The sequence below is a fragment of the Hyperolius riggenbachi genome, chromosome 10 (assembly GCF_040937935.1).
Source record: "Hyperolius riggenbachi isolate aHypRig1 chromosome 10, aHypRig1.pri, whole genome shotgun sequence".
Taxonomy (NCBI): Eukaryota; Metazoa; Chordata; class Amphibia; order Anura; family Hyperoliidae; genus Hyperolius; species Hyperolius riggenbachi.
Window position 1 is genome coordinate 228,475,507 of NC_090655.1, and position 66,959 is coordinate 228,542,465.

Genomic DNA, 66,959 nt, shown 5'->3' on the forward strand with positions numbered 1-66,959 from the left:
GGTCAGGGCTCCCAAAGAGGGACTGTCCCTCCAAAAGAGGGACAGTTGGGAGCTTGAAACTGAGCAAATCACAATAAGCAGCATTAGCATTTTTTTGGGCTCATTTTAAGCTGTATGCGTATTGCAACAGAGTCAGTAAATGTGCATGTCACTGCTAATAATGTTAACAATAATAAGGAATGGCTTTCCCTGTCATTTGTTTCACCCCATACCAAACACATGGTATCCGGAAGTGATGTAATATACAAACAGGAAGTTAGGGGTTAGAAGTGAAGTGTGAGGAAGTAGAGAGGAGACATTGCTGAAACTGGCAGAAGAGGAGGTAATAAGATAGTATAGATATGAATGTTTATAAATAAGCCATCCGCTGCGGCTATACACATTACAATTACATTATATTCCAGACCTGTTATCCCATATAGAGTTGGGATGTTGTTGGGAATTAGTTTGTATTCTTGGTATCCTATACTATGTTGTTATACTGAGAATATTCTTGTTTGTTTTTATTATTATTGTTTTACACCATGATATACTTTTGATGCCAAATTTGTGCCCAAATGTCACATGATAGTGGATATTCTTAAAGGGAACCTGAAGTAAGAGGGATATGGAGGCTGACATATTTATTTCCTTTTATAACAGTTGCCAGGCTGTCCTGTTAATCATCTGCCACTACTTTTAGCCATAGACCCTGAACAAGCATGCAGATCTGATGTTTGTGACTGAAGACTGACTAGATTAGCCGCATGCTTGTCTCAAGTTTGTTATTCAGACACTACTGATGCCAGGAAAATCACCAAACCTGCCAGGCAACTGGTATTGTTTAAAAGTGAATACATATAGCAGCCTTCTTCATGTGCAACTCAATGAAAGGTTTTTATGCCAATGTGTGCTGCCCTGTGTATAATCTGGCCTCCTCCATTCCTCCTCCTCTGTGCTCCCACCTACTCCATTCCTCCTCCTGCTCTGTTCCCCCACCTTCTCCATTCCTGCTCGCACCCTGTCCCTCCATCTTCTCCATTCCTGCTCCTGCCCTGTCCCTCCACCTTCTTTATTCCTGCTCCTGCCCCTGTCCCTTACCCTTCTTCATTCCTCTTGCCCTGTGGCCCCACGTTCTCCATTCCTTCTCCTGCTCTGTACCCCTATTTTTTCTACATTCCTCCTCCTGCCCTGTGCCCCCACCTTCTCCATTCCACCTCCTGCCCTGTTCCCCCACCTTTTCCATTCCTCCTCCTGCCCTGTGCTCCCACCTTCTCGATTCCTTCCCCTGCCCTTTTCCCCTACCTTCTCCATTCTTCCTCAGGCCTTGTGCCCCCACCTTCTATATTCCTGCTCCTGCTCTGTACCCCTATTTTCTCCATTCCTCCTCCTGCCCTGTGCCCCCACCTTCTCCATTCCTCTTGCCCTGTGGCCCCACCTTCTCCATTCCTTCTCCTGCTCTGTACCCCTATGTTCTCCATTCCTCCTCCTGCCCTGTGCCCCCACCTTCTCCATTCCACCTCCTGCCCTGTTCCCCCACTTTTTCCATTCCTCCTCCTGCCCTGTGCCCCCGCCTTCTCCATTCCTCTTGCCCTGTGGCCCCACCTTCTCCATTCCTTCTCCTGCTCTGTACCCCTATGTTCTCCATTCCTCCTCCTGCCCTGTGCCCCCACCTTCTCCATTCCACCTCCTGCCCTGTTCCCCCACCTTTTCCAATCCTCCTCCTGCCCTGTGTTCCTACCTTCTCCATTCCTTCCCCTGCCCTATTCCCCCACCTTCTCCATTTTTCCCCAGGCCTTGTGCCCCCACCTTCTCCATTCCTGCTCCCGCCCTGTCCCTCCACCTTCTCCATTCTTCCTCCTGCACTGTGCCCCCATTTTCTCCATTCCTGCTCCCGCCCTGTCCCTTCACCTTCTCCATTCCTCCTCTTGCCCTGTTTCCCCACCTTTTCCATTCTTCCTCCTGCCCTGTGCCTCCACCTTCTCCATTCCTGATCCCGCCCTGTGAGTACATTTGAAATCGGCGCCGGTAGACTTGGGCGCAGGATACAGCCGGTATATGGCTGATCCTGCTTCTGCACAAGTCCGGGCCGTTTTAATTACTATTCCCCCTCCAGGCCATCGTGGATAGTGGGGGAATGAAATAATTCGTCTTCCAGCGATTGCTGGAGGCCGAATTATTGTGTTTTTAAGCAACCTCAGCTCCGTCTTCTGACGGAGCCGACGTTACTCACTGAGCGCTGCAATAGGAATGATTCCTGTTGTAGTCTATGGAGGCGCGGGCTCCGCCCAAATCTAGCAGCGCTGAAAAGAACTGCTCCGCGCCCTGTCCCTCCACCTTCTCCATTCCTCCTCTTGCCCTGTTCCCCCACTGTCTCCATTCCTGCTCCCGCCCTGTCCCTCCACCTTCTCCATTCCTCCTCTTGCCCTGTTCCCCCACCTTCTCCATTCTTCATCCTGCCCTATGCCCCCACCTTCTCCATTCCTCCTCTTGCCCTGTGCCCACCACCATCTCCATTCCTGCTCCCGGCCTGTCCCTCCACCTTCGCCATTCCTCCTGTTGCCCTGTGCCCCCACTTTCTCCATTCGATTCCTTCTCCTGCCCTGTGCTTCCACCTTCTCCATTCCTCCTCCTGCTCTGTGCCCTCGACCTTTCCCATTTCTCCTCCTGCTCTGTGCCCCCACCTTTCCTATTCCTCCTCCTGCTCTGTGCCCCCACCTTTCCTATTCCCCCTCCTGCTCTGTGCCCCCACCTTTCCTATTCCTCCTCCTGCTCTGTGCCCCCACCTTTCCTATTCCTCCTCCTGCTCTGTGCCCTTAACTTTCCCATTCCTCCTCCTGCTCTGTGCCTCCCACCTTTCCCATTCCTCCTCCTGCTCGTTGCCCCTACTTTTCCCATTCCTCCTCCTGTTCTGTGCCCCCTACCTTTCCCATTCCTTCTCCTGCTCTGTGCTCCCCAGCTTTCCTATTCCTCCTCGTGCTCTTTGCCTCCACCTTCTCCATTCCTCTTCCTGCCCTCTGCCCTCCACCTTTTCCATTCCTCCTCCTGCTCTGTGCCCCCACCTTCTCCATTCTTCCTCCTGTCCTGTACCCCCACCTTCTACATTACTGCTCCTGCCCTCTGCCCTCCACCTTTTCCATTCCTCCTCCTGCTCTGTGCCCCCACCTTCTCCATTCCTCCTCCTGCTCTGTACCCCCACCTTCTACATTACTGCTCCTGCCCTGTGCCTCCACCTACTCCATTCCTCCTCCTGCTCTATGCTCCCACCTTCTCCTTTCCTCATTCTGCTTTGTGCCTCCCACTTTTTCCATTCCTCTTCCTGCTATGTTCTCCCAGCAACCCCATTCCCATTTCTAATTTGTTCCTGCTGTGGGCTTCCTAACTTGTACTTTCTTTTGATCTGTTCCTCTCCATCTTCTCCACCCCTCCTTCAGCACATGGAATGATTCCATGCACTAAAGGACTGGGCTACAGTTTTAGAACCCCGACTATCAGGAGTCAGGATGTGACTGTCTCCTTCCATGCAGGAGTGGCAATATTTAGAAGAACACAAAGATCTCTGCAAGGACGTCATGATGGAGAATCAGCTGTCCTCCACATCACTGGGTAAGAGGATAATTTTTTTTTTTGCAAAGGAGAGAGCAGTATGGAGGGACCATCTAGATCCCCCATCTTTTTATAAACACATATAAATTATGTACTCAGTCGTGTATGTTTCCTACAGATGGATCCAGTAACGTAAATCCACCAGAGACATGTACAGGTCCTCTTTATTCTCAGGATTTTACACAGGAGAATCACTGTGACTCCCACCATTATCAGGTAAGTGGAACTGAGGGCCTAAACCATATATAAACTTTTACATGCATATTATGATGTAGTTTGTGATCTAATTTCAGTAGAAGATAAAAATACTATGTTCACAATTAATTTTGATTTCAGTGTGAAGAACGAATCATTATTAAAGTTGAGGTTAAAGAGGAAGAAGAAGAAACAAATGTAAAAGGTGGCCAGCACTGTATGGAAGAGGGTGACATAAATAGGAAAGTCAAAGAGGAAGAAGAAGAGACATATATCATGGATGATCAACGATCTATGGAGGAGGGTGACTTGATGAGGAGAACTGTAGAGGGGCAACTGCTTCTACATATTGGCAATGGTAAGTTATAAACCTTTAAGGCAGGGGGGCTTCAGATTTGTATTTTTGATATATGAGAGTAACATGCATAATAACTGGAAGTGGAAAATGTGTAACATGATATCATCATATCAATAAATAAGGAGGATATACTGTGCACCATCTGAAACACCCATCTCCATTCCTCAGTATAACATCATAGTACCAACAAATGGGGAGGAGATACTGTACACCATATGAAAGGCCCATCTCCATCCCTCAGTATAATATCATGTTCCCAACAAATGAGGAGGAGATACTGTACACCATATGAAAGGCTCATCTCCATTCCTCAGTATAACAACATAGTACCAACAAATGAGGAGGAGATACTGTACACCATATGAAAGGCCCATCTCCATTCCTCAGTATAACATCATAGTACCAACAAATGGGGAGGAGATACTGTGCACCATATGAAAGGCCCATCTCCATCCCTCAGTATAATATCATGTTCCCAACAAATGAGGAGGAGATACTGTACACTATATGAAAGATCCATCTCCATTCCTCAGTATAACATCATAGTACCAACAAATGAGGAGGAGATGCTGTACACCATATGAAAGGCCCATCTCCATTCCTCAGTATAATATCATAGTACCAACAAATGAGGAGGAGATACTGTACACCATATGAAAGGCCCATCTCCATTCCTCAGTATAACAACATAGTACCAACAAATGAGGAGGAGATACTGTACACCATATGAAAGATCCATCTCCATTCCTCAGTATAACATCATGTTCCCAACAAATGAGGAGGAGATACTATACACCATATGAAAGGCCCATCTATATTCCTCAGTATAACATCATAGTACCAACAAATGAGGAGGAGATACCGTACACCATATGAAAGGCCCATCTCCATTCCTCAGTATAACATCATAGTACCAACACATGAGGAGGAGATACTATACACCATATGAAAGGCCCATCTATATTCCTCAGTATAACATCATAGTACCAACACATGAGGAGGAGATACCGTACACCATATGAAAGGCCCATCTCCATTCCTCAGTATAACATCATAGCACCAACAAATGAGGAGGAGATACTGTACACCATATGAAAGGCACATCTCCATTCCTCAGTATAACATCATAGTACCAACAAATGAGGAGGAGATACTGTACACCATATGAAAGGCCCATCTCCATTCCTCAGTATAACATCATGTTCCCAACACATGAGGAGGAGATACTGTACACCATATGAAAGGCCCATCTCCATTCCTCAGTATAACATAGCACCAACACATGAGGAGGAGATACTGTACAGCATATGAAAGGCCCATCTCCATTCCTCAGTATAACATCATAGTACCAACACATGAGGAGGAGATACTGTACACCATATGAAAGGCCCATCTCCATTCCTCAGTATAACATCATAGTACCAACAAATGAGGAGGAGATACTGTACACCATATGAAAGGCCCATCTCCATTCCTCAGTATAACATCATGTTCCCAACACATGAGGAGGAGATACTGTACACCATATGAAAGGCCCATCTCCATTCCTCAGTATAACATAGCACCAACACATGAGGAGGAGATACTGTACAGCATATGAAAGGCCCATCTCCATTCCTCAGTATAACATCATAGTACCAACACATGAGGAGGAGATACTGTACACCATATGAAAGGCCCATCTCCATTCCTCAGTATAACATCATAGTACCAACAAATGAGGAGGAGATACTGTACACCATATGAAAGGACCATCTCCATTCCTCAGTATAACATTATAGTACCAACAAATGAGGAGGAGATACTGTACACCATATGAAAGGCCCATCTCCATTCCTCAGTATAACATCATAGTACCAACAAATGAGGAGGAGATACTGTACACCATATGAAAGGTCCATCTCCATTCCTCAGTATAACATCATAGTACCAACAAATGAGGAGGAGATACTGTACACCATATGAAAGGCCCATCTCCATTCCTCAGTATAACATCATAGTACCAACACATGAGGAGGAGATACTGTACACCATATGAAAGGCTCATCTCCATTCCTCAGTATAACATCATAGTACTAACAAATGAGGAGGAGATACTGTACACCATATGAAAGGCCCATCTCCATTCCTCAGTATAACATCATAGTACCAACAAATGAGGAGGAGATACTGTACACCATATGAAAGGCTCATCTCCATTCCTCAGTATAACATCATAGCACCAACAAATGAGGAGGAGATACTGTACACCATATGAAAGGCTCATCTCCATTCCTCAGTATAACATCATAGTACCAACAAATGAGGAGGAGATACTGTACACCATATGAAAGGCTCATCTCCATTCCTCAGTATAACATCATAGTACCAACAAATGAGGAGGGGATACTGTACACCATATGAAAGGCCCATCTCCATTCCTCAGTATAACATCATAGTACCAACACATGAGGGGGAGATACTGTACACCATATGAAAGGCCCATCTACATTCCTCAGTGTAACTTCATAATAGCAACAAACGAGGAGCCAGTTATGTATTTTGGTGAATTTAGGGTAAACAGTCATGATTTCTGACTACAGATCATGAAAAATATATGTGCTTTAAAATGTAATATTTCTGTCCTAACAGATGGACACTATGTTTGGAATTCCTCAGAGGGACATCTTATTTCTCCTGCAGATAATAATACAGGAGACAATGGGGACACACGATATTCTCTTGTTTCTCAGCGTACTTACCGCAGTGTTAACCATGTAGATGAATCAGTGGAGCTCTCCAACTGCCCAGAACATTCTTATAAATCCCATATTGTTAGCCCAAGTATCACTTCCATTGTCCATAGTGAAGATCAGCCAAATGACCCGTCTGATTCAGAGGCATTGTTCATTAAAACATGTCCTGTTAAAAATAGAGAGGATGAGGAAATGCAAAATTATGATAGTGATAATTGTGCAAAAGAAGGCTCATTTCTTGATTTAGATCAAAAAGTTGATAAAGGCAGGGGTCCTTTCACATGTTCTGTGTGTGGGAAATGTTACTCTTGGACAGCTGATTTTCTTTTGCATCAGAGAAGTCACACTGGCGAGCTTCCTTTTGCATGTTCAGAGTGTGGGAAAGGTTTCACTCAAAAAGGAGACCTCCATAGGCATCAGAGGAGTCACAGTGGCGAACGGCCTTTTCCCTGCTTAGAGTGTGGGAGATGCTTCTCTCAGAAACAAGGCCTTCTTAGACATTGCAGAATTCATACAGGTGAGCGTCCTTTTTCATGTTCAGACGGTGGGAAGAGTTTCAGTCAGGAAGGAGGCCTTCTTAGACACCAAAGAAGTCACACAGGTCAGTATCCATTTTCATGTTCAGTCTGTGGGAAATGCTTCATTCAAAAACAGGATTTCCTTATACACTACAGAGTTCACACAGGGGAGCGACCCTTTTCTTGTTCAGAGTGTGGGAAATGTTTCACTGGCAAAAGGGCCCTTCTTTTACACCAGAGAACTCACACGGGTGAACGTCCATTTTTATGTTTGGAATGTGGGAAGAGTTTTATTCAGAAAGCAGATCTCCGTGTACATCAGAAAAGTCACAGTGGCGAGCGGCCTTTTCCATGTTCAGAGTGTGGGAAATGTTTCACTCAGAAACGTGACCTTCTTAGACATTGCAGGATTCACACTGGGGAGCGTCCCTATTCTTGTGCAGAGTGTGGGAAGAGTTTTAGTCAGAAAGGAGGACTTTTAAGGCACCAAAGAAGTCACACAGGTGAGTATCCCTTTTCGTGTTCCGCCTGTGGGAAATGTTTCATTCAGAAACAAGACCTCCTTACACACTACAGGATTCACACTGGCGAGCGGCCTTTTTCTTGTCCAGAGTGTGGGAAATGTTTTACACAGAGAGGAACTCTTATTGCGCATCAGCGAAAACACTCACATCCTGATGCAGATGAGAGTTGAATTTGATGCCCTTTTCAGCAACTGCCTGCAGCATAGATTCCCTGAGCAGTAGGCTACCTCTTTCTTTACTCTGTACTCTGTCCCAGGTACTCTGACCACAGTCATGATGTGAAGACAAGCAGCAGAAGTAGCCACCCAGTGCACAGACACTACAATGCTATATTTTACATGGCCACATTGCTTATAAAAATGAATTGCATGAGTTTTGTTTGACAAAATAGCCACTTGTTAAAGTGCACTTGTGGTGAACCTTGGGTTAAATTAGTCATACTTGTCTAAGAAGAGGGAAGCCTCTGGATCCCATAGTGGCTTTCCATGTCATCCTCCACCCCCCCATCGCCATGCATAGACCCTCTGAAGAAAACCAACAAGGGCTTGTCGGTAAGAAGCTAGGGGCCCAGCTCCTCTTAAGGCATGAGTGACTCTGTGCTGCTATGCAGGCCAGGCGTGCTCGCACAGGTGCAGCATGGGCGCCCTCTTGCCAGAAGAGGACCGCGGCCCCAATATTCCTGAGAGTCCAGACATGGAGAACACAGACAGCCTCTACAGAAGTGCCACTCCAACTGTGACAAAACTACAAATCCCATCATGCCTCTGCTTAAGCTGGCCACTAACTATCCAATTTCTAGCAAAAAAATCGTTAGAGCGATCAGAAATTCTGATCGGACGAAAAATCATTCACTACACCATCAACTAACCAATCTTTGCTTCCTATCTATCACGACCACCAAGAAAATCCAAATTTTCGTTCGACGAAAATTCATTCGGGCGACATTTTTTTCACTCGTTCATAATCGATTGTGTCCACCAATGGAGATTATTTACAACCAATCCGACCAGAATTTCTGATCGCTCAAACGATTTTTCGCTAGAAATTGGACCGTTAGTGGCCAGCTTAAGAGCTGTCAGAGTCTTGCAATGCCTCATGGGACTTTTAGTTCCACCACAGCTGGAGTGCCAAGGTTAGCCATCACTGCTCTACAGAATCCAGAGGCTTATCTCTTCTTAGGTAAGTATGTGGGTTTTTTTTTTTACACGAGGTTCGTCTTGGATCCCCTATAACCTTCCAGATGTTACACCTTTTTTACCACCTCCATGTAGTATGAGGGCTAACAGATATTGAATACTATGAGCAGATTGTGTAGGTAAACTCTTACACTACATGGAGGTGGTAAAGTTGGTCAATGACTGGACAAGCAAGTGTGTTCTGGGCTTGAAGGATACCCAATATGAAATAAAAAAAAAGTTTTTTACATACCTGGGGCTTCCTTGGGCCCCCTCCAGGCTGATTGGTCCCTCAGCATCATCCTCCGCCTGGATCCTACACGGTAACGGCGCCAGTCGGCGCCCCGTGCGCTCTCCCACTGCCAGGAGTGTTCTGTGCAGTAGCACTGCGCAGACACAGAACTCTCCTGGCAATAAGAGCACGATGCGCCGCGCATGTACAGTATGCCCTGACTGGTGAAGTTAGCAGGCTGCCTAGTGGAGGATCCAGGTGGAAGGGGCTAAAGGAAGCCCCAGGTATATATAAAACTTTTTTTTATTTTGTCTCAGGTTTACTTTGATGCTGCCCTATTTTAGCCTACAGTAGTTTTTCTCCAAACAGTAGTGTCTAGGGCGCACACACACATATAATTTTAATTTGCCAGTTTTACCACTTCCATGCAGTATGAGAGGTTACCATGTATCGCAAGAAGGAACGGCACAACACTGCAGTAAAAATAGCTATTAATGTTTATTCAAAACTCGACTGTGACGGGAACAATGGCAACAGCGACAGGCCCTGCTGTTTTGGAATGTATCCTTTATCAAGCTGCTCAAGTATGACATTTATCATACTACATGGAGGTGGGAAAATTGGTCAGTGATTGGCCAATCATAATTGATAGTGTGTACCAGACTTTAGAGGCAGAGGATTAGCAGGATACCAGGAAAATTGCATTGTTTAAAAGGAAATAAATGTCAACTTCCTTATTCCTCAATTCATAATTTAAAAGTGATCTTTTAATGTAGATTATAGCAAAGGAAAACATGTTTGAAAATGAATTGATATAGCTTGGGATGGTTCATAAGATGGTAATATTTTTGAGTTGATGGAAAATTTATGGTAACTTTCTTATTAATTGCATCTCATTTGATCCCAGCAAACTTCAGTTATCCTGTGTGTGAGATTTAGGCCTCTTTTCCACGGACTGTTGATAGGCAGTAAAATGCCTCTCAAACTCTCCCAACTGCTCACTGCTGCCTGGTAACTGCTTGTTGCTGCCAGATAACTGCTCACTGCTGCCTGGTAACTGCCTGCTGAACACACAGCTCAACAGTCAGTGGCAGTTGATAGACAGTGAAATGCCTCTCAAACTCTCACAACTGCTTGGTGCTGCCTTGAAACTGCTCACTGCTGCCTGGTAACTGCTCACTGACACCTGGTAAATGCTTGCCTCCACACAGATTAACCACCCCTGAAAATGAGCCCTTAGTGCCCGTTTCTACTAGGAACGGTGCGGTGTGGCTACATAGCCACATCTCACCGCAGGTTTCCTGAAACACATGGATGGCTATGGAAGAGTTTCCACTGCGTGCATGTTGTGCGGAGCGATCCGAGAATCTGCAGCTAGCTGCAGATTCTCACATGGCCGCCTCCGCCCGCAGCTGCGTCCCATTTCTTCAATACACTTCCGCATCGGGTGATGCGGAAGTGACGCGGGTGGCGGCGGAAGTGATGCGATGCGGCTACGTAGCCGCATTCGCATCACTTTGCAGTGGAAAACGGCCCTCAGGCCTCTTTTCAACGGACAGCTGAACTGTGTGTTCAACAAGCAGTTACCAGGCAGTAGTGAGCAGTTACCAGACAGCAGCAAGCAGTTGTGAGAGTCTGAGAGGCGTTTCACTGCCTATTATCAACAGTCCGTGAAAAAGAGGCCTCTTTTCCACGGACAGTTGATAGGCAGTGAAATGCCTCTCAAACTCTCACAACTGCTTGCTGCTGTCTGGTAACTGCTCACTACTGCCTGGTAACTGCTCACTGCTGCCTAATAACTGCTTGCTGAGCACACAGTTCAACAGTCCGTGGAAAAGAGGCCTTACTCACACAGACATGGCTGCAACTTATTTGTACAATCCCAAGATGTGTAAATTTGCATCAGCTTGTAATCAGTATCTTTTTTGACCATCCCTAATGGCCATAAAGTTTGATTTTTTTTTTTTAATTTTATTCTTACTTTGTTACTTTTGTATGTTTTTATTATGTATTTTTGTGGGTGGTTGTTATATTGCATAAAAATAATTCCTTAATTTTGTTTTTATAATAGATGTAAAATATAAGTAAAATCGAAAGCCATACTGGCTATGGTTCAATACACTTTATTTATTTGATATGTATATTGTATTCTATTTGTACTGCTTTATGTTTTTTAATAAAGTATCTGGAAAATAAAAAAACTTGGAAAAGACCGATTCTGTGTTCTCCTTTTGTGCCTGAATTCTGTTATTATTCTGCTGTGGCGTCGTTCACAGTGGTGCGTTGCAGCATAACAGACGCATTGTAATATGGCTTGCCACACAGCAATCCACCTATACTGCCATTCACAGCGCGGCGGTAGCATTACAATGGCATGCAGTGCATTACCACAAAACTTACCCGGGAACAGGTACAGTGTTGCATACATTTCAGTGAATGTATGCATCACTATATGTAACACAACATGGCCATGATGTGCAGTAGGACTTTTTCATTGCATGGCGTTGACATTATACAGGGAACACAGCGCAATGTCCCACTGTGAACGTGGCCTGGGTCCTGTGAGAAATAAACACACAAATCCCTTCAAGGTGGAGTCCCCAGTGGTCCTAAAAAGGCGGTTACAGTCTCCTCAGCAAATAGATTTCTTCTGTAGCAATTTGACAGATCATTCTTAAGATAGCCATACACCTAACGATGATGGGCAGATTTGATCAATCTCTCTTTCTAATCGAATCTGATTAGAGAAAGATCTGTCGGCAGCCCATACACCGCAGGACGATTTCCGACAAATTTCAGCATGAAATCTCTCGGGAATCGGCTGAACCTGCCGTGTCCACCATCTCGCCAATGTTCCCAGGTGTGAAAAATTTGCGTTTATACATTACCTGTCCTGTTTCGCGGTGCCCGTCTTTCCACTGCTCTTCTATTAGCTGCGTACATGCTGCCTGCATGGCTCGTGTGACGTCACAGACAGGCATGGTGACACAGGACAGGTAATGTATAAATAGATACTTGCAGCACATTTATACATTGCAGGAACAGTGCCCGAGGGTTTTGTCATGTTCATCGTTCATGCCGATATCGCTCGCTGTTACCGCCGCCCACCCGATCAAGCAAGTTGGCCCTACATCTTGCAGCATGTCCAATCGATATGTGCAACCAATTTTGGCCCGAATTGGGCATGCACTTTGCGGCACCGATTTTCATCTGATTCCATATATAATAATCGAATCAGATAGTCGATCCAAGTCGCCTGATGTATACCTATATTCAGTACCCATTGTTTGTGGGAGAAAAACACACACACACGCACACTCACACTCACACTCACACACTCTCACACACACACACTCTCACACACTCTCAGGACCCATTCATACCTGGGTGGTTAGCGGGCAATTCCTGCAAATCGCCAAAGCACTAGCACTTTTTAAAGCACTAGTGCTATCCTAACCTATGGCAGTGATCTCACTGGCACGATCGTAGGCGTTTTGTGATTAGCGTCAATCGCAAAATGCTTTACCTGCAGCATTTTTGCTGTGATTTTGGAGCTATCGTGGTACAGTAATTAATAAAGCACTGGTCACAATCGCTCTGGATCGCGGAAGTGTACAGTGATTTAACCATGCTAATCGTGGTAAAATCAACCGTGCAAAACGCTAACGGGCCCTCAAGATCAGTTCAGGCAAGGATAATTTTATGTCATTATGTAGTCTAGGTAGGTGGCGTAAAGTGAAGCAGGCATCTGCTGTTAGCAGCTGCAGACAGATTTATAGGACACCTGATGTGAGAGGAATATGGAGGCTGCCAAATGTATTTCCTTTTAAACAACATCAGTTGTCTGGCAGCCCTGCTGATCTTTCTGGCGTCAGTAGTGTCTGGATTACCCACCTGAAACAAGCATGTGGCAAATGCAGTCAGACTTCAGTCAGAAACTGTGGCTTAAAGGGAACCTTAACTGAGGCCTGGTGCACACCAGAGGAGTTTTTCTGAGCATTTTGAGTTTTTAAATCTGCTGCTAATGTTATCCTATGTGTCTGTGCACACTGGAGCAATGAGGTTTTGTAAAAAAAAACCATAGCATTACATTGGGAAGAGCTTTTGAAACCTCTAAAAGCTCTTCCCAATGTAATGCTATGTTTTTTTTTTTACAAAACCTCATTGCTCCAGTGTGCACAGACACATAGGATAACATTAGCAGCAGATTTAAAAACTCAAAATGCTCAGAAAAACTCCTCTGGTGTGCACCAGGCCAGAGAGTGATATGGATGTTTCCTGTTAAACAATACCAGTTGCCTGGCAGTGCAGCTGATCTCTGTGACTGCAATAGTGGCTGAATCACACCCTGAAACAAGCATGCAGCTAATCCAGTCTGACTTCAGTCAGAGCACCAGATCTGCAAGCTTGTTCAGGGGCTGTGGCTGAAAGTATTAGAGACACAGGATCAGCAGGCGATTCCGGCAACTGGTATTATTTTAAAAGGAAAAATCCATATCCTTCTCAGTTTAGGTTCCCTTTAAAGTAAACCAGAGATGGTACACTAGGCTTAAATTGTACTTACCCGGGGCTTCCTCCAGCCCCATGAGCAGTGCTGAGTCCTTTACCGTCTTCCTTGGCCCCTTCAGTCTCGGCCTTGTGCGCATGCACGGCTCGGTCATGCGCACACAGTGCTCTCCCGTCCTCTGGAGCATTCCACGTCTGCTCAGTACTACTGCACAGGCACAGAACACTCCATTGGACAGAACCGCGGTGGGGGCGCGTGCACGGCTGAGCTACTCATGCACAAAAGACCCCGACTGGCGGCAACTGACTGGATTACCGGCAGTTGTAGCGCCAGAATGGTGGGGCCGAGGAGGACGGTGAGGGACTCAGTGCTGCTCATGGGGCTGGAGGAAGCCACGGGTAAGTATAAATAAAGCTTAGTGTACCATCGCTGGTACATTTTAAAGTATTATAGACAGAAGATCAGCAGAAAAGGCAGGCAATGTGCATTGTTTAAAAGGAAATAAATATGTCAGCCTCCATATTCCATATCACTTCAGTGGCAATTCAGTTTTTCTCCTAATGTTTTCTCTCAGGTGATATTTTCACACCTTATCATTAAAATGGCTTTTAGGCCACCAGCAAGAAAGAAAATACTCTAATTTTGACAATTTCACCTACTTTTTAGTACTATTACAATTGTACAGTGCTACAAAGTTATTTAAACAGAAGATGGAAAACTATCTCCTAGGAGAAAACGTATGCTAGGAATACACCCAGAGTTTTTTTGGCAGATATATGGCTCGATAGATAATTTCCGACAGATCTCATCTGATTTATATCTTTTTCTGATCTATTTTCTCATAGAAGTGAATGAAAAATGATCGGAAAATCGATCAGCCAGTAAATCTGCCAGAAAACTCATTGTGTATTCCCAATATAGAAAAATACTTCTCCTAAATACGTCAGATTTCTCTAGGGGATGCTACAAACTCCTGATTGGCAACCAGGGGCGCCTCTAGCCCTTTTGTCACTCCAGGTGAGAAAACCTGTGGCGCCCCACCCCCATGAAAATAACCGTAATGCAGCAATGTTTCACCAGAAAATAATTGTTATACGACAGTGTTTCACCAGAAATTACACTTACTGCAGAAGCGTTTCACCAGAAAATACATGTAAGAAAGAAAATACATGTAAGGAAGAAGGCGGACCTAGGGAGGCACAGGGGAACAGAAGGAGGCACGAGGGTCAGAAGAAGTCAATGGAGGACAGAAGGAGGCACGAGGGGACAGAAAGAAGCACACAGGGGGACATAATGAGGCACAATGGGGAACAAAAGGATGCACAATGGGGGCAGAATGAGACACAAAGGAGGACAGAGGGAGGAACACAGAGGGGCAGCGGGAGGTACAGGGGGACAGGAGAAGGCATGAGGGCCAGAAGGAGGCACAAAAGAGGACAGAAGGAGGGACTGAAGGAGGCACACAGGAGACAAAAAGTGGGGCAGAAAGAGACACAGGAGGAGAGTGGAAGAAGGCAGAAGTGGGGCAGGAGGCAGCACAATGGGGACAGATTGAGGCACAAAGGGGGACAAAAGAAGGCATAGGAGGAAAGAAGGAGGCACAGGGGACAGAAAGAAGCACAATGGGGGAAAAAAAAGCACAAAGGGGGGGGGGGCAAAAGGAAGCACAGGGAGACAGTAGGAGGCATAAAGGGGGACAGAAGGAGTCACAGGGGACTGAAGGAGGCACAGGGGACAGAAGGAGGCACAATGGGGGGCAAAAGGAAGCAGGGGGAGACAGTAGGAGGCACAAAGGGGTACAGATGTATGCACAAAGGGGGACAGGAGGCACAAAAGGGGGACAGAAGATGGCAGAGGGGTTGTAAGGAGGCACAGGGGGATAGAAAGAGTCACAGGGAGATAGAAGGCACAAATGGGGCACAGAAGGAGGCGCAGGGGACAGAGGTGGCACATGGGGACTGAAGAGGCACATGGAGACAGAAGGGCCACAAAGGGAGACTGAAGGAGGCACAAGAGGACAGAAGGAGTCAGAGTGTAACTGAAGGAGGAACAGGGGGCAGAGGTAGCACAAGGGGACAAATAAAGGTAAAGGGACATAAGGAGGCACAAGGGGACAGAATGAGGCAGAGGTGGCACAGGGGGGCTGAAGGAGGCACAAGGAGACAAAAGGAGACACAAAAGGGACAGAAGGAGGCACAAACTGGGAAAGAACAATGCACAAGGCACAGAGGTGGCAACTGCGTCCAAATTACGTCAAGTAGATGTAGCAGAAGCAAGTAATAGAACACCCATGGGGGCAGGGCTTAGTCCTGGGGTGGGGCATAATTTGAAGGGGCGGGGCTTAATCCAGCAACACGGCACCCCCCAGGACCAATGGCATTCCAGGCAGTGGCCTGTACTGCCTATGCCTAGAGGCTCCCCTGTTGGCAACAAACCGGATTGTCCAGTGAGCAGAAATTATTAATACACAGGGTGGGTTCAGTAGAGCGCTTGTTCAGTAGAACGAAGTGCTCTTTAAACTACCTGAGCCGAGCGTATTCTATCTGCGCAAGCTATGGCTGCATAGCGTGCACAGGGATGTTAACACTCTCTGCTGTCATTAAGCTGCACTGCTGTAGCAGTGCAGCTTATGCGCTGCTGTAGCAGTGCAGCTTAGTGAATCAACTTTATTGATCTGTTTCGCATCAACACTGGACAAGGTCAGGACTTGATTCTTTGGGCGACACTTCAGGGACAAGTGTTGTACAGTCAGATTATTTTACGAAACAATGCTTTACATATACAATGTTTTATTGCATCTCATTTATCTGTTTTGCAAACTAATTATTTTTGAGAGGAGGCCTATATCCAATGTTTAAGTTTTGTTTTGGGGACTATGGCACTGATTTCTAGCTACACTCCTGCTGTGCTCTTGTACATTATTCGCCACCACCCCCAAACCATCATGACAGCAGCTGCTATTCACTGAACTGCACAGTTATCCCCTCATTGCTGCCCTGGCTTCCCCAGATTTTCTGGAATCTTCTCAACACCTCTGGTCAAAGGGAGTTTTTTTTTTTTTTTTTTAATCACAGAGTGATTAGGTTTTGAACAGTGATAATTAAAGCGGACCTGAACTTAGAACTTCCTATCTATTCTAAAAGATATGCAACGGCATACCAACCTTTAAAGAAAAACATTTCTTTGTTACAGCTGAAATAAATCCTGCAATAAACCTGCAGCGTGTATACTTCCTGCTTTCATGGAAGCAGACATATTGTTAACATCCTGTGCTTTTCAACTAGCCTCTCTGCTGTGGCAGTCAGCTGACACAGCTGAGGGATCAAATTGCAACTTGTGATTAGACACAGATGAGGGGGAATTAGACAGGCTAAACTTTCTAAATACATACAGGGTGCATTTCTCTATGTTTTCCTTCTGTCCTGTGCAACAGTTCAGGTCCACTTTAATGGACAGCGGATAACTATACAAGCCAACAGATATCAATAATTAACCTTCAAAATCGAATTAAAGCGGAACTGTAATTCCACAAAAAAATAAACAGTTTCACTTACCTGGGGCTTCCCCAAGACCCCAGCAGCCGTCCTGTCCCGCGCCGGTCCTGCACGATCTTCCACTCTCCCGCCGCGGTGCAGCTTCGTTACCGTTGACTTACAAGTCGACGGCAACTGCGCCTGCGCGCCTCGGGCTACACAAAGCTTTCTTCGCGCTCCAGCCCACAATAGCATATTGTGCTAGTAGCGCAGGACACTCTAGCGGGTGGGAACGCGAACAAAGTTACGCGTAGCCCTGGATGCGCAGGGGCAGGTGCTGTTGACTTACAAGTCGATGGTAACAAAACTGCACGGCGGAGGGAGAACAGAGGATCGTGCAGGACCGGCACGGGACAGGACGGCTGCTGGGGGCTTGGAAAAGCCCCCCGGTTTGTTTTCAGCAAATTTACAGTTCTGCTTTAATCCTATGAAAGTCCTATGCCTGAAGAGGGGCTCAGTCTACAACAATAAAAATTGAAAGCATTATACACACGCACTAGATGGTCCTCATCAGAGAGGCATTCAGATGAAATGGAGCCCAAGGCAAGGTAGTAGATTTGCCTCCCCTGACATTTTTATTGGTAAGCTGAGGTGAGAGAAGGGTCAAAGAAGATGGCAGCCAAGACCTTTGACACTCACTGGGCCCCAGGCACATGCCTACGTTGCCTTGTGGATAATCCTGCTCTGGTCCTCATTCAATAATGCCAGTTGGTGCTACCTCTGCCAAGAATCTTGCATGTGTGCAATGGCCCCAATAAATCAATGAGTAAATCATTTTGACCGAGCGCTGGCTGAGCCCATTGTTCTCCTCCCTACTCCTCCTGCTCTGTCATGTACTGCGCTATCATCACACCTCCCCCATCCATGACAATAAAACTGAAAATTGTATACTTACCTAATAGTAATTTTCCTTTCCTGATGCATCCATGGCAGCACCTATGAGCTGCCATGGAGGTATGAGGAAAACATGTTGCTAGGATGCATGCTAGCAACACGTCTTTACGGAACTTGGCCCCATGCTGTAGCCTAAGGAATTGTCCCTATGTGCACCAACATGACCACCATTTCAATGGATTTCCAGCTGAAATTGAAACTCTGGACAGAAAGATCTTCATTGTAAGGGTGCAGGCCAGGAGCACAGTGGTAAATTTCTGGCCGATCAGTGGAACATAGTAAGTTTCCCCCCATCTAAAATAGTGCCCCACCGGGCCCATCCCACCAGCTTGCCTGTTCCCTGTGACCCGGCAGCATATACATTACGTGACTACATAACAACATACATGCCATAGGGTGACAAGGGACAGGACAGTGACACAGGAAGAGGGCGTCAGAGGACAGGGAAGTGTGCTCCATTGCCAACACTCTGCAGGAGCCCCAGGGAGAGCACTAGATGGGAGGAGACCTGGGAACTGTCATTTGGCCCTGCACAGTGGCGGTTCCATAGATTTGAAATCTATTCAAAATTAATTCTGCAGTGTGTGTGTATGGCAGTAAAAGATTTCTGATCAGCTTTCAATCACAGAGGACTCTATATTGGTCGAATCCATACCTCCCAACTTTTTGAGATCAGAAAGAGGGACACTTAAGCCACACCTCTAACCTGACACACCCCTAATCATGCACACTATAAAGGTTTCATGAGAAAAATATGTTGTTTTATAAATCAAACCACATTGGTCCTTTCTATCTTGGTCTATTTTCCTTCATATTAACATTTGAAAATGAGGGATATATCAATTTAAAGGATGGGAATGAAGTTTAGAGTTAAATACATTTTTCCATAGAAAAATACATATATAAACTAAATCTGTACATGAGTCCTGAAAGAGGGACAAATGAGGAAGACTGAGGGACAAAGGGACAGGGTTCCCAAAGAGGGACTGTCCCTCCAAAAGAGGGACAGTTTGGAGCTATGGTCGAATCTGGTGGCCATCGCATCCATACCTCCCAACTTTTTGAAATGAGAAAAAGGGACACTTAAGCCATACCCCTGCCACACCCCTGGCCACGCCCTCACCACGCCTCTATTCACGCACACCATAAAGATTTCATAAGAAACATATGATGTTTTATAATTCAAACCACACTTTTTCTTTCTATCCTGGTTCATTTTCCTTCATATTAACATTTTAAAATTAGTAATATATCAATTTAACCACTTGAGGACCACAGTCTTTCTACTTCTTAAGGACCAGGCACTTTTTTTCCATTCAGACCACTGCAGCTTTCACGGTTTATTGCTCGCTCATACAACCTACCACCTAAATGAATTTTGGCTCCTTTTCTTCTCACTAATAAAGCTTTCTTTTGGTGCTATTTGATTGCTCCTGCGATTTTTACTTTTTATTATATTCATCAAAAAAGACATGAATTTTGGCAAAAAAATGATTTTTTTAACTTTCTGTGCTGACATTATTCAAATAAAGTAAAATTTCTGTATACATGCAGTGCGAAAAATGTGGACAAACATGTTTTTGATTAAAAAAAAAACATTCAGTGTATATTTATTGGTTTGGGTAAAAGTTATAGCGTTTACAAACTATGGTGCAAAAAGTGAATTTTCCAATTTTCAAGCATCTATGACTTTTCTGACCCCCTGTCATGTTTCATGAGGGGCTAGAATTCCAGGATAGTATAAATACCCCCCAAATGACCCCATTTTGGAAAGAAGACATCCCAAAGTATTCACTGAAAGGCATAGTGAGTTCATAGAAGATATTATTTTTTGTCACAAGTAAGCGGAAAATGACACTTTGTGACAAAAAAAAAAAAAAGTTTCCATTTCTGCTAACTTGCGACAAAAAAAAAATGAAATCTGCCACGGACTCACCATGCCCCTCTCTGAATACCTTGAAGTGTCTACTTTCCAAAATGGGGTCATTAGCGGGGTGTGTTCACTGTCCTGGCATTTTGGGGGGTGCTAAATTGTAAGCACCCCTGTAAAGCCTAAAGGTGCTCATTGGACTTTGGACCCCTTAGCGCAGTTAGGCTGCAAAAAAGTGCCACACATGTGGTATTGCCATACTCAGTAGAAGTACTATAATGTGTTTTGGGGTGTATTTTTACACATACCCATGCTGGGTGGGAGAAATATCTCTGTGAATGACAATGTCTTCATTTTTTTTACACACAATTGTCCATTTACAGAGTTATTTCTCCCACCCAGCATGGGTATGTGTAAAAATACACCACAAAACACATTATACTACTTCTCCTGAGTACGGCGATACCACATGTGTGGCACTTTTTTGCACCCTAACTGCGCTAAAGGGCCCAAAGTCCAATGAGTACCTTTAGGATTTCACAGGTCATTTTGCGACATTTGGTTTCAAGACTACTCCTCATGGTTTAGGGCCCCTAAAATGCCAGGGCAGTATAGGAACCCCACAAATGACCCCATTTTAGAAAGAAGACACCCCAAGGTATTCCGTTAGGAGTATGGTGAGTTCATAGAAGATTTTATTTTTTGTCACAAGTTAGCGGAACATGACACTTTGTGAAAAAAAACAATTAAAATCAATTTCCGCTAACTTGTGACAAAAAAATAAAAACTTCTATGAACTCACCATACTCCTAACGGAATACCTTTGGGTGTCTTCTTTCTAAAATGGGGTCATTTGTGGGGTTCCTATACTGCCCTGGCATTTTAGGGGCCCTAAACCATGAGGAGTAGTCTGGAAATCAAATTCCGCAAAATGACCTGTGAAATCCTAAAGGTACTCATTGGACTTTGGGCCCCTTAGCGCACTTAGGGTGTAAAAAAGTGCCACACATGTGGTACTGCCGTACTCAGAAGAAGAAGTATAATGTGTTTTGGGGTGTATTTTAACACATACCCATGCTGGGTGGTAGAAATATCTCTGTACATGACAATTGTTTGATTTTTTTTACACACAATTGTCCATTTACAGAGAGATTTCTCCCACCCAGCATGGGTATGTGTAAAAATACACCCCAAAACACATTATACTACCTCTCCTGAGTACGGCGATACCACGTGTGACACTTTTTTTGCAGCCTAGGTGCGCTAAGGGGCCCAACGTCCTATTCACAGGTCATTTTGAGGCATTTGTTTTCTAGACTACTCCTCACGGTTTAGGGCCCCTAAAATGCCAGGGCAGTATAGGAACCCCACAAGTGACCCCATTTTAGAAAGAAGACACCCCAAGGTATTCCATTAGGTGTATGGCGAGGTCATAGAAGATTTTACTTTTAGTCACAAGTTAGTGAAAAATGACACTTTGTGAAAAAAAACAATAAAAATCAATTTCCGCTAACTTTTGACAAAAAATAAAATCTTCTATGAACTCGTCATACACCTAACAGAATACCTTGGGGTGTCTTTTTTCTAAAATGGGGTCACTTGTGGGGTTCCTATACCGCCCTGGCATTTTACGGGCCCAAAACCGTGAGGAGCCTGGAAACCAAATGTCTCAAAATGACTGTTCAGGGGTATAAGCATCTGCAAATTTTGATGACAGGTGGTCTATGAGGGGCCGAATTTTGTGGAACCGGTCATAAGCAGGGTGGCCTTTTAGATGACAGGTTGTATTGGGCCTGATCTGATGGATAGGAGTGCTAGGGGGGTGACAGGAGGTGATTGATGGGTGTCTCAGGGGGTGATTAGAGGGGCAAATAGATGCACTCAATGCACTGGGGAGGTGATCGGAAGGGGGTCTGAGGGGGATCTGAGGGTTTGGCCGAGTGATCAGGAGCCCACACGGGGCAAATTAGGGCCTGATCTGATGGGTAGGTGTGCTAGGGGGTGACAGGTAGTGACAGGAGGTGATTGATGGGTGTCTCAAGGTGTGATTAGTGGGGGGAATAGATGCAAGTAATGCAATGGCGAGGTGATCAGGGCTGGGGTCTGAGGGTGTGGGCGGGTGATTGGGTGCCCTAGGGGCAGATGGGGGTCTAATCTGATGGGTAGCAGTGACAGGGGGTGATTGATGGGTAATTAGTGGGTGTTTAGAGGAGAGAACAGATGCAATGCACTTGGGAGGTGATCTGACTGCAGGTCTGCAGGCGATCGGATGGTGTGGGTGGGTGATCAGATTGCCCGCAAGGGGCAGGTTAGGGACTGATTGATGGGTGGCAGTGACAGGGGGTGATTGATGGGTGGCAATGACAGGGGCTGATTGATGGGTGGCAGTGACAGGGGGTGACAGGGGGTGATTGATGGGTGATAGGTGATTGGCAGGTGATTGACAGGTGATCAGTGGGTTATTACAGGGAAGAACAGATGTAATTAATGCACTGGTGAATTGATAAGGGGGGGGTCAGAGGGCAATCTGAGCGTGTTGGCGGGTGATTGGGTGCCCGCAAGGGGCAGATTAGGGTCTGATCTGATAGGTAAAAGTGACAGGTGGTGATAGGGGGTGATTGATGGGTAATTAGTGGGTGTTTAGAGGAGAGAATAGATGTAAACAATGGATTTGGGAGGTGATCTGATGTCGGATCTGCGGGCGATCTATTGGTGTGGGTGGGTGATCAGATTGCCCGCAAGGGGCAGGTTAGGGGCTGATTGATGGGTGGCAGTGACAGGGGGTGACAGGGGGTGATTGATGGGTGATAGGTGATTGGCAGGTGATTGACAGGTGATCAGTGGGTTATTACAGGGAAGAACAGATGTAATTAATGCACTGGCGAATTGATAAGGGGGGGTCAGAGGGCAATCTGAGCGTGTTGGCGGGTGATTGGGTGCCCGTAAGGGTCAGATTAGGGTCTGATCTGATAGGTAAAAGTGACAGGTGGTGATAGGCGGTGATTGATGGGTGATTGATGGGTAATTAGTGGGTGTTTAGAGGAGAGAATAGATGTAAACAATGGATTTGGGAGGTGATCTGATATCGGATCTGCGGGCGATCTATTGGTGTGGGTGGGTGATCAGATTGCCCGCAAGGGGCAGGTTAGGGGCTGATTGTTGGGTGGCAGTGACAGGGGGTGATTGATGGGTGATTGATGGGTGATTGATGGGTGATTGACAGGTGATTGACAGGTTATCAGGGGGGATAGATGCATACAGTACACAGGGGGGGGGGACTGGGGGGGTCCTGGGGAGAATCTGAGGGGTGGGGGGGTGATCAGGAGGGGGTAGGGGGCAGGGGGGGGGGATAAAAAAAAATAGCGTTGACAGATAGTGACAGGGAGTGATTGATGGGTTATTAGGGGGGTGATTGGGTGCAAACAGGGGTCTGGGGGGTGGGCAGGGGGGGGTCTGAGGGGTGCTGTGGGCGATCAGTGGGCGGGGGGGCAGATCAGTGTGTTTGGGTGCAGACTAGGGTGGCTGCAGCCTGCCCTGGTGGTCCCTCGGACACTGGGACCACCAGGGCAGGAGGCAGCCTGTATAATACACTTTGTATACATTACAAAGTGTATTATACACTTTGTAGCGGCGATCGCGGGGTTAACATCCCGCCGGCGCTTCCGTACGCCGGCGGGATGTTACGGCGGGTGGGCGGAGCCAGTTGCCGGGGGAAGCGCGCGTCATCAATGACGCGATCGCTCCCCCGGCATAGGAAAAGGACGCAACGCCCTAAGGCGTATTGCGGTCCTTAAGGCATCCACTTTGCCGCCGCCCATGGGCTGTGGGCGGTCGGCAAGTGGTTAAAGGTTGGGAATAACACTTAAGGCTCATACACACATCAGACTATAGTCTTTGGAAAATGAAAGATCACAGACCAATCTTACCACCCTTCCTGTAATATAAGAGCCATACTCTACACAGTCTTTTCTATGGAGCTGAACTCCACATCAGGAAAAAATCTTGGCAAGATGCTGCACACACAGTTGCTGTACAGACACAGAAGATCAGTATCTGCAAAAGATCTGTTCCTGCCAATAATCCATTCCTGCAAATTGCAATGATAGTCTATGAGATCTGCAGATCATCATACACATATGATTTAACTGACATTCATCTGCAGATCTGAAAATCCATCCTGGTGGATCTGATCTGCAGATGAATGTCAGTTAAATCATGTGTGTATGATGATCTGCAGATCTCATAGACTATCATTGCAATTTGCAGGAATGGATTTTTGGCAGGAACAGATCTTTTGCAGCTACTGATCTTTTGTGTCTGTACAGCATCTGTGTGTGCAGCATCTTGCAAAGATTTCTGTCTGATGGGGAGTTCAGCTCCATAGAAAAGACTGTGTAGAGTATGGCTCTCATACTACATATAGGGTGGTAAGATTGGTCTGTGATCTTTCATTTTCCAAAGACTATAGTCTGATGTGTGTATGTGGCCTTAGAGTCAATCAAACACATTTTCAGTATAGAAATATATATATATTTACATAGAAAGAGGGACAAAGTCCTGAAAGAGGGACAAATAAGGGGGAAAGAGGGACAGAGGGACAGGGCTCTGTCCCTCCGAAAAAGGGACAGTTGGGAGCTATGCGCATCTGCTAATGTAACTGTGTACATTTCACCCAAACCCTTTAATAAGAACTATTAAAAAGCCCTACTTTATTATCTTATATTTTACAAATTATATTTAAGAATTTAATTTGAACTGATATACAAAGATTGTTTTCCTCTTACATATTTTTTTATTTCCAGCATAGACAGGAAGTAGTAGAGCTACAGCCACGAGGTGGAGCCTGCAGACAGGAAGTTCTTTGTTAGTGGGAGGAAGTAGAGAGGAGACATTGCTGCGACTGGCAGCAGAGGAGGTAATAAGATCTTAATTCATATATACACCCAGTAATCCCCTCCCCCGCACCGTCACCATCAGCTGCTGCTGCACGTATACATATGAAGATGCAGATACTCGCTGACTTATTGGGGAGTATTCATCTCCAGTCTCTCCAGACGTGATTACAAGTGCAGAACATGTCACAGGAGGTGAGGGGGACTCGGCCCTGATCAGCTTCACATTCTAAGTGTTTCTGCATTTATACTCGCTTCTTTTACGTATTGTGGAGCCCAGGTGATTAATGCAAAATATCCATCTTACTCATTTTACCCTGATTTCAAACTGGTGCTGTAGCCATATAACATTCCCCCAGCTCAGTGGCATGGTTAACTTTTCCATTACTTGTTTTGGAGGAGTATTTTTAACATTCACTCATTTACTGAAGTACTGATTAGAAATGTGATCTGAAATATTATCAGGCATTTTTAATTGCTTACAGTGAGCAGAAAAACCGGTGCACAACCAGATATTTGCACAGGACAGAGTCGGAGTTGGAGTCGGTGGTTTCATAAACTGAGTCGGAGTCAGAAGATTTTTGTACCAACTCCACAGCCCTGATAATATGGATGGAGGCTGCCATATTTTTTTCCTTTTAAGCAATACCAGTTGCCTGGATGTCCTACTGATCCTCTGCCACTTTTAGCTGTAGACCCTGAACATGCAGCAGATCAGGTGCTTCTGACATTATTGTCAGATCTGACAACATTAGCTGCATACTTGTTTCTGGTGTTATTCAGATGCTACTGCAGCCAAATAGATCAGCAGGGCTGCCAGGCAACTGGTATTGTTCAGAAGGAAATAAATATAGCAGCCTCCATATTCTTCTCACTTCAGTTGTCCTTTAACTATCCTTAACTTAATCGCTCCTCTGCCATGATCTATATTCCTAAATTAAGCTGGATATACACAGTACATTTCTGAAGTGGAATGAGCGCTAGTCTACTTTAGGGGGCCCGGCTGGAAACCTCATAGCGAACAGTTCTCCAATCACACCACCCTCTTACAACACCAAGCATTGTGATTGGCTGAATAGTGTGGGTGTAGTTTACCACAACCTATCTGAAACCAAGCAGTTCAAGAGGGTGCTGTCCACTCAATAACATCAGTGGAATTTCTCTATGAGGTTTCCTGCTGGGTCCCCTAAACTAGACTAGCTCTGTGGATTTAAACATTTGTGATCAATGTTATGATTAATATTAATGGCTAAAATCACTCTAAACACTGATTTGCAATGTTGGGCTTTAGTCGGTCGAAAACGAAATAGAATAGTGTATGGCTAGCTTCAAAATTGCCATGTACCGTTGCTGAGCAGAGCTGCATAATGTATGATGATGACATTACCTGTATTTGCCACACTTTCCCTAACTTCAGTCAGTTCATTGCTGTATCTGAGATAGCAATGTTTACACAGGATGAAGGGAGATGCCAGCTACTGTTGATTGAGGAAAGAATCAGCAAGCCAGGAAGTGAGGGTATCTAATGCTGGATACACCCCATGAGTTTCTGCGTCGAATGCGTCAGTCGATACGCGTCGATTCGATTATTTCCGAGCATTTCCGACCGAATTTCGATGATTTTTAGGTCGATTGCCATGTAAAGTATGGCAAATCGACCTAACGATCCATCGAAGCTTGAATCGGACATGTCGGAAATAATCGTATCGACGGACGCATCGAACGCGGAAACGCATGGTGTGTATCCAGCATTAGGAATGGGACATCACAGATGCAAAGTAAGGGACATCAGAGATGCAAAGTAAAGCCTCACATATGCTAGATGGTTCTTGGCCAAAGTGGCTGGAGGGACCATCAGTGATGAGAATCTAGCATGTGTCGCTGAGAAATCCAAAGTGTCAGATGATCTTGGCCAACCACACTGTTCTCCTCCTTAAAGGGATACTGTAGGAGGGTCGGGGGAAAATGAGTTGAAGTTACCCGGGGCTTCTAATGGTCCCCCACAGACATCCTGTGCCCATGCAGCCACTCCCCAATGCTCCATGGTTCACTTCTGGAATTTCAGACTTTAAAGTCTGAAAACCACTGCGCCTGCGTTGCTGCGTCCTCACTGCCGCTAATGTCACCAGAAGCGTACTGCGCAGTCCCAGTATGGTCTGTGCCTGCGCAGTACGCTCCTGGTGTCATCAGCGGGAGTGAGGACACGGCAACGCAGGCACAGTGGTTTTCAGACTTTAAAGTCTGAAATTCCAGAAGTGAAAAGGAGGCGGGGCCGGAGCATCTGTGAGTGGCTGCACAGGTACAGGATGTCTGCGGGGGACCAATAGAAGCCCCGGGTAACTTCAACTCATTTTCCCCCGACCCCCCTACAGTATCCCTTTAATGTTTTCTCTGCAAGCTGGTTTGTTGTGCGCCGTGCAGTCGTCTCCCACCCGCTCCATAGAGCAGAACATTTGTATGTGAAAAAAATGCTTACCTAAGAATTAGGGAGCCTCTGGATTCTGCAGAGGCTTCCCATGTCATCCAACCCCCCCCTTCCCCACACACACGCAGTCCCCCGGAACGTATTCAACCAGAGCTGTTTGTGACGTGGCCATGCTCCTATACATGCACAAGCGTGGCTTTGCTTTTAGTACGACTTTGCCTGTGCAGTAAGCCAAAGTGGCTACTGTGCAGACATGGCCGTACCGGCACAGGTGCAGCATGGCCACGCTCGTGCATGAAGAGGGGCGCCGTCGTGGTGTACAAGATGGTCCTTTGTTTGTTCGCTTTGGGTTTGCTTTAGTACAATTAAAGGGTCACTACAGCGAAAAACTGTAAAATTTAAAATGTGCAAACATATACAAATAAGAAGTACATTTTTCCAGAGTAGAATGAGCCATAAATTACTTTTCTCCTATGTTGCTGTCACTTACAGTAGGCAGTAGAAATCTGACAGAAGTGACAGGTTTTGGACTAGTCCATCTCTTCATAGGGGATTCTCAGCAAGGCTTTTAATCTTTATAAAGACATTCCCTAAAAAGGATTTAAACAATGATGCTGGCCAGCTTCCCTGCTCGCTACACAATTTTTTGGCAGTTGGACAGAGCAACTGCCATTTACTAAGTGCTTTTGAAAACAGATATATCCCTGAGAATCCCCTATACAGAGATGGACTAGTCCAAAACCTGTCACTTCTGTCAGATTTCCACTACCTACTGTAAGTGACAGCAACATAGGAGAAAAGTAATTTATGGCTCATTTTACTCTGGAGAAAACGTACTTCTTATTTGTATATGTTTGCACATATTTTAAATGTTACAGTTTTTCGCTGTAGTGCCCCTTTAAGATAATGTTCCTAGCTCAGAGGGAAAGATACATATAGCACATAGCTGTCTTGACCTACAATGCTAGGACATCTGGTTGAAATCTTGGCCAGGACACTCTGCATGGAGTTGTATGTTCTTCCTGCATTTTGGGGTTTCCTCTGGGCACTCTGGTTTCCTAGCTAATTTATAGTAAAGGACTTTAGAAAAAACACGGAGGTAAAGTGCAGTTTGGCAAAACCTTGTAGAAAAAACTTTATTAATACAAAATATCAAAAAATCAGCAAAGATTTAAAAGCTTTTTCAATTCCACACATCATAGGTCTTCATATGGTTAAATCACTGCCATAGGGCATGAATAATTGAAGCCGATAAGTAAGTGTTGTATTCTGGCTTGATTTAATATTGGAGGACATTTTTTGTATCTTATAGGCAACGACACATGTTCGTTTCGGGCTCCACTCTGGTTTCCTCCCACATTCCATAAAACTTACAGGTAAGCTAATTAGTCTTTATCGCACTAGCATGTGTACTTACCTTATAGAGAATCTGTACTGTCCGATTTGTACAATAAGAATCATACCAATCGAGTCAATGTGATCTCCTGGATCCCTATTTGCCATTTCCGCCTCTTCCTGCCGCGATCCTGGCTTTTAATCGCCAGTTTTAGGCAGTGTTTACAAACAAAAACATGGCCGCTAATCAGGAAGTGGTGTGTGTGTGTGTGTGTGTATGTATATATATGTATGTATGTATGTGTATATGTATATATATATATGTGTATATATATATATATATATATATATATATATATGTGTATATATATATATATATATATATATATATATATATATATATATATATATATATATATATATATATGCCCATATCATGTTACAGTATACTACAAGTTTTTATTACATAGTGAACTCCAGTCAGGGATTCTCAGTTTCTCAGCATGGGAAGTTCCCTTCCCCCTCAGACAAGCTGAAATTGAGAGCAGAGAGCTGTCTGTGACTAATAAACACAGCACACACACAGAGCCTGCAGGGAGCGTGGAGGGGGCATGCATAACTTCTCCCTATCACAGCAGAGGCAGTGCATTCCTCTCTGGCTCGACAAGGCTTGACAAAGAAAAGAAGATTAGATAAATTACAGAGACAGTGCAACTAGAAAAGGCTGCAGTAAGCCAGACCACATTAGAACAGGTATAGGAACTTCTAGAATAGAATAGAAGAAATAAGGCTGAAAATTTTGTTACACTGTGTCGCACCACGTTACTCTTCCCCACTGCAAGGGGCATGCAAGTCTATGGAGAGTTACGATGCAACATGCAGTGCCAGAAGTATCCTAATTGCTGCAATGCAGATGCAAAGGCTGCAGCATGTTACTGCATGATCCATGCCTACTCTGCGGATTATGCAGTAATGCAAATCAATGGGCGACGCAGGCAGTGTGCTTGACAGGAGTGTGGTGCGATACGATGGGAATTCCAGTGACGTACTTCCTGCCCAGGCCAGTGTATGTCACTAGTCGGGGGGCAGCGCAATGCATATAACCCTGTCACCGCACCATGTTGCAGGCTCATATAAAGGCTGATATCTGCAATGCTTGCACCACTAATATTAGGTGTGCAACCAGCTATTTGTAAATTCCCAGATATGACCAAAGGACATCTGCTACTAGAGATAAGAGTCAAACTGGCATGTTTGAAAACTATGCCCAATCACTGCTGCTGATGTTTACCCTGTGGTGATATATTGGGGTGCTGATGATGTTAGGAATAAAGGAATATATTCTTTCATTTTTCTGCCTGTGTTCCGTGTAAGTCTGCCAGAAGGGAGCTGTTACCTTGAGTTGCTTGGGGCCAGGAAATGGGTGATTGTCTTGACCATGAGGTGCTTTGAGTCTGTATGCAGTTCCTCTGAGAGTGCTAATGGGATTATCTGCCTGGCTGTTTGAACTCAGGAGATGGCCCATTGTCTCAATACACTAAGCCAGAGGACCAGTGTCTGGAGACTAACACAGGAACCTCTGAAATGTACATGACAGGCTATTAGAAATGGGTGAAGTCCTTTTGATACCATTTTTTACCTGTGGAAATTGAATATCTCTGGAAGCAGGGGGCTGGGACATTAGCATACAGTTCCTCTGGACAGCCAGAAAACAGGTAATTAGGAAACACTTAATCAGACAGTTGCTTTGAAGCAGATCACACAGGACATCCTGCTGCAATGTGAAAGCCTTAATCAATTGTCACCTGTAACCTGGGGAGATTGGAGGTTAACAAAGTCTTTTGTTGTATAGGACACTGTTCACATGTGGATGTCAGATCTCTGGGAAATCAAATTATGTCTGAGGATGTTATTAAATCTAGCTTCCCCCCGTCCACACAGGCTTACAGCCTCCAGGCGTATTTCATAGTATAAAACCGCAGCTAGGATAGCCACAACTTGTAGTTCTTGGAGGTAGCTCACACGGCTAGAACTAACCTGGTTCCTGACCAGAAGTGCGTACCGCCCGCAACAACACCAGATCGATACGCTGGTACGTTTATTTCCCGTTTATTTTGGTAAGCAAAATCGCTTTGTGTGTTATCTTTGTACATTTTATCTTGTAACTATTTTTACTTTGTTTTTTTGTAATCTTTTTGTATATATTCAGTTCTGCACTGTTTTATGTTTTTTCTGAAATATTAAATTATTATTTAATAAGTTTGACTTCTGCCGTACTAAACTAACACTCATAGCCTAGAAGAGACTGAAGTGTAACCGTGTATAAGTTCATGCCTAATTGTACGCTTGAGCAACACTACCGTAGGAAATTGTAATTGCATTGTGTGTGGGGGCGTTTGTCATACGTTGGCCTAAGCGCGCAGCTGACCCAACGTACGAACAACGCCAGTGCGAGTAGCTAACAGTATCGTTCGGAACGACTGTTAGTGGGTCTTTGCTTCACGACAGTGTAAGATTGCAACTGTGTGTGTGTGTGGGTGCGTGGCGTTCCCGTATTTGGCCTAAGCGCAAAGCTGACCCAAATACGAAAACGCGGAGTGCGCGCTGAGGACTCGACAGCAGAGTGGAAGTGTCTAGCAACGCTAGTGGTGGCAGTGAGAGGTGTTTTGAGGGGTTCCAGCCTTGTTTGTAGCTTAAATAAGGCTGTTCCCCGCTTAATCTGGTCAAACCCGCAGTCGGGAACCGTATACGCAGGCGTGCCGTGGGCCGGTTCTTGACATAATTGGTTGGCAGTGGTGGGAACGTTTAGTACATTAGTACGCAGTTTAGCTCGCTATTCTGAGTACTAAAGGCTGGAAGCTTGCTAGAAGCAACTAGCCTACAGAAGTCTACTCAGTGCAGAATATATATACGTTTTTTTTTTTGTTCAAAGATACACACTTGGTGTTTGCTTTCCCTCCCCCCCTTTTTTTTTTCTTTTTATTTTGTGCAACACGATGGCTCAGAAAGCATCCAGCTATGCAAGGCAAAACAAAGAGATACTACTCAACCTGTGTGAGCACAAAGGCATCGAGACGGTGAGCGGCCAGACTAAGGAGCAGTTAGTTCGTGCGCTCGAGGAGCATGATGAGGCAGAACGAGCCCGTGCTTCAACGTCAGCAGATGCAGCTCACGACACGCCAGAGGAGGAATCGCTCCCGCCACAGGATGCGAGTGGAGACGATGTCCTGGATGATCCACCTAACACGGAGATGACATCTCTGGAAGCCGACCTACAGCTACTAGGTTCGGCTGAGCCCGAACTGCGCCTAAAGCTGATTCTGGAACATCGGCAAGCAGAGAGGGAACAAGCTGCCCAGCGACTCCAGGCCGAGAGGGACAGACTCCGGGCAGAGGAGGGAAGAGCTGAACGGCAACACCAGCTGGAGCTGGCTAAACTTCAGCAGCAGAACCGGTCTGCTGGACCCGCAGAACGCGAAGGTGAGCGAGTCCACAGAATCCCCCTGGATAAGTTCCCCGCTATGGACAAGGACTCTGACATAGACACTTTCCTACAGGGGTTTGAAAGGACTTGTCGGCAGTATGGGGTGCCCCGTGAGCAGTGGGCAAGATACCTCACACCAGGGCTGAGAGGCAAGGCCCTGGAGGCGTTTGTGAGTCTCCCCCAGGAGGAAGAAACAGACTTTGAGGCAATTAAGAAAGCCATCATTGCGCGATACCACCTCACGCCAGAGGTGTATCGCAAACGTTTCAGGACAGTGCAGCGAGGTCCTAATGACAGTTACCTGGATCATGCTTGCAACCTGCGCACTGCCTTCCAGCAGTGGGTAAAAGGACTGGCTGTTGAAACCTTTGATGCCCTGCAGGAACTGATAATAAAAGACCAGTTCCTCCACACTTGCCCTGTTGAGGTCCGGCAGTTTGTACGGGACCGAGAGCCAAAGACCGTGGATGAGGCCGCGAAAGTTGCTGATGCCTACACGTCCAATCGAGCATCTGATTTTCGGAGGACTACGGCGCCCAGCTGGAAGGGAGAAAAGCCTGCGAGACCTTCTCCTCTGAGCACCCAGCGAAGCCAGGTCCCGCAGCCGCCTGGAGGTAGAACAGCCACCGTTGACACTCGGAGATGTTTTGCCTGTAACAAACCGGGTCACATCAGTGCTACGTGCCCAGAAAAGAAGAAGGAAGCCCCAAACTCTGGCGGGGCCCGGAATGCGTTGTGTGCCACCAGGAATGCAGGTAGCTATGCAGAGAATCTGCAACCTGTCACGGTTGGGGATACGGTTACCACCGGTCTAAGAGACACTGGAGCAGAGGTGACTCTAGTGCACCCCCAGCTTGTGAACCCTGAGGAGTACATTCCTGGCAAGACTATGGCTGTCAAAGGAGTTGGGGGTGTCACCCCCGCCATACCCACCGCCTTGGTCCACCTGGATTGGGGGGCCGGCAGCGGAATGAAAGAAGTGGGGGTAACGGATGCCATCCCCACAAACGTTTTGTTGGGTACTGACCTGGGACGGTTAGTGGCCCGGTATGAGCCTACTCCACACCCCATGGGGCCTGCACCCCCAGCAGAAGTTCAGGACTCTTGCAAGGTACTGTGTGATAATGCTGTGCAAGCGGGGAGTGCTGGTGAGGCCCCAGGGGCTACGGACTGTGTACTAGGAGCCAGCCCTAGTGAGTCTCCAGTACCCAGGCCTGGAGGAGGACATGTTGTTACCATGAATGCAGATAATGTTGATGTAAAATGTGATGTGTTGCATAATGACATGTGTACCGTGAACGTTCCGTCAGCTGCAGTGGTGACCCGCAGTGCTCACCGGGCTGCAGCAGACGAATTGTCCACTGAAGGGGCTGATGTCACTGGGTCGGGCTCTTCCACTTCAGAGCCTGGCTCTGAGAACCCAGAGGCCTCTCAGTTTGCCACCTCCCTGGTGCCTGTGGCCGACAGCGCTGAGTTCTCCGAGGCTGTGCGACTTGATAGCAGCCTGGAAGAGCTCAGGAGTCTGGCGGACAGGGCACCGGTGGAGGGCGACAGAGTGAGGGTGTACTGGGAACACGGCAGACTGTACAGAGAGGTTATTCCCTCTGAGCCGTCTGAAGTGGAGGAGGCCGACCGGCAGTTGATTGTTCCTCACAGGTACAGGGAGCAGCTATTGAGAATAGCACATGAGGTGCCCCTGGCTGGTCACTTGGGGATCCGCAAGACCAAATCCCGGCTTGCCCACAATTTTTATTGGCCCCACATGGGGACAGATATTGCTGATTTTTGCCGGTCTTGTGTCGCCTGTCAGCGGGTCGGCAAAGCAGGTGACACCGACAAAGCCCCACTGAGGCCCTTACCCATAATAGAGGAGCCCTTCCAAAGGGTTGCTGTTGACATAATTGGGCCTCTAGCGGTACCCAGCAGCACAGGGAAACGTTTCATTCTTACGGTGGTAGATTATGCCACTCGCTACCCTGAAGCTGTAGCCCTGAGCTCCATACGGGCAGACAAGGTTGCGGACGCATTGGTGCGCATTTTCTCACGGGTCGGTTTTCCCCGCGAAATGCTCACCGATCACGGCCCGCAATTCATGTCGCGCCTAATGGAATGCCTCTGTAAGCAGATGCAGGTAGAACACATCATGGCCAGCCCTTACCACCCCCAGACAAATGGGTTATGTGAGCGGTTTAATGGTACTCTAAAACAGATGCTAAGGGTGTTTGTTGAATCGCAAGGGAGAGACTGGGAGCGATACCTGCCCCACTTACTGTTTGCTTATCGTGAGGTGCCCCAGGCATCCACCGGGTTCTCGCCCTTTGAGCTATTATATGGGAGGAGGGTACGCGGACCCCTCGATCTCATTCGAGAGGTCTGGGAGGGGCAGGATATGGGCCCCGGGGTCTCCATAGTGGAATACGTTCTGAAGTTCCGGGAAAAGATGGACACCCTGGTGGGGTTAGTGCGAGAGAATCTGACTCAAGCCCAGGCCACCCAGAAGCAGTGGTATGACCACGGGGCTAGGGAGAGAGTTTATGAGGTAGGTCGCAAGGTATGGGTCCTAAACCCGATGCGACAGAATAAGCTGCAGGCCGCTTGGGATGGGCCCTATACCATACATAGGAAGATTAGTGATGTGACCTATGTGGTCGCGCTGGATGACCGAGGTAAGCAGCTGAAAACATACCATGTAAATATGTTAAAGGAACATCATGCTAGAACCGCTTGCGCTCTCCCTGTCTGCAGTTTGCTACCGGACGGTGAAGCAGAGGCCCTGGTTGACATCCTGGCATCCACCCAGGAAACCGACTCTGTTACCGAGGTGCAGATCAATCCGGAGTTGACAGCAGAGCAGCAGGCTGGGCTATCTGATGTGCTGACCCTTTACCGTGGTACCTTTACAGCCCGCCCTGGTCTGACCAGCCTGGCTGTACACCATGTTGACACCGGAAATAACAAGCCGGTTAGACAGTCAGCCTATAGAGTCTCCCCTGAGGTTCAGGCCCACATCAGCAAGGAGATTGAGGAAATGCTGTCACTAGGGGTGATCCAACGGTCGCACAGCGCATGGGCATCACCTGTAGTGCTAGTACCCAAACGGGACCAGACCACTCGGTTCTGTGTAGATTATCGAAAACTAAATTTGATAACTGCATCAGATGCTTACCCAATGCCGAGGGTCGACGAATTGTTAGATAAGCTAGCTGGCGCGCAATATCTAACAATCGTGGATTTGAGTCGGGGATACTGGCAGGTCCCTCTAACAGCTGAGGCACGGGAGAGGTCTGCCTTTATCACCCCCTCAGGTCTGTTTGAGTTTAATGTGATGCCTTTTGGGATGAAAAACGCCCCAGCCACCTTCCAAAGGGTTGTAAATGGTCTCCTGGAAGGTTTGGAACACTGCGCTGTCGCCTACCTAGATGACATCGCCGTGTTTAGCGCCAACTGGAATGACCACTTAGCGCAGCTGTCACAGGTTTTGGGGCGCATCACTGCAGCAGGACTAACAGTCAAGCCTAGCAAGTGTCAGATAGGCATGAAACAGGTACAGTACCTGGGACATGTGGTGGGGGGGGGGAGAGCTTCGTCCAGATACTGGGAAGGTAGATGCCATTGTGTCCTGGCCCACCCCCCACACGAAGAAGCAGATTCAGTCCTTCTTAGGGACTGCGGGGTACTATAGAAAGTTTGTCCCCAGCTACAGTGCCCTCGCCAAGCCCTTGACAGACCTCACAAAAAAGAAGCTGCCCAAGCAGATTCTCTGGACACCAGAATGTGAACAGTCATTCACAGCTCTGAAGAGGGCCCTAGCCAGCCCTCCCGTGTTGCAAGCGCCAGACTTCAGCCGACGGTTTGTAGTCCAGACGGACGCCTCAGCCTTTGGCCTAGGTGCTGTATTAAGCCAGGTAAACCAAACTGGGGAAGAACATCCGATTCTGTACTTAAGTCGGAAGCTGCTACCCCGGGAGGTAGCTTACGCCACCATAGAGAAGGAGTGCTTGGCAATTGTATGGGCCCTACAAAAGCTGCAGCACTATCTCTACGGTCGTGTATTCACCGTCGTAACCGACCACAACCCTCTTAGTTGGTTACATCGGGTTTCTGGGGACAATGGAAAACTGCTGAGATGGAGCTTAGTTCTCCAACAATATAGCTTCACCATTCAACATAGGAAGGGGAGCAATCATGGGAATGCTGATGGACTGTCCCGTCAAGCAGAACCAACAATGTAGGTGCTGGCAGGATAATCTGGGAAGATCATCTGCCTTGCCCCATTCTAAAGAGGGGAGTTGTGGTGATATATTGGGGTGCTGATGATGTTAGGAATAAAGGAATATATTCTTTCATTTTTCTGCCTGTGTTCCGTGTAAGTCTGCCAGAAGGGAGCTGTTACCTTGAGTTGCTTGGGGCCAGGAAATGGGTGATTGTCTTGACCATGAGGTGCTTTGAGTCTGTATGCAGTTCCTCTGAGAGTGCTAATGGGATTATCTGCCTGGCTGTTTGAACTCAGGAGATGGCCCATTGTCTCAATACACTAAGCCAGAGGACCAGTGTCTGGAGACTAACACAGGAACCTCTGAAATGTACATGACAGGCTATTAGAAATGGGTGAAGTCCTTTTGATACCATTTTTTACCTGTGGAAATTGAATATCTCTGGAAGCAGGGGGCTGGGACATTAGCATACAGTTCCTCTGGACAGCCAGAAAACAGGTAATTAGGAAACACTTAATCAGACAGTTGCTTTGAAGCAGATCACACAGGACATCCTGCTGCAATGTGAAAGCCTTAATCAATTGTCACCTGTAACCTGGGGAGATTGGAGGTTAACAAAGTCTTTTGTTGTATAGGACACTGTTCACATGTGGATGTCAGATCTCTGGGAAATCAAATTATGTCTGAGGATGTTATTAAATCTAGCTTCCCCCCGTCCACACAGGCTTACAGCCTCCAGGCGTATTTCATAGTATAAAACCGCAGCTAGGATAGCCACAACTTGTAGTTCTTGGAGGTAGCTCACACGGCTAGAACTAACCTGGTTCCTGACCAGAAGTGCGTACCGCCCGCAACAACACCAGATCGATACGCTGGTACGTTTATTTCCCGTTTATTTTGGTAAGCAAAATCGCTTTGTGTGTTATCTTTGTACATTTTATCTTGTAACTATTTTTACTTTGTTTTTTTGTAATCTTTTTGTATATATTCAGTTCTGCACTGTTTTATGTTTTTTTCTGAAATATTAAATTATTATTTAATAAGTTTGACTTCTGCCGTACTAAACTAACACTCATAGCCTAGAAGAGACTGAAGTGTAACCGTGTATAAGTTCATGCCTAATTGTACGCTTGAGCAACACTACCGTAGGAAATTGTAATTGCATTGTGTGTGGGGGCGTTTGTCATACGTTGGCCTAAGCGCGCAGCTGACCCAACGTACGAACAACGCCAGTGCGAGTAGCTAACAGTATCGTTCGGAACGACTGTTAGTGGGTCTTTGCTTCACGACAGTGTAAGATTGCAACTGTGTGTGTGTGTGGGTGCGTGGCGTTCCCGTATTTGGCCTAAGCGCAAAGCTGACCCAAATATGAAAACGTGGAGTGCGCGCTGAGTACTCGACAGCAGAGTGGAAGTGTCTAGCAACGCTAGTGGTGGCAGTGAGAGGTGTTTTGAGGGGTTCCAGCCTTGTTTGTAGCTTAAATAAGGCTGTTCCCCGCTTAATCTGGTCAAACCCGCAGTCGGGAACCGTATACGCAGGCGTGCCGCGGGCCGGTTCTTGACATACCCCACTACTAACATCCATTGCACAGTCATCACCTATCCCTCCTCTTGAATGTATTGGGATTCCTGTTGCTCAGTAGAGGTAAGAAGTGCCTGTAGTATCATGGTTAGGTGATTTGGAAGATGTATGTTTTGAGGGCACAATCTAAGAGGTTAAAGGTAGATATAAAGGCATGAGAGCTTTGAAATAGAGCTGTAGTGGTTTCTGTATGCATTCCATATTAGAGGTTGGAAAACTAGGTATCTGCACTGCTGTCAAGGAAGGTGAGCAGTGGTGGGCATTATAAGACATTATCCAGTAACAACAGGAGATGTGTCTGGAGGGTGACTGTATCATTGTGTGTGTCAGGTTCCTATAAGGTGTCAGGATGTCACTGTCTGTTCCTCCCTGCAGGAGTGGCAGTATCCAGAAGGACACAAGGACCTCTACAAGGATACCATTATGGAGAAAAAGCCGCCCCTCTCACCAGGTAAGAGGAGATTTTAATTTCTTGGAAAGGAGAGAGCAGTATGAAAGGTCCACCGAGATCCCTCCCATTATCTGATCAACTAAGGTATCCATGTTGACCCTTGTGTTTCCTATAGCTGGATCCAGTGAGAGAAATCCATCGGAGAGCTGTACAGGTACTCTTTCTTCCCGGGATTGTACACAAGAAGAGGACTCCGACCCCCCTGAGGATCAGGTACCTGGAACTGAACATGCAGACCTTATAAAACACTCCTGGCCATTCTGTTCTCTGTAAGATCAGCTGATTCATGTTTTTGTGTTATAGTGATTTTCAATTATTTTGTGGTTTTAGTGTGAAGAACAGGTAATAAAAATTAAAATCAAAACTGAAGAAGAAGAGGAATTTATAGAAGACGATAAAATAATGTTGGTTGCAATTAAAGAAGAGACGGCTGAACCTTATCCAATTGGCAATCAGCAGTCTACGGGGCAGGGTGACATGCGGACAATTAAAAATGAGCACACGGCTCTCCACATTGGCACTGGTAAGTAAAGCTTTCCTGCAGAAAGACGTCACCTTTTTAATTTATGACTACTGGGGTAAAATATGCCGAATAACTAAGGAGATTCGATTATAAATCTTAGAGTAGAGAGGTGGTGGTAATGTTGTTGGGTGAAAAAGTCCAGCTAAACCCAAACTTCAAGGCCAGTTCTGAAGACAATCATGTTGAGTAGTGTAAGTCAACTTGCAAACTGCAAACTCAAGATTCCCTTGTGGTGCTGTGTTTGACTGTAGCCGTGCACCTATCCAAACACATCTAAGGGCTTCTGAGCGCTTTTAAAATTGCTAGTGTTTTGAAAAGCGCTTGGCTAATGTGTTTGGCATTGGTCACACCAGAGCATTGTGATGTATTTATTCCCCCCCCCCCCCCCCCCCCAAATGCAAACATGGGTCCTGCAGCATTTTTGAGGCGATTACGCCTCAATGTCAAGTATATGAAAAGTGGAAAATTTCTCTAAAAAGCGCTGAACAGAACGATTTATCAAAGGGTTTTTTTTTTTAAAAAAAAAATCACTACCAGATCAACGTTTACAAGAATTACAAAATCCCTACAACAAAACACTCCAAAATTTCTAGGCATAAATAGGATACCGCTAGGCACATGACCAGAATCGCTACTGCAATTCGCTACGAAAACCGCTACGTGTTTGCGATTACACCTAGTGATTTTTGGTGTGCACTAGCCCTAACCCTTCTTCAGCCTGTTTCCTGTTAGCAGAGTTGCGATCTTAAAGAACATCTTAGCTGACCCCATAATTGTTAACCCATACATGGCAATGTGTGTATTAATAATAGTTCCAACATTTGCATAGGGCTTCTTTCCTGTCAAACTCGAGCGACTTGAGAGCTGCAGCCACTAGGGACACACTCAGTAGGTAGTATCAGTGTTAGAGTCTTGCCCAAGAACTCCTTACTAAATAGGTACTGGCTTACAGGAGCTCCCATTTGGATGGGTTCCTCTCTCTTGTGCCGCTCTGCTTGCCCATTCATGGATCCGAATGGATGAGCTTCATTTGTAAAGTATGCATGTCCCGTACTCTCCTGGACGCTGCTATACACAGCCAGACATGAGCATGGACATAAAGGGAGTGCAGTGGGGTACAGAAAAAATGCTGCTCCATTGTCTGCCATTTGACTAGCTGCAGCCAAAGCCACGAACAGAGGGCAGAGCGGTGCAGGGGAGGGAGGATTTCCCAACAGATATCTACTGCATTTGTTTGGTCCAGTGTTAAGCTACATCCATTTCGTTAAAAGTGGTACAAAATGTGCATTAACTTGGAATTATTTGCATCTTATTAACTATCCCTTGTGGATATGAGGGAGGCAAAGTAGATAAACATTGGAGGGGAGGGTTTGACATTTGAAACTTAAAACATGGCAGTAAAGGAATTAGGTTATCAGACAGATTGCATCATTATATTTAAAGGGGCTCTATGGCGAAAATTAGGCCAGTGGGATTACCCTGGTAGTATGTTCCTAACATTAGGAGCATCAGATTCTAAGTATTTTTAAATGTGTGCTTGAGAGGTTTTAGACAGCATACTGTATGTAGCGATCGTGCGTGTCCTCCCCTCTGCTGACTCGGTCTGCATTGTAATAGCTGATTGCTTCTCTCATGTCTCTCAGCTGAAGACATTGGAGGTCAGCGAGTGCTGTAGAAGATCGTAGATAAACAAATAAGCAATATAAATGGCTTGGCTCCTGCTGCATCCAGTGCTATGATCTTCCCCAGCACTCCCTGAGCAGTCTACATGTCCCGTACAGCTTGAGCACGGAGAAAGCAGAGGATAAATCAGTTGTAACAGCACTGAGAGGGGAGAGTACATCGCATAGCTTGAAAAAACGACGGGCAGGATCTCTGCAGTTGCTATCAGAAAACCTTTCAAGCCCACATTTAAAAATAAAATTCGGTACATGCTACCAGGTTACCCTAATAGCCTAATTTTCACCATAGTGCCCCTTTAAGCTGGGTCCTCCCTGGTCATACTTACCAACTTGAGCTAAATATTCACTATGGGGTCACCTACTAGCATCATAAGAAACACTGACACTTTTCTTTAAATAGATGCATATACTGGCAATGTTGTTTATAGTTGTTTATTGTACTTAAAACCCTACTTCTGTTTATTTTCTCATTGGTTTCGTGTAGGACTTGCTCTTTAAAATAGTTCATATTAGTATATGCATGACTTGGCTTTCACAGTTCTGAACCTGGGTTCAGACACTGGTTCACACTTCATCCGAGCATACCCAGATGTCATATTGTGGTTGACACTAGATATTGAGTTACTGATATATGAATTCATACTGTTATATGCATATTTTTGGATTAGGGGCAGGGGTCATGCCTTTTAATTGCTTTTAATCACATCAGGACAAGAGCAATTTTCACATATCAGCGCTGCTCCCATTCCTTTGCCAATAACTTTATTACTACTTATCACACCTAAATGAGATATATATATATATATATTATTTCTTTCAGGACAAAATAGGCTTTTAGTGTGTGATCAATTTATTTAGTAATTACCTTATTTTCTATGCATTTTAAAGGTAAAATAAGGTAAAAAAAAACCCCACTATTTTTCAATTTACATCCATTATAGCTTTACAATAAACAATGCTAACTATGAGTTAAACCCACAAATTGTATTTGCTTATCCATCCTGGTTATCACAACATTTACCATAGGTTATGCTCCTAGTACAATATATGTTGGCAAAATCGTAGTGGAAATAAAAGTATCATTTTTCAGTTTTTTTGCTTTCTCATTGTACACTATCGATGATTATAAAACCTTATTTGCAAAAATAATAGTAATATACCCTTATGGCATACATATTTAAAAAGTCAAGTTCCTAAGGTAACAATATTTGTTTTCTATTATATTCTGTCACTTTGTTTTCATTTTACAAGTCTTTTATTTTGGTACAAAATATGTGTGAAGGTTTTGCTTTTGATTCAGTTTGTGACTAAAAAGAATATACAGGACACCCTAAAACTCTCTAAACTCTATTCTATTACTTACCACGGTTAAAATATTACCACAGATGTCTCTCGTAGTTTTGCTAAAACTTCCCAAGTTTAATCATAATTTAGAAACATATTTTTTATGGTGGATTGAGTTTGTCCCTACATATTTTTTATGTGATGTGAGTCCAAGCTTTAACTCATCACGGTTAAAATGATACCACGTGTGCCTCATATAGTAACAAACTGGTGGTGCACTCTCCACAACTACACTGGAATTATATATACGTCTGGTTGTTAAGTGGTTTGTGATTAATGTGTTTGCCAAAATGGATGTAATAAAATGTATTGCTTCTCTTGTATATACAGTAGATTCTCGTTATAGTAAACTCTGATAAAGTAAACTCACTCCCCACCTTCCCAGCAAATGCATCTGTATAAATATACAATGTAAGTCCAAAATACTTTCTGTTTTAAGAAAGCAAACTTTTGTTTTCCATAGCATTTTAGTAAGAGTGCTTTTTGGTCCATTGTACCCCTTTACACTCTCCTAGTTCTGGTTCCTCCAAGAGCTTGCTGGGTACTTTGTAACTCTAAGTCCAATTCTGATATAGTAAACAAATTTTCCTGGTCCCTTGGAGCTTACTACAAAGGGATTCTACTGTAATTGGCACATTCTATCATGCTATCTATTTGGGTGACTTTTTCTTTTCCTCTATAAATCAATTTTTACACCCACAGCACACTGTCCTGGTTGTGTGGTATATTTTGTATATGTGAATAAATAAAAATGTATGCTTTTTTCCTTCAATAGATGGACACTATGTTCAGGGCGCTGCGGAGGGACATCGTTTTACATGTGCAGTGTGCGGGAAAGGCTTCAACCAAAAACGGGATCTCCAAATTCACAAAAAAAGAAGCCACACTGGGGAGCGTATTTTTTCATGTACAGACTGTGGTAAAACTTTCACTACAAGACTCGGTTTTCGTATACACCAGAAAATTCACACTGGGGAGCGTCCTTTCTCGTGTTCAGAGTGTGGGAAAAGCTTCATTCGGAAAGGAGAGCTTCGGATACATGAGAGAAGTCACACAGGCGAGCGTCCTTTTTTATGTTTAGAATGTGGGAAAACGTTTGCACAGCAGTCCCACCTTCTTACACACAAAAAACGTCACAAAGGCGAGCATGCTTTTTCGTGCGCAGAGTGTGGGAAAAGCTTCATTGATAAAGGACATCTTAATACACACCAGAAGACTCACACGGGGGAGCGCCCTTTCTCGTGCCTCGAGTGTGGGAAAACTTTCACGAGTAAACGGGGGCATTTTTTACACCAGAGAACTCACACGGGAGAGCGTCCTTTTACATGTCCAGACTGTGGAAAAGGTTTCATTCAAAATTCAGTACTCCGCATACATCAGAGAAGTCACACAGGTGAATTGCCTTACCCGTGTTCAGAGTGTGGGAAATGCTTTGCTTACAAACAAAACCTTCTGAGGCACTGCAGAATTCACACAGGGGAGCGCCCTTATTCATGTTCAGAGTGCGGGAGATGTTTTAGACACCGAGGAACTCTCCTCTCGCATTATAAAACGCATCCTCATCTTAAGACCCTGATCAATCTTCCTGAGTTGCAGAAACTGCCAGAACAGCAGCCTGAAGCCCTCTCGCAGAATTCTGTACCCAGCCCTGGGCATTCTGACAAACAGGAGGAAGCAGAGCCCAGCAGTAGAAGCCCTGCCCATGACACCCTTACTACTCCTTCATCTGCAATGCTGCAGGTCACTTGAACACCGGTTTTTAGAAGAGATTTAAAATGTCAGTGTTACTGTTAATTAATCGTGGTTAAAATGTTGTAAACAAAGCTGCGATCAATTATGCTCTATACTTGTATTACTGTTTTGTTTTTCTTTTTTCTGTTTGTTTTTAGCTCTGCGTTAAAATACAGACATGTCACTGCTTTCCTTAAAGGACACCTGTAACCACCCTGAGGCCCCTTTCACACTGGCGCGGTGCCCTGTTTTGCTGCAGGATAACACTACGCCAATGTAAGTCTATGGGACATTTCATACCTGGCGCAATGCCATGCGCCAGAACTCGCGAATTTGACGCACAGGCAACATTGCGCTGTTGGCCAACCTGCGCGGCGACCGGAACTCATGAAAGTCTATGGCAATGCAGCTTTTTTTCCATTATTTCGCATTCGAGTTGCTTCCATAATCTTCCAAGGAGATCCTGAAGCCTGGTGGTGGAACGAGGGGGGGCCTGGTGGTGGAACGAGGGGACGCAGAAAGGGCCTCGAAGGCTTTACGGGATCCAGAGTCTTCCCTTTTCTTAGGTGAGTATGTAAGTTTCCCTTGGGGTAGTTACAGGTATCCTTTAAGAATTTCCCAATCAGTAGTCTATGCCCAGAATAATGGATGTCCTGAAGTGCTGATTAGATCTGCACGGGGGATTATAAGCAATGCAGACACATTATTTACAAAAAGAGAGAATTTAATGAAAGCACATTTTGCAAGAAGCAGTCGGCACACACTGTGGCTGGTTTACGATCAGGGTAGGCACAAAGTAACTGTTTAGGTGCTGGTGGTGGCATGCCAGTGCTATAAAAAGCGGTTAAAATCAGGAATGCGAGTATATTGCATTATTGGGGTCCATTATAAGCACACTTACATATTATACATCAACACTTTAAAATATGACTTTCAGCTGTTAAAAGACTAACTAAAGTGAACTTTGAACAATGCAATGTAAATAAACGAGAAAGGGACGCCACAGATGGTGCTGCCAAGGACCTATGGGTTAGTGCCACAACCCATTCAAAAGCTCAATAGTAATACACAAAATCAGCCTCTGCTGCACAATAGTGTCTGGTGAACCTGAACAGTCTTACCACTTCCTGTAGTCTGAGAGTGGAAGTACAAGAGTTTGTGGTGCCTGTCCTTAACAAGATTCTCCTGCAAAGTGCTCTGAAATGGCATACATAATGCGGGCTGTAAATCCTGCAATCCCGGGGAAACGCGTCCCAGCATGGCTATCCACTAACAAACGCAACAGTGCCAAAACCCTGGGCAATAAAACAAGCCTTTTATAAAGTAAGTGCATATGTTATTGCACAATTTGATTTGAATAGTAGGTTCAGTCCATTATGTCCCCTCTGTCGTACCTTCCCCCTCCCCACATGCTGGGTACATGTGACCAGCCTGCTTTGTGGATTACATACACAAAAAACATGGGATTATATGCATACTAGGAAGGAGGGATATTGAGATGCTCTTTAATGGAGATTTTACGACTTGCAACCTGCGTTATGTGGGCCTATTTTTAGAGCACATTGAAGGAGAATCTTGTTGAGGACAAGCACCACAAACTATTGTACTTACACACTCGCTCTACAGGAAGTAGAAAGGCTGGTTGGGTTCACCAGAACAGTTTAGCCCAGGAGACTGATTTTGTGTATTACAAAACTGTCAGAGCAGTTGGATTGGTGTAAATAATGTGTTTTATCTATGAGATTTCAGCTTCAAAACCCCATTGTGTAGCTGTGCTTGCCTGCAGCTGTGCACCTATCCATAAAGGCTTAGGGCCACTAGCATTTGTGTAGTTTCCTGTGAACAGATCGAGTGATGCACGTAAAGGACAACTGAAGTGAGAACAATATGGAGGCTACCATATTTATTTTCATTTAAACAATACCAATTGCCTGGCAGCCCAGCTGATCTATTTGGTTGCAGTAGTGTCTGAATAACACCAGAAAAAAAGCATGCAGCTAATCTTGTCAGATCTGACAGAAACACCTGATCTGCATGCTTGTTCAGGGTCTATGACTGGAAGTATTAGAGGCAGAGGATCAGCAGGATAGCCAGGCAACCGGAATTGCTTAAAAGAAAATAAATATGGCAGCCTCCATAGCCTTCTTGCTACAGTTGTCCTTTAAGTAACGCCCATTTCCTGTGATTCTGTAAGCCTACATCCTCTATTTAAAGGACATTTGCTTGTTACTTTAATGCAGGGGTGCTGATAAATGTAGTCTAGCATCTATTTTAGTTCCTGCTTTATGTGTCACATAGTCATAACTGATTGTCCCAGCTACAAGCTGTATCCAGAGAGGAGAGGATGAGAGGTGCAGAGGCGTTTGTGAAGCACTATCAGTCTAAGCAGTAAGCTACCCTTATAGTGTTGACACTATAATTAACTGCTAGGTGGCATGTGTAGGTTAGAAATAGGCAGTGAGTTGTAAACGATACAGGCTTGCATGCAAATATAATTGAAATTCTATGTAGCTTGTAATTAGGCCAGACAGAATCAACAGACAGTACGTTTAACTGACCCAGTGTTGCATTAAATTTGCATGCAAGCCAAAATTATTTCCGTCCCATTTGCAACTCCTAATTTTATTGGTGCATTGAGCTAATTTTTAAAGGGGTCATGAGCACCCCTTATCAGTTCACTATTGCTGCTCATTCTGCCTGAATGCCGCTCTTTGATTCCTCCTATTTCTTCCACACTTTATATAATATGGGAATTGGTTGTCTTTTTTTTTTTTTCTAACACCCAGATGACCTAGGATACCCTTTTAATTATGATTGGCCAATTACTAATCAATTTTACCATTTCAATATAGTATGAGGGTTTAAACTATACAATCTGCTTATAGTACAGTAATCAATATCTGTAGACCCTCATACTACATGGAGGTGGTACAATTGGTCAGTAATTGGCCAATCATAATTGAAAGTGTGTACCAGGCTTAATACTGCATAGCACCAGTCACAGTCTGCGTGTAATGATCTGGATGTATCCTACCTGATGCTTTCCGGAGAAAATATGCAATTGTACATTGATGGCACTGATATCCAGCAGACTGCGATGGACCCAGTTGACAGATGGTTTTGTTTTATTAGAGTGAAATTTTACTAAGAGTGACTTTTAGCTAAGAGGACCTTGTTACGTTTTAACATAGATTTTCACACAAGGGAAAACAATAAAATAATATCTCAGCATGAGGCCAGATTACATTTTTACTGTTACTAAAGCTTCTTGAGGAGCGTTGCCCTGGATTGCTGTGGGAGATGCTGGTTTTTATTCCCGGCGTTGGTTGCAATGGATTGATGCAGAGACTGTTTCCTGAGAAGTCCAAAGAACTTACAACAACTTTAATCAAGACACACGCAAAACACTAAACCTATCGGCTGCACTTATGGGACTTGCAGTGTATGGACATTTTACTGATTTTGTTACCTGCTTCTTCCCCATTTCCTTGCATAGGTCAGATACAGATTCTGTTTCTAAAACACAACTGCATGATCCTGGTTTGAAAAATGTATGTGGGAACGTTTACTGTCCTATCTCCACCTCCTAAATGACTGCTGCCTTTTTTTTTTTCTGCTCGCTTAAAGGACTTATCACAGGGACAACAGAGTTGAAGCCTGCAGTGCATTACTCTGACCTGATGGTTTTAGAAGGCACAAATACTGTAATTCGAGAATCACATTTTCAGACTGTGATGAAACCAGTTTCTAAAAATAATAGGCTATTAGATTTCAGCCTGGCCTACAAAAAAAGCAATATTAACCCATTTCTGTCATGATAAATACACTTCAACTATATCTTAATGATCATCGTGGATAGTGCGGCTTACTCATTTGTAGATGTAACTGTATTTTTTTTATCCACCTTGTTACTGTAAGCTGTGTGTTTTTTTTCTTCTATATTAAGTTTTGGTTGTTGTTCTAAGTTATGTGACACTTCTTCAAGCTTTTATCATTTTGATTAACATAAGTAATGTAGGACAGGAAACCGCTGAAAGCTGTACAGGTCATTAGTTTGATATGTACAGGATATTCTAGTTTTACTGATGTGTGCTTTTCAATACATGACAGCAAAATATGACATGGTAATAAAATATCAGACCTGTTTCTCCACTTGTGCCTGAATTCTGTCCTTGCGGGAAAGAAAGCCACGGATCCCTGCATGAAATAATCCCCAGAGATCCTGATAGGGCGTCAGAGGCCCCACCCCAATAAGACTCCACCCTGTTTACTAGGATTTGCTTTAGTCACTTCCAGCAGATCACCTCTAACTCCAGTTTACTGTAAAAACATTTATCAGTGCTCCAGAAGACTTTTTGTTCCAGGTGTGACTGCTCAGGCTACATGCTTGTTCCAGGTGGGACTGCTCAGGCTACATGCTTGTTCCAGGTGGGACTGCTCAGGCTACATGCTTGTTCCAGGTGGGACTGCTCAGGCTACATGCTTGTTCCAGGTGGGACTGCTCAGGCTACATGCTTGTTCCAGGTGGGACTGCTCAGGCTACATGCTTGTTCCAGGTGGGACTGCACTAGCTGCATACTTGTTTTAGGTGTGACTCGGCTAGTTGTAATCTTGTTCCAGGTGTGACTGCTCTGACTACATGCTTGTTCCAGATTTGATTGCACTGGCTACATGCTTGTTCCAGGTGTGACTGCTCAGGCTACATGCTTGTTCCAGGTGTGACTGTTCAGGCTACACGCTTGTTCCAGGTGTGACTGCTCAGGCTACATGCTTGTTCCAGGTGTGACTGCTCAGGCTACATGCTTGTTCCAGGTGTGATTGCGCTAGCTGCATGCTTGTTTTAGGTGTGACTCGGCTGGTTGTAATCTTGTTCCAGGTGTGAGATGCTGGCTGCAGGCTTGTTCCATGTGTGATTCAGCTGGCTTTGTGCTAGAGCTACTTGTGACTGCCAGATTAGTTGACTGCATACTTGTTCCAGACATGTCTGCTCTGGCTACATGCTTGTTCCAGTTGTGACTGCTCTGGCTAAATGCTTGTTCCAGGTGTGACTGGGTGGCTGCACTTGTTCCAGGCATGACTGCTCTGTCTACATGCTTGTTCCAGGTGTGATTGCACTGGCTACATGCTTGTTCCAAATGTGATTGCACTGGCTGCATGCTTGTTCCAGGTGTGATTACACTGGCTGCATGCTTGTTCCAGGTGTGATTGCATTGGCTGCATGCTTATTCCAGGTGTGATTGCACAGTCTGCATGCTTGTTCGGGTGTTATTGCACTGGCTGCGTGCTTGTTCCAGGTGTGATTGCACTGGCTGCGTGCTTGTTCCAGGTGTGATTGCACTGGCTGCGTGCTTGTTCCAGGTGTGATTGCACTGCCTGCGTGCTTGTTCCAGGTGTGATTGCACTGGCTGCGTGCTTGTTCCAGGTGTGATTGCACTGGCTGCGTGCTTGTTCCAGGTGCTTGTGTGATTCAAACACTTCTGAAGCTAACAGAACAACCTTTAGTGATTTTAAAAGTCAGTATAGATGGCCTCCTCCATGTTCCTGTCCATTCAGGTACATTTCAAAGCCCCCGTCGAGCGTAGACAAGTTACATTTTACTAACATCTCTTATCCCTCTCTCTAGTCACATAAATGTAAAAAGGTTACAAAATGCAGCTAAGCACTTTTTTAACCAGTTCTGTCTTATGGGAAGAAAGGCAAGCTGTCATGGGACTGCTGCTTTTTCCTTGTCAATACAACCCCTCCTGATGCCGTCTACCCTTCCCCACCTGGCACACTCAAGCAGTGGCTGCTGCCCTCTGATTATCTTCCCTGTTCCCACCTGTCCTTCCAAATAACTAATCACCAAGAAGCATCCTCACTGAGACTGGATATGGGAAGAGCACAGAAGAGAGAGGTGGAGTCAGGGGTGGTTGTGGCTGCATGAAGTGGATGATAGTGAAGTGAGGGAATGGAAAAATACGGTAATGTGCTGGGGGTCTGTGACTGGAGGTGTGACACACAGGCACTGTCACTTGGGCTCAGTCACTATGGATCTGTCACCAAGATCTTTCAATGAGGGTCTGTTATCTTACACACACGCACACCACTTATTTAACTCACTAAACTCCCTTTGTCTCTCAGAAAACACCACCTTGGAGCTCCTTGCTTTAAAGAGGAACTCCAGTGAAAATTATGTAATAAAAAGTGCTTCATTTTAACAATAATTATGTATCAATGATTTAGTCAGTATTTGCCCATTGTAAAATATTTTAAATCCTTGATTTACATTCTGACATGTATCACATGGTGATATTTTTACTGCTGGAAGGTGATATAACTGCTGCTTGCTTTTTTGGCAGTTGTAAACTGCTATTTCCCACAATGCAACAAGGTTCACAGGCAGGAAACTGCCAGGACCATGGTCCTCAGAGTTTCTTGTGGTAGGGGTTTCATCACAATATCAGCCATACAGCGCCCCCTGATGATCCGTTTGTGAAAAGGAATAGATTTCTCATGTAAAAGGGATGAAGTTCAATTCTTGGTCACGGTTTCTCTTTAAAGAGTAACTGTCGGGCATAAAATCAAAAATCAATTCTTTATTTTTATCTGGTAAACAAGTAATAAGGATGCTAATCAGGCAATCCAAAAGTTAAAATCACTATTACTTTTCTTGTTGATAAATTCATTCCCCAGTTTACATAACTCTTATTTGGTACACAGAAAATTTGGTACACAAAAGAGAAGTTGCAGGGCATGCTGGGTTGTATTTTTTTGCTTCTGTACTTCCCCTCAGACTTAACTAATGCAGCCTGATTGGCTGAAGCCTCTTTCTCTTCAGTTTTCCCCTCCCACACCTCTGTTCCTCTCTGATTGGCCAACATTTCTCAGGCTGAAACAATGCGCTTTCTATAGTGAAGGGCGAGCAAATCAGGCAGAGGAGACTAAGGGCGGATATTACATCATGACTGGCTGCAAAATAGGCACAATAAATATGCAAACTGTCTAGAATAGGATTCTCTACTTTTCCTTTATAAAATTCACAGGAATCATAATGTGGACAGTGCAATACATATGTTATGTAAGTCGAGCAAGTATGTATCTACTTATATATTTTTTTTTTCCTGAGATAGTATGGCTGACAGCTCCTCTTTTAGTTTATCTCCAAATACCTGAAAATCATTTTTGAGGACCTTCCATCTCCCACTAACTTTGTCATTGGTACCAATGTGTACGATGATAGCCGGGTTGTCCCCAGCCCCACCCAATAATCTGTTCACGGTTTCTTCAACAAATTACCCTATCTGTGTGCCTAATAATTGAATCCCTCACCACCAATATCTGTCTAGCCTTAGCTGCACTCCTATTCCCATTCTCGTTGTAGCGGTCTGTCCCTTGGTTGCTAAGGGACACATCCTGCTGCAGAGTTGCTACTCCTATGTCCACTGATGTTGCTCCTGTATTGTATACTTTTGTTCAGCAATTTTCATCTCATCGATCATCCCTACTCCCGCAGCAGTGGTGCTCAGCAGAGCTCGAATATTCGAGTAGCTCGAATATTCGAGCTCTTTTTCAGCTATTCGAGCTCGGTATTCGAGCTCCGAATAGCTGGAGCTATTCGAATGGGCTATCCGAGTAAACGCGAATAGCCCATTCACTATTCGAGCTATTCGAGCAACCCGGCGCTATTCGAGCTCGGTACCGAGCTCGAATAGCGTCATAGCCCAGATTGATGTCCTTAGAGCCAATCAGAGGGCTCCCAGGCCCTCTGACGGCAGCCAATCACAGAGGGGGACCCTGGCCAGCCCCTACCCTATAAATAGCGGCCGCCATGTTCCGTTTCTCCATGCTTGCCTGAGACTTGTACAGAGAGAGAGTTGCTCCTTTGTGCTTTGGCTTAGCAAGTGCTCTATTGTGATCATTTACCTAGCGTTTTTGCTCACCTACACCTGCCATATACACCTATATTGTTGTTAGTTAGATAGACATTGTATTTTAGTTAGTAGCTTGTGTGTTACATTAGAGACAGGCAGCTGCTGCAAGCTTACAGGTTTAGGCCTCAGGGGGGCCTTGCCTCTGTGGGCAGCTGTCCTCTGTTTATTTCTCTCATCTATACCAGTATTTCTGCTGTCCTTTACTAATAGTATTGTAGTTATACTGTACTAGGAGTAGGACACTCACTGACTGTCACTGTTTATAGGCTACTAGCTAGCTCCTGCGTGTGTGCACTCACTCACTGTCTGTGTGTACACACACTCTATTTCCTTCTGATTACTGATAGATTATTGTTAGTTAGTTGTACTTACTTACTACTTACTCTTACTGTACCCGTAGGGACACTCACTGTCACTGTTCATATAGGCTACTAGCTCCTGCGTGTGCGCACTGCACTCACTGTCTGAGTGTACACACACAACACACACTCTATTTCCTTCTGATCGCTGATTGAATATCGTAATTAGTTAGTTTTACTTACTGTTACTACTTACTCTTACTGTACTAGGAGTCTAGGACACTCAGTCACTGTCCATAGGCTACTAGCTCCTGCGTGCGTGCACTCACTGTCTGAGTGTACACACACCCACACTCCATTTCCTTCTGATCGCTGATTGATTATCGTAATTAGTTAGTTGTACTTACTGTTACTACTTACTCTTACTGTACTAGGAGTCTAGGACACTCAGTCACTGTCCATAGGCTACTAGCTCCTGCGTGCGGTCACTCACTGTCTGAGTGTACACACACCACCCACACTCTATTTCCTTCTGATTGCTGATTGATTATTGTAATTAGTTAGTTCTACTTACTGTTACTACTTACTCTTACTGTACTAGGAGTCTAGGACACTCAGTCACTGTGTTCATAGGCTACTAGCTCCTGCGTGCGTGCACTCACTGTCTGAGTGTACACACACCACCCACACTCTATTTCCTTCTGATCGCTGATTGATTATTGTAATTAGTTAGTTCTACTTACTGTTACTACTTACTCTTACTGTACTAGGAGTCTAGGACACTCAGTCACTGTGTTCATAGGCTACTAGCTCCTGCGTGCGTGCACTCACTGTCTGAGTGTACACACACCCACACTCCATTTCCTTCTGATCGCTGATTGATTATTGTAACTAGTTAGTTCTACTTACTGTTACTACTTACTCTTACTGTACTAGGAGTCTAGGACACTCAGTCACTGTGTTCATAGGCTACTAGCTCCTGCGTGCGTGCACTCACTGTCTGAGTGTACACACACAACACACACTCTATTTCCTTCTGATCGCTGATTGATTATCGTAATTAGTTAGTTCTACTTACTGTTACTACTTACTCTTACTGTACTAGGAGTCTAGGACACTCAGTCACTGTCCATAGGCTACTAGCTCCTGCGTGCGTGCACTCACTGTCTGAGTGTACACACACCCACACTCCATTTCCTTCTGATCGCTGATTGATTATCGTAATTAGTTAGTTGTACTTACTGTTACTACTTACTCTTACTGTACTAGGAGTCTAGGACACTCAGTCACTGTCCATAGGCTACTAGCTCCTGCGTGCGGTCACTCACTGTCTGAGTGTACACACACCACCCACACTCTATTTCCTTCTGATCGCTGATTGATTATTGTAATTAGTTAGTTCTACTTACTGTTACTACTTACTCTTACTGTACTAGGAGTCTAGGACACTCAGTCACTGTGTTCATAGGCTACTAGCTCCTGCGTGCGTGCACTCACTGTCTGAGTGTACACACACCCACACTCCATTTCCTTCTGATCGCTGATTGATTATTGTAATTAGTTAGTTCTACTTACTGTTACTACTTACTCTTACTGTACTAGGAGTCTAGGACACTCAGTCACTGTGTTCATAGGCTACTAGCTCCTGCGTGCGTGCACTCACTGTCTGAGTGTACACACACCCACACTCCATTTCCTTCTGATCGCTGATTGATTATTGTAACTAGTTAGTTCTACTTACTGTTACTACTTACTCTTACTGTACTAGGAGTCTAGGACACTCAGTCACTGTGTTCATAGGCTACTAGCTCCTGCGTGCGTGCACTCACTGTCTGAGTGTACACACACAACACACACTCTATTTCCTTCTGATCGCTGATTGATTATCGTAATTAGTTAGTTCTACTTACTGTTACTACTTACTCTTACTGTACTAGGAGTCTAGGACACTCAGTCACTGTCCATAGGCTACTAGCTCCTGCGTGCGTGCACTCACTGTCTGAGTGTACACACACCCACACTCCATTTCCTTCTGATCGCTGATTGATTATCGTAATTAGTTAGTTGTACTTACTGTTACTACTTACTCTTACTGTACTAGGAGTCTAGGACACTCAGTCACTGTCCATAGGCTACTAGCTCCTGCGTGCGTGCACTCACTGTCTGAGTGTACACACACTAAATTTACTTGTGATTACTACTGATTATTGTAACTGCTAGTTGTACTTCCTGACTGTTACTACTTACTTACTGTACTAGGGGACACTCACTCAGTCACCTCACCAACCAACCCACTCCATTTAAGTACCCCACTTTTCACCCGCCCTTTTACAAAACTTTTGTCTATACGCCCAAAACATTTAAGATGTCTGGAAGTGGCAGCCAGCGCGGTTTGGGCAAGGGGAAGGGCAGCAAGGGAATCAGGAGGAGAGGGAGCAGCATTGTGGCAAGCCGCGGCCGCGCCACCATGCACAGTTCCGCAGCAGCAGCAGCAGCGTCAGTGGCTAACATTCCTCCCATAGCCACTGGCCGTGGACGCCTTGGGCGCCGCCCAGCAGGAGCATCTGCAACTCACGCTGCAGAGACACAGCAGCAGCAGCGTGTAGCACCTGCTCCCATTTTCCTCCAGCCGGGTCGGAAACGTCCCATTGAGGAAAAGGATGCAGACACTGTGGTGCAACTCATGACGGAGGATGAGCAGCCCGCCATCAGCTCTGCATCCGAGGCCTCCACCCTCACCACCACCACCACCACCCCTGTTCGCAGCAGCCGCCCAGCAGGGCCTGGGGAGGAGGCCAGTTCACCGTCAGTTGGCGACCTGTCATTCAGCAGTCTTTTGACCCCAGGCATCATGAGTCAATTGTCTGCTGTTGTTGGCGATTTTGAGGAGGAGATGCTGATGGGCACTTTGGGGGATGAGGGATTGGACAGCAAGACTGTGGCGACAGTCAAGCAGCCCATCCATGCATCAGGAGAGGAGTTTGGGGGGTCCTCATCCCAGCAGGACATGTTTCAGGAGGGGGAGGATGATGATGACCCGGTGACAGACAGAGACTGGGTGCCACCACCTCCAGGGGATGTCGTCCTCAGCAGCTCTGAGGAGGAGGAGGAGGATGCTCTTGTGGGCCTTGCAAGGAGGCGCATCATTGCAAGCATTGGCAGCAGCAGTAGGCAGGTCCCACAGCCTGCTGGTGTCTCAGGCTCAGCAGCAGCAGCAGCAGCATCTGCCAGTACCACCACCAGCCGCACCCAAGCCCCCCCCCCCCAACCACCACAGGGAGACAGGCAGCAGCGCTTCCATGCCGTAGGGGGATGTTTAAGTCACCAATCTGGCGATATTTCACCATGCCCACTGTGTACAGCAAGTACGCCACTTGCAACCACTGTCAGCGGAAGTTGAGCAGAGGTGCAGACCCCTTAAAGTTCTGCACCAGCTCGCTCATCAACCACCTTGCGGCTAAACATTTCCACCAGCATGAGGAGTTCCAGAGGCTGAAGGCATCTGGTGCTGGCAGTGGCACCACACCCATCACTGCACAGCCTTCAGCAGCAGCAGCAGCAACAGCAGCCACCCGCCCTCCTGCTCCTCCAGCAGCACCAGCAGGAGTGCGGAAACGCACTGCTCCTCCCCCCTCTGCAACTCCTGCCGCCGACACTGAGGCCTGTTCTGGCAGCCAGTCCTCAGTGGCCTCCTCTGCTGTGTCTGCTGATTCCCGTGTCAGCAAAAGGCCACGCCAGAGCCTTTTGAGCGAGTCCTTCCAGGGGGTGGTTAGGGCTCTGCCTCCCAGCAGCCGTCGCGTGCGGCAGCTGAACGGCTTGCTGGCACGGGCCATGTGCTCCCAACTCCTGCCGTACACGCTCGTGCAGGAGGGGAGCGACATTCGTGCGCTGCTTGCTTGCGCAGCCCCAGACTGGCAGCTCCCCAGCAGACACTTCTTTGCCCGCAAGGCCATTCCTGCACTGCACCGCTTTGTGATGGCCAATGTGGAGCGAGGGCTGGAGCACGCGGTTGGTGAAAGGGTCCACGTCACCATGGACTCCTGGAGCAGCCGCTTCGGGACAGGCCGCTACCTGTCCTTCACTGTCCACTGGGTCAGCTTGGTGGAAGGGGGTGAGGATGGGAGAGCAGCAGCGGGCACAGCAGCAGCAGCAACACAGTGGGTGGTGCCACCCCGCAGGGTCAGGGGAACTGCAGCAGGTTCCTCCGATCCTCTGCCATCCTCCGGCACACCTGGCCAAACCCCCCGCCTCAGCAGCAGCGTGAAGGCCCGCCACTGCCAAGCGCTGCTGCACTTGGTCAGCCTTGGGAAGACCAAGCTGACGGCAACCCATGTGTTGGCCAAACTCCAGGAGCAGGAGAGGATTTGGCTGACCCCCAGAGGCCTCAGAGTCGGAGAGGTGGTGGCCGACAATGGGGCCAATCTGGTTGCCGCAATAGACAGGGGAAACCTGACCCACATCCCCTGTCTTGCCCACGTGCTGAACCTGGTGGTGCAGAAGTTCCTGCGCACCTACCAGGGGATGGGCGAACTGCTGGAAACGGCAAGGAATGTTGTGCGTCACTTCCGGCGCTCGGCTGCAGCCTGTGCGAGCCTGGAAGACGTGCAAAAGGAGCTGGATCTGCCACGCCATCGGCTGATCCTTGACGTTCCGACTCGCTGGAACTCCACCCTGGCGATGTTGGAGCGTCTGGTTGAACAGAGGCACGCTGTCAAACAGTACCTTGCCCTGGCCACTGTTTCCGCAGCTCAGAGAAGGGACAAGACCAGCAACATCCCGTCCATCGTCCCCGATGATGACTGGAGGCACATGCAGCAGGTGTGCTTTGTGCTGGCTCCCTTCCTGCAGGCCACAAACATGGTGAGCAGGGACCATGCTATGGTCTGCGAGTGGGTGCCCCTGGTTTCTCTGCTGAACAGGGCCCTCGATGCTTTGCTGGAACAGGGAGCGGCAGCCTTGGACCAGCAGGAGCGGCAACCAGCTGCGCAGTCCACCTCTGAGGGGGAGGAGGAGGAGGACTTGGTGGAGGTCCCTGACCTGGCTGCTGATGAGGGGGATCAGCACAGCGCAGCTGAGTTGGTGCGGGGGTGGAGAGAGGATGAGGCGGCAGAGGAGGAGGATGAGGACAGCACTGACGTCGATGTGCCAGCAGACGTGGCCCGCCTCTTCCCAATGGCAGCGCACATGCTGACGTGCCTGCGCAGGGACCCCAGGGTGATCCAGATGAAGCAGAGGGAGGACATCTGGATCAGCATGATGTTGGACCCACGCCTCAAGGGGAAGTTGAGCCAGTTCCTGCCGCCTGCAGGAGGAGACCCAGCGCAACAAATAAGGAGCTTGCAGCAGGCCCTTGTTGAGCGCTTGGAGGAAGCCTTCCCCCAGCCTTCCACCCCCACTGTCCAGCAGCGAGCACAGAGGCAGCAGCAGGTGCCTGCATCCAGCAGCAGCAAGCGCCCCACAGACCTGCTGTCTCTCAGCCACGAGCTCTACAGGACTGTAGAGGCTCCGGCAGCAGTGACTAGAGAGGAGATGCATGCAGCAGCATCCTCCTCCGGTCACAGCCAGCGCCTGACCCGCATGGTGGCTGACTACATGGGGTCGTACAGCGGGCTTGACAGCGATGCCCCTGTTGATCCCATGGAGTATTGGGTCAAGCGCATGGAGATCTGGAGCGAGCTGGCGCAGTACGCCCTGGAAGTGCTGTCCTGCCCCCCTTCCAGCGTGCTGTCCGAGCGCTGCTTCAGTGCAGCTGGTGGCGTGGTCACCGAGAAACGCTCACGTCTGTCTCACAAGTCTGTGGACAGACTGACGTTTCTCAAGATGAACCAGGCGTGGGTGGAAGGCGAGTTCCTGGCCCCTGTTGTCGGCGAGAGGGGGACATGAACTGGCTGCCGGAACCATCGTTAATGTGCCTTACCACCCTTTACCACCTCCTGGCTCCTGCTCACTAAGCCAGCCTGGTTCACTTTGACTATTACGTCGCCTGCAGCCACACATTTTACACCTACAGTGGGCTGCTGTGTACTGCCCTTCTGCTGTCTGTCTGTGTTTCCCACTGCCAGGGTACACAGAATTACCTTCTTCTGCTGCCACTCTGCCACCAGCTATTACGTCAAACAATAGCTATATTGGTTGCAAAACCAAAAACCAAAAAACCATAAAAAAAAAAAAAAAAAGGTTTAATTTTTCTGAGGTGCCCGGGTTGAAAACTGTGTTGTCCCAGTTGTGTATTGGACACAATGTGGGCTGCACGACCGCTGTCTGGGACCTCCTGTTGTGTTTATTTACAGCCCTGGTATCACTGCTAGGTACCAGGGCTATTATGTCACGCTGCCTACCTGCTGCCACACTCACACTACTCCTCCATACCTCCTCCTGCTGCTGCTGCTGCTGTCTGTCTGTGTTTCCCACTGCCAGGGTACACTACACAGATGATTTACCTTCTGCTGCCACTCTGCCACCAGCTATTACGTCAAACAATAGCTGCTCACATTACTCCTCCATTCCTCCTGCTGCTGTTGCTGTCTGTCTGTGTTTCCCACTGCCAGGGTACACAGAATTACCTTCTTCTGCTGCCACTCTGCCACCAGCTATTACGTCAAACAATAGCTATATTGGTTGCAAAACCAAAAACCAAAAAACCATAAAAAAAAAAAAAAGGTTTAATTTTTCTGAGGTGCCCGGGTTGAAAACTGTGTTGTCCCAGTTGTGTATTGGACACAATGGGGGCTGCACGACCGCTGTCTGGGACCTCCTGTTGTGTTTATTTACAGCCCTGGTATCACCGCTAGGTACCAGGGCTATTATGTCACGCTGCCTACCTGCTGCCACACTCACACTACTCCTCCATACCTCCTCCTGCTGCTGCTGCTGCCTGTCTGTGTTTCCCACTGCCAGGGTACACAGATGATTTACCTTCTGCTGCCACTCTGCCACCAGCTATTACGTCAAACAATAGCTGCTCGCCTACTCCTCCATTCCTCCTCCTGCTGCTGCTGTCTGTCTGTGTTTCCCACTGCCAGGGTACACAGAATTACCTTCTTCTGCTGCCACTCTGCCACCAGCTATTACGTCAAACAATAGCTATATTGGTTGCAAAACCAAAAACCAAAAAACCATAAAAAAAAAAAAAAGGTTTAATTTTTCTGAGGTGCCCGGGTTGAAAACTGTGTTGTCCCAGTTGTGTATTGGACACAATGTGGGCTGCACGACCGCTGTCTGGGACCTCCTGTTGTGTTTATTTACAGCCCTGGTATCACCGCTAGGTACCAGGGCTATTATGTCACGCTGCCTACCTGCTGCCACACTCACACTGCTCCTCCATACCTCCTCCTGCTGCTGCTGTCTGTCTGTGTTTCCCACTGCCAGGGTACACAGATGATTTACCTTCTGCTGCCACTCTGCCACCAGCTATTACGTCAAACAATAGCTGCTCGCCTACTCCTCCATTCCTCCTCCTGCTGCTGCTGTCTGTCTGTGTTTCCCACTGCCAGGGTACACAGAATTACCTTCTGCTGCCACTCTGCCACCAGCTATTACGTCAAACAATAGCTATATTGGTTGCAAAACCAAAACCAAACAAACCATTAAAAAAAAAAAAAAAGGTTTAATTTTTCTGAGGTGCCCGGGTTGAAAACTGTGTTGTCCCAGTTGTGTATTGGACACAATGTGGGCTGCACGACCGCTGTCTGGGACCTCCTGTTGTGTTTATTTACAGCCCTGGTATCACCGCTAGGTACCAGGGCTATTATGTCACGGCGAGCTGCCTGCCTCATTGACTGCCTGCTGCCACACACTCATCCTCCTCCTCCTGCTGCTGAATTTACCTCCTGCTGTCTTTGTGTTTCCACTGCCAGGGAGCACATACAATGGCGCTTCCAACATGCGTGCGCCCACCAGCTATTTGTTACGCTCAAAAATAGCTGCATTTCTTTAAAAAAAAAATTGAAAAGAGAAATACGTGAAGAAGAAGAAGACGATATTGAAAAAGAAGGAGAAGGAGAAGATGAAGATGAAGATGAAGATGAAGATGAAGATGAAGATGAAGAAGAAGAAGAAGAAGAAGAAGAAGAAGAAGAAGAAGATGATGAAGATGAAGATGAAGAAGGACACAACTTCTCTTTCCACATTTTTTTTTTAAAGGAACATCCCCACATAATCACTTGCTGTTGTTACTTGGAAAAAAAGATGTTTCTTGCATCATTCACCCTCAAAACAAGTGTTGGAAGCTATTTAAGGCCAATTCGAATAGTCAGCTCGAATAGTGAGCTCGAAGTCCGAGGTCGAATCGAATAGTAAAAATTATTCGACTCGAATATTCGACTGACCTCGAATAATTTACTATTCGAATTCGACCAAACTCGAATTTTAAAAAGGGGTATTTGAGCATCACTATCCCGCAGTATGGTGCCCCGCTCCCTTTCCCCCAGGTTTCCATGTAGCGATCATTCGTTCCCTATGGGAAATTTATGGAGCGTTCCTGCAGTGTGGTGCCTCTTACGCATATCGCTCTTCCAAGAGTACAGAGAGATTACAGCTGTCCCAGTTTCGGTGGGAATGTTCTAAACTTGCATACCCCTGCCCCATCAACTGTCCTTTGAACTTCGGAGTGGCATGGGACTGTCTTGTAGATGAGTAATTAAGGTAGGGATGATTCCTGAATAACAGGTGATGGGTGGCTGCAAATAGGAGGCAAATGAGACACAAAGGGACCACAGGTGGTACGAGGTGGGAGGGGGGGGAAGGGTGGCACAGTGGGGCCACAGGTGGCACAAAAGGGGTAGTGGAGACACAAAGCAGGGCAGAGGGGACACAAAAATGGCACAAAAGGGGGCAAAGGAGACTGAAAGGGGTGCAGATGGCACAAAGGGAGGAGGCTCAGGTGCTACAAAGGGAGCACAGGGACTGCAGGAGGCACAGAACAAGAGGAAGAAGCATAGAATGATAGGAAGAACACTGAGAGGGCATAGGAATAGGAAGGGGCACAAGGAGACACTGGAGATACAGGGGGAAACAGGAGGGATAGAGGGGGAATAGATGTGGCACAGTGGAGGACATTGGATTGACGAAGAGGCACAGACGGGAACACTAGAGGCAAGTGGGGGGGTCCACAGTGGACAGAGATTGTTCCCGCCTACATAAAAATTCAGGTTAAGAATGTACCTACAGTCTCTGTGTCATCCGATAATCGGGGACTACCGGGACATGCGGCTCATGTTGGAGGCCAGCACCACACCTGTACAATGATTGTTCCCAAGCTCCCACCCAAAACAATTTGTAAACATTGTTTGTTGGAGACAAACATTAGGCCTGGGACCCACTAGCAGGGCTTTTCTAAGTGCTTGTAAAAAAAAAAAAAAAAAGCTATGCTAGTGTGTTCCATGCATTTGGATGACTCACATGTATGGCTTATGCTGTGATATTGCATCAGTCTTATTTAATACGTTGACCCATTTGCTGTGCTGTAACCAAGGGATGAAGTTTTTATATTGTGTCAGAACTTGATAAAGTTTGTGAACACCAAAAAACAGACTGAAAAGTGTTCATTCCACATAGAAATGCTGTAGAAATCATCTGCACTAAGCTGTGTTTGTGTATTTAGTTACAGTTGAGTGTAACAAGTGTGTAATCAGTAGGTATGACTCACAGCACCTTGGCATTAGCTGTACAGGAATGACAGATGCTTCAACCCTTTCTTTGCTCCCTGAAAGGCCATCCAGTAATTTTTTAGGGCTTTTATTGGTATTATTTCTGTACATTGTAACAAATGTTTTTTTCACTGATTTTTTGATTGTTTTCATACTGTCCCTAATCTTTTTGAGAAGAGAGGAAGTTCTGGGCGCGGATGCATAAAATAAAAAAAATGTTGCTGATGAGACTCAGACTCTATTTGCGATTACTTTTATAAAACTGACAGAAATAGCTGTGTGCACTCCATCCAAAACCTTCCAAAGAATATAATATGAGAATGTATATTCTACTACTAATATAAAAATATGTAAGATAATATAACAACAATAATAATAATAGTTAACATATAAATCTGATCTGAAGTTCTTTATATATCCATCTACATTCACATCCACCCAAAAAATTAAATGAAGTGGTAGACACACACAGGCTGGAAGTAACAGTACTACAGCTGGGACTACAGCCAGGGGGTGGGGCCTACAGACAGGAAGTTGGGGTTAGAGGTGAAATGAGAGGAAGTACAGAGGGGACATTGCTGAACCTGGCTAATCAGTGACCAGCAGCTGCTGTTATACTCATAAATATGCTAGGTTCAATTCATAAAGAAAGATGTTGGAAATTAGGAACTTATAGACAAAACGTGTATATAACATGACTGGCTTTGAATCACACAAAGAATCGTATGGTGTAGATGGGGCTATAGAGAAGTATTGATTTCTTCCATGTTAGAGCACTGATACCAGCCACACAATTGGAATACATGAGAGTCCTATAGCAAGACTATAATCATACCTCCCAACTTTTTGAGATGAGAAAAAGGGTGACTATGGTGATTGTATAGGAGGGTTGAGCAGTGCTGAGAATTATGGGACATTATTCTGTAACAGCAAGGGAGGTGTCTGCATGGTGACTATATCCACTGTATGTAAGATTCCTGTAAGTTGTGTGTCTATCTCTCCTTGCAGGAGGAGCAATATTTAAAGGAACACAATGACCTTTGCAAGGAAATCATGATGGAGAATCAGCCGCCCCTCACATCACTAGGTAAGATAGGACATCCTCATATAGGAAAGAGCAGTATGGAGGGTCCACCCAGATCACCCATCATCTGATAATCACATAGAGTTTCATACAGATGAATCCAGTGTCAGAAACCCACCAGAGAAATGTACAGGTCCTCTTCATTCATAGAATTGTCCACAGGAAGATCCCAGCATCCCCCACCATTATCGGGTAGGTTGAACTTAAGATGTAGATCTTTAACCCGGTTGCCGGTCCAATTCCCGCGGCAAGGGGGCAGCAGAGCACTTTTTATTTTTTATTTATTTCAATCATGTAGCGAGCCCAGGGATCGCTACATGATAGCTGCTGAGCAGCGGCATCCCCCCACCCACTCCGATCGCCTCCGGCGATCAGAGTAAGCAGGAAATCCCATACAGAACGGGATTTCCTGCTGGGCTTCCCCGGTCACCATGGCAACGGGGCGGGATGACATCACCAACGTCGGGACGTCAGAGGGAATCCCGATCCACCCCTCAGCGCTGCCTGGCACTGATTGGCCAGGTGCGCTGGGGGGGGGGGGGCGGCTCGGCGCGGCGGGTAGCGGCGAATCGGCGGGTAGCGGTGGCGATCGCGCACCACACGCAGCTAGCAATGTGCTAGCTGTGTGTAGGAAAAAAAATTTGAAAATCGGCCCAGCGGGGCCTGAGAAATCCTCCTACGCAGGTTACCCCGAGCTGAGCTCGGGATAACCGGCAAGGAGGTTAATAAGCCGTATGCTGGGTTTATTTTCTATTGTTCTGTGCACTCCGAGTACTTATTGCCACTGCAGTTAGAATGTTATTTTCTCCAACTTTCCTCCAGGACAGCTTATCGAGAGATGACTGGCTTCACCATCTGAGCAAATACACTTAGATAAAAGGTTAAAATCCCCTCCCTCCAACTCCTACCCTCAGCTCATTTGTGTTTCCACTTTTGTTGTGATACATAGGGCAAGGCATTTCTGTTCAATAAAGATCCTCTGTAGGATCCAGAGACTTCCCTCTACCTAGGTAAGTATCTGACTTTTCCTTTTAGGCCACTTTTACACTTGCATTGATAATCTGTGTTATGTTGCCCAGTTTTACTGCAGTGTAACGCAACTGCAAGGCAATGGGGCCTAACACACTTACTGCAGTGCACCAGAAGTGCCCGATCCACCGCTGACCCACCGCAAAGTCAACAGCGCGTTACCAGCCAACTTCCTGACTTATTTTTTCCTTATATAAAAAATCATAACCTCATACTTGAACAAGTCCTGATGTGTTGTTTTTTTCTTAATCATTCTAAAGGAGATAGTAAAATAGACAAAAATAAAGATGTAGTCATTTTTGTTTCATACACTTTGTATGTATATGTATGTATATACTTTCTCAGTGCAAAAAAAATGAAATGGTAATAAAAGATCAGATATTTGTCTTTTTGTACCTGAATTCTTTCATTTGTCTGCGGAATCCTGTTGGGAATACATGAATTGTCAGTCAAATCCCTCTTGTTCCTTCATGGGCAAATCTAACTCGTGTAGCAAAAGAATACCATTACAAACAGTGAATAAGGAGAAATGTGCCATAACACAGCCATTGTTTTGAGGACATGAACAATTCCTTTGTCAAGGCATAATGAACAGATTCTTGGGGAGCTCTCCATGCTAATTGGCTGTAATGGAGACACATGTAAGTATAAAAATGTCTCCTCCACTAACTTTAATGCAATTCCAAATTTGGGTATAAAGTCACATCATTGTAAACTTTTTATTTGTGTGGATCTGCTTAAAGAGGAACTGTAACCAAGGATTTAACTTCATCCCAATCAGTAGCTGATATTGCCTTTCCCATGAGAAATCTTTTCCTTTTCTCAAAGGGCCCGTTTCCACTAGTGCGGTGCGGAATCGCCGCATATCACCGCTGACAAAATCGCATGCGGATGCGATTCCGCATGCGTTTTTTGCCGCGATTTCGCATGCGATTTCGCATAGGTAGGGTAGATGCGATTTTAACCATGTCACTGCCTGTGTCAATTTACATTACTTTTAATGCGAAATCGCGGGGAAAAAACGCATGCAAAAAACGCATGCAAAAAACGCATGCGATTTCCCTATTAAATACATTGCCTGCGATTCGCCTGCATTCCACACGCAGGCAAATTCTGCAGGGTCTACCGTGCAGAAAAATCCTGCACATAAAAACGCAAATGAAAACTGACAAGTGGAAACAGTCCCATCCACTTGTATTGCCTATGCGAATCCGCATGCGTTGTCTGCATGCGGATTCGCGCTAGTGGAAACGGGCCCAAACAGATCCTCAGGGGGTTCTGTATGGCTGATATTGTGGAGAAACCTCTCCCACAGTGTGATGTCAGCACCTAGGTACGGACATTACACCGTGGGAGAGCCTTGTTGCATTGTAGGAAATAACATCTGTTTCCAACTTCCAATAAAACAGCATCTCCTTCCACAGACATCACCTGCCAGCAGTAAAGATGTCACAATATGATACATTTCAGAATGTAAATCAGGGAGAGGAAAGCTTTTACAATGGGCAAACACTGGCTAAATCATTTGTAAATAATTATTGTAAAAATTAAGCACTTTTTTTATTCTGTTACTTTCACTGCAGTTCCTCTTTAAAGTATACTCAAAGTGACATGTGACATGATGAGATAGTCATGTGTATGTACAGTGCCTAGCACAAACAAATAACTATGCCGTGTTCCTTTTTTTCTTTCTCTGCCTGAAAGAGCTAAATATCAGGTATGTAAGTGGCTGACTCAGTCCTGACTCAGACAGGAAGTGACTACAGTGTGACCCTCACTGATACGAAATTCCAACTATAAAACACTTTCCTAGCAGAAAATAGCTTCTGAGAGCAAGAAAGAGATAAAAAGGGTCTATAATTAAAAGATTTGAGCTTTGGCATACTTCAATGAATGTGTCATTGAGCAAACATGATAAACAATAAAAAATTTAAAAAGTAGATTTAAATATAAAATAAAACTGGAATGTCTTAAAAAGCCATTTTAGGAGGAGGAGGATAGATACAATTGATTCGTTTTTTTTCACCTCGGGTGTCCTTTAAAGAGAATCTGTATTGTTAAAATCGCACAAAAGTAAACATACCAGTGCGTTAGGGGACATCTCCTATTCCCCTCTGTCACAATTTCGCAGCTCCCCGCCGCATTAAAAGTGGTTAAAAACAGTTTTAAAAAGTTTGTTTATAAACAAACAAAATGGCCACCAAAACAGGAAGTAGGTTGATGTACAGTATGTCCACACATAGAAAATACATCCATACACAAGCAGGCTGTATACAGCATTCCTTTTGAATCTCAAGAGATCATTTGTGTGTTTCTTTCCCCCCTGAGGGGGGAGTGCATAGCAGAACCACAACACTGAAGAACTTGGCAGCCTTCCAGACACAGGCTGACAAGTCTGACAAGGGAAAGATACATTGATTTATTACAGAGACTGTGATAGTACAAAGTGCTGCAGTAAGCCAGAACACATTAGAATAGCTTTTGGAACTTGTAGGATGATAAAAAACAGGATGCAATTTTTGTTACGGAGTCTCTTTAAAGAGGAACAATAGTCAAAATTTTTTTTTTTTAATTTATTTATTTTATAATATTTCCTTTATAAATTACTCAGTCAGTGTTTGCCCATTGCAAAATCTTTCCTCTCCCTGATTTATACTCTGAAATTTATCACAGGTGGCAGAATCTTTACTGCTGTCAGGTGCATGTCTGAGGAATGTTTGTTTACTGATTGTTCCGAAGCTGGTAGAAAATACACCTGGTTTCCCAAAATGCCCTGGGAGGAAGATAGCACATAGATAAACAGCCTAGGCTGTGACATCACTTGAAGGGCAGGGTTAAATACAATATACAACATTATATAGCAAACAACACTATGACACAGGAACAGAACTTCATTAGAGAAGAAAGTCCTGGCTTGACCTGAATTTCTTCACAGGTGATGGTTTGGGACTGTCTCCCTTCAAATGTCTTGTTTTTCTGGATTTGTATGAATTTGTAGTGAACTACTGCAAGCACACCTGAACTGAGAGGGATATGGAGGCTGTCATATTTAATTCCTTTTAAACAATGCCCTTTGCCTAGCTGTCCTGTTGATCATCTGACTCACTTTTAGCCCTAGACCCTGAACAAGCATATGCAGATCAGATGTTTCTGACGGAAGTTTGAATGGATTAGCTGCATGCTTGGTTCAGGTGTGTGA

The 66,959-nt window shown here is 45.8% G+C and overlaps 1 protein-coding gene across 1 annotated transcript; it reads left to right on the plus strand.

Moving 5' to 3' along the window:
- The first annotated feature begins 276 nt into the window (after positions 1-276).
- LOC137534711 (zinc finger protein 271-like) lies at positions 277-43,895 on the plus strand. Its single transcript, XM_068256328.1, has 6 exons — positions 277-322; positions 3,414-3,585; positions 3,704-3,801; positions 3,922-4,138; positions 6,770-8,014; positions 42,896-43,895. Exons 2-6 carry the CDS (start codon positions 3,501-3,503, stop codon positions 43,804-43,806), a joined length of 2,556 nt encoding a protein of 851 aa, XP_068112429.1. The 5' UTR covers positions 277-322; positions 3,414-3,500; the 3' UTR covers positions 43,807-43,895.
- The last annotated feature ends 23,064 nt before the right edge of the window (positions 43,896-66,959 follow it).

Excerpts from the sequence above, each read along its gene's own strand:
- LOC137534711 (XM_068256328.1), top strand. The coding sequence starts at position 3,501 with ATGCAGGAGTGGCAATATTTAGAAGAACACAAAGATCTCTGCAAGGAC. Across the intron at positions 3,802-3,921 it reads GTGACTCCCACCATTATCAG|TGTGAAGAACGAATCATTAT; the intron begins GTAAGTGGAACT and ends TTTTGATTTCAG. Across the intron at positions 4,139-6,769 it reads GCTTCTACATATTGGCAATG|ATGGACACTATGTTTGGAAT; the intron begins GTAAGTTATAAA and ends CTGTCCTAACAG.